Source organism: Coffea arabica, chromosome 7e (genome assembly GCF_036785885.1).
Source record: "Coffea arabica cultivar ET-39 chromosome 7e, Coffea Arabica ET-39 HiFi, whole genome shotgun sequence".
Taxonomy (NCBI): domain Eukaryota; kingdom Viridiplantae; phylum Streptophyta; class Magnoliopsida; order Gentianales; family Rubiaceae; genus Coffea; species Coffea arabica.
Genome location: NC_092323.1, coordinates 17,924,812 through 17,996,553, shown reverse-complemented (window position 1 = coordinate 17,996,553; position 71,742 = coordinate 17,924,812). Strand labels below are relative to the sequence as shown.

The 71,742-nt window shown below is 35.2% G+C and overlaps 7 protein-coding genes across 20 annotated transcripts in view; 4 read left to right on the top strand and 3 right to left on the bottom strand.

Annotated features, from left to right (window-relative positions):
* Positions 1–3,777: 3,777 nt before the first annotated feature.
* On the bottom strand, positions 3,778–4,683 carry LOC113702320 (uncharacterized). Its single transcript, XM_027223459.2, has one exon. The coding sequence runs from the start codon at positions 4,633–4,635 to the stop codon at positions 3,868–3,870; it is 768 nt and encodes a 255-aa protein (XP_027079260.1). The 5' UTR covers positions 4,636–4,683; the 3' UTR covers positions 3,778–3,867.
* Positions 4,684–18,375: 13,692 nt separating this feature from the next.
* Positions 18,376–29,585, top strand: LOC113701840 (pentatricopeptide repeat-containing protein At2g13600-like). 13 transcript variants are annotated; one of them, XM_072059352.1, is made up of 5 exons: positions 18,376–21,685; positions 22,695–22,755; positions 23,502–23,664; positions 26,442–26,728; positions 28,592–29,585. In XM_072059352.1, the coding sequence occupies exon 1, from the start codon at positions 18,737–18,739 to the stop codon at positions 20,849–20,851; it is 2,115 nt and encodes a 704-aa protein (XP_071915453.1). In that variant the 5' UTR covers positions 18,376–18,736; the 3' UTR covers positions 20,852–21,685; positions 22,695–22,755; positions 23,502–23,664; positions 26,442–26,728; positions 28,592–29,585. The 13 variants fall into 13 exon arrangements, with proteins under 13 accessions (XP_071915453.1, XP_071915452.1, XP_071915451.1 ...); XM_072059351.1 differs by lacking the exon at positions 22,695–22,755 and adding an exon at positions 22,409–22,502; XM_072059350.1 differs by lacking the exon at positions 22,695–22,755 and adding an exon at positions 22,409–22,502 and having other exon boundaries at positions 23,486–23,664.
* LOC113701841 (ABC transporter G family member 5) lies at positions 26,277–29,506 on the bottom strand. The gene is made up of 2 exons (XM_027222687.2): positions 27,567–29,506; positions 26,277–26,682 (listed from the first exon to the last, which is right to left on the bottom strand). The coding sequence occupies exon 1, from the start codon at positions 29,504–29,506 to the stop codon at positions 27,578–27,580; it is 1,929 nt and encodes a 642-aa protein (XP_027078488.1). The 3' UTR covers positions 26,277–26,682; positions 27,567–27,577.
* A 7,757-nt stretch (positions 29,586–37,342) lies between the features above and the next one.
* Positions 37,343–47,615, top strand: LOC113701015 (histone deacetylase 14, chloroplastic). 2 transcript variants are annotated; one of them, XM_027221454.2, is made up of 9 exons: positions 37,343–37,450; positions 38,795–39,036; positions 40,836–40,910; positions 42,375–42,476; positions 44,386–44,457; positions 45,158–45,214; positions 45,442–45,693; positions 46,335–46,516; positions 47,054–47,615. In XM_027221454.2, the coding sequence occupies exons 1-9, from the start codon at positions 37,414–37,416 to the stop codon at positions 47,352–47,354; spliced, it is 1,320 nt and encodes a 439-aa protein (XP_027077255.1). In that variant the 5' UTR covers positions 37,343–37,413; the 3' UTR covers positions 47,355–47,615. The 2 variants fall into 2 exon arrangements, with proteins under 2 accessions (XP_027077255.1, XP_071915910.1); XM_072059809.1 differs by lacking the exon at positions 37,343–37,450 and adding an exon at positions 37,517–37,646.
* Positions 47,616–49,946: 2,331 nt separating this feature from the next.
* On the bottom strand, positions 49,947–52,467 carry LOC113700665 (uncharacterized). The gene is made up of 4 exons (XM_027221129.2): positions 52,342–52,467; positions 50,877–51,455; positions 50,555–50,786; positions 49,947–50,395 (listed from the first exon to the last, which is right to left on the bottom strand). Exons 1-4 carry the CDS (start codon positions 52,465–52,467, stop codon positions 49,947–49,949), a joined length of 1,386 nt encoding a protein of 461 aa, XP_027076930.2.
* A 7,947-nt stretch (positions 52,468–60,414) lies between these two features.
* On the top strand, positions 60,415–62,947 carry LOC113700662 (receptor-like protein 3). Its single transcript, XM_027221127.2, has one exon. It carries the CDS (start codon positions 60,487–60,489, stop codon positions 62,725–62,727), a length of 2,241 nt encoding a protein of 746 aa, XP_027076928.2. The 5' UTR covers positions 60,415–60,486; the 3' UTR covers positions 62,728–62,947.
* A 7,588-nt stretch (positions 62,948–70,535) lies between these two features.
* Positions 70,536–71,742, top strand: part of LOC113701496 (putative pentatricopeptide repeat-containing protein At3g25970) — a 2,483-nt gene continuing 1,276 nt past the window's right edge. The window contains exon 1 of the mRNA XM_027222194.2: positions 70,536–71,742. This exon is cut by the window's right edge and continues 1,276 nt beyond it. Within this exon, the coding sequence (XP_027077995.1) occupies positions 70,629–71,742 (1,114 nt within the window). The 5' untranslated portion in view covers positions 70,536–70,628.

Sequence of the window (71,742 nt, the reverse complement as noted above, 5' to 3'; positions counted from 1 at the left end):
TTCAATTGAATAAATAAAACTTGACAAGGTTAGTGGGATGGAAAGAGTACAAAAACTTGAGCACTTTCATTGCAGTTTTCGGCTTTAAATTGTATAGAAAGAACTCTGAAAGGTCATTCCAGAATTCTAATTTGCATCACTAATAGACAAAATTAATTTAATGTTCTGTACATTTGCACACCACATATAGTTAATGCTCTTGTTTTGTACTACACAGTTTCACCTAGTAATATAGGATATTCTGGCCCCAAATTTATGATGCCGTTTTTCTGTTTGATACATCTGTGACAGCGAATTTGCTATAGAATTTTGCTATGCTTAATTATAACCCATATGACATCCTGAAAGAGACTATCAACAAGCGTAAAACTTGTTCTCTTCAAGCTTTAGTTTATGTTTCATTAGGTAAATTGCAGCTCTGATTCCAGATATTACAAGGTAACAAAACATTTGACCCCTAAAACCAATTTAATCATTTCAACTTTCACCAAGAAAATCCATTATACTTCCAAATTGTACTACTTCAGACATCTAATGACTTGCTATAAACGATGAGTTAATGTTATTTCAAGGCATGGTGTAAATTCAGTGCCAAGAAACTACAAAAAAAAAAAAAACCATTGGTTTTCACAAGGAATATTGCTGGAAATTACCTGCTTTTGCTGGTTCTATTGTTATTTATGCTTTTGTTCAAACTCTCACATGTCTTGCTATCCCTTTTCTTTGAAAAGGCCATTTTCACCGTTTACCGAACCTTTGCCATTGGTTTCTCAGATCCATCAAATGATGATCTTGAAGTAATCCTTGAGGAACTTCTTTTATTGCCTCCCTTTGCCTTGAAACCAAGAGGCACTGGGATGAATATCTTTAACAAGAAAACTCTGATGTTCATACTATTGCTTCCGCTTTGTGAGGATTGAACTCTGGTGCTCGAATTTGTATTCTTTTTCACGACAACCTTAGCGTTAGGGACTGAATCTCTTTCCATGATCATCAGCTCCTCTTGTGCCTCTTCTTCGAGGTTTTGCTGGTAATCTATAATGTCTCTGAGGGACAATTCGTAGGATGACTCAGGCATGTTTTCTATTAGCTCCATCAGCACTTCTCTACCATCTTCGTTTGCTTGAAATCTTGAGGACGATGGAGAAGATGTTGAATTGTTGGGTGAGAGCAAATGAGAAAGTTCATAGACAGAATCTGTTGGTGATCTGCACATCCAGAATGGTAAAGAATGTGACGTGCAGTAATCATCTGCAGTTTGGAAGTCTAAAAATCCATCCGAAGGAGGATCAAAATGAATTCTCTTAGTCATGATGTCTCCTTCTGACTAAATCATTCAACTTTGAAAGAGTTTCATGAAGCTTTTAAGAGCAAGATGGAAAAGAAGATCAGTTGGGCTTCATTAGGATTCAAATTCAGGTTCTAAGTTGAGAAAATAAAATACTGCCCCCCCCCCCCCCCCCCCCCCAAACAAAACACAAACAAACCTCACTCGAGTGGTAACACTTGACCACCCTGAATTTTAAAAATATATATTTTGCTCCCCCAAGTGAATTATATTTGTACTTTTCAAACCCATGTGCAAAATTTTCTTTCCAAATTACCCCCAGTCTTCATATTTTCTCAATGGTCAACTTTTAGTTTGTTGCATTTACTTATTATATATTCATTAAATATTATGCCACTACATGATGTGATGTTTGACAGCAATTTCATTAACTCATTGTGTACACTTATGTATAATTTAGCATCGATATAAATAGGACACCACCTACAGCCTGCCCCCACTTTATATATAATGTATTATAGTACTAATATGTATGTATACATTGTAATTTAAAATGAACAAAATGGTATTTTATTGTGATAAAATAATGTAGTCTTTCTTGACAATTTTTTATGTTTGCAGTAAAAGTATGATTTTGTTATATCAATTTGCTTGACTTTTTATTTGTCACACGTTGCATATTGTTTGTAAAAAAAATCCACAAATATTGATTTAGATTTTGCATAGTATCAAATGTGAAAAAATGACTAATAATTGCAGTTATTTTTGGCTAAATATTTAAAAGACTGATAATTGTGATTATTATTAATGTTATATATATTTTAAAAAAATTATATTAAATAAGAAATAGTAGTGGTCACAATGGGAGCACCTATAGGGTAGTGAAAAAGAGCGAGGATAAGGTGGCAGTTGGGGGAGTTTTTTTTATTTAATTTATACTATAATCCAATAACATGGCATGCAATAAAAGAATATTATGGTGAATATAATATAGGAAAATACAACAATATAAAAGTTGACTTTTGAAAAATTAGGAAGCTTGGGGGTAATTTGAGATGAAAACATGCACATGAGTTAGCCAAAATTAAAAGTACAAAGCATAATCATTTGGGGGGCAAGTATATATTTTTTTGAAGTACAGAGTGGTAAAGTGTTAACACCCCATAGATTCAGGGAGGCAAAGTGTTATTAACCCTAAAATATTTTGTCATGTTATTGTAGGATTTTCGCATGAATGAAAGGAGACACAAACAAAACTGTTTTTCGCATCTACTTTGGTTTAGCTGGACTTTGTCTATATTGTAGAGAATTTAGTCAAATTCCAGTTCCAGATGGTCATTGCCCTCTTAAAATGGCAGCCAACTGCATTGCTTAATTTGGAAGTGGTATATTCAATGTGAATATATATTTATTTGTAATGAAGTCTGATTAGCGTAATACTATTTGTTTTAGGCTTGAGCAAGTGTTCTAATCAGACACAGCTTATATTTTGGCTTATATTTGTGTATTTTATGCAGAACGAGATAAAACTGCACAAATTTGAAAAATTAATTAATTACAAGAAAAGAGATTCTAGTTACAAAAAACTTATTTTATGTTGTAATCCTACGTCTGTGCTGTGAGTCATTTATTATTTGCTGTAAACAAGTCTAAGGACGTTATCCAAATTTGCAACTTTCCAAGAGCGGACGACTAAAAATTCAGATGTTTTTATATTTCTTTTTTTTTTAAAACCAAAATATAGATATTTTTTCATTTTTTTCCGCTAATACGGTTTAGTATAAATTGTAAAGCCTTTCTTATTCACATTAGATCAATGTTTTTCAGTTAAGCTCAAAAAATAATTTGCTGTGATAAATTCAAAAAGAAGGTAGGTTGGCCAACTATTGCCATGGATAGCAACTTGTTTGGACAGTCATTTTTCAAAGAAAAATTGCTACGTTTCCCGTGAACACATTTCCCAATTACCTTTTTACATCACATATATCAAATCGCTACAGTAATTTTTCTACAAAAAATCTAGAAAAATGCAATCCAAACACAACTATGTACACTAAAAGTTTTTAATCCAACATTAAAGTGAAATTTTAGCAAAGAGAAACTGCAGAAGAAATGAAGAAAAACTAATTATGTATGTTTTGTTAGTTGGAAAATTTTAACTTTTTAAACGTAGATTAAGGCATTTAATTACATGTATTTTATACTCTATGATTATAACTTGCAAATTTCAAACTTCAATACACTATTATGGACTTAAAAGGAAAAAAAAAATGTCATTAAATTTTGTAAAAAAAAAAAGTATAGTTTTACAATAAGACACTATTAAACATGGATAAAAAATTAGTTTAGATATCAAGGATAGATTATATGTTTTTTTTTTTTAAAACATCAGACGCAGACATAAAACAAAAAGACCAAATCATCAACAAAGTATTACGAGTCAACGACCACACCAACAAAAACAAAACCAGCAACCAGCAACAAAATAATTTCAGCATCTAAGTGGACAATATTCCCAAGTGATTTCAGCAAAGATTCAAATCCCCACACACATGAGTAGCATCCACTCAATTCCCAAGTCAATCATGAAATTCAACCTCCTTCAAACGCATTTGCCGGCCATCACCCTCGCATGGCTCCTTAGGAATTTTAAGCCTGCAAAGGTTGACCCTTCTATCAGCGTCACCCCCAGCAGCAGATTCATACACACACGCTTGGAATTCCCGCACATCACCAGTATTGAAATCCTTGGCCACAAAGGTCAAATAGAGCTTGGCACCCCCAGCTGCATTGAGAACGCAATTCAAAATCTTGCCTGCTCTAAAGCCAGTTTGATTTTTCTTGTTATAGTGAATAATAGCAGTATTCACCCTGTTCTTAACACTCCTGTAGAAAACGCCACCAGTCTTCAAGTCTTCAAGACAGTTAAAAAAACGGCCTCTTGTCTTCTCCAAATCAAATACCACATCATAATATTTCTCCAATTCTTCCTCATTTTTTATAGACCATTCGTCCAAAAAAGGGTCGAACAGGAAAGCGTGGTGTTCGGACCAGTCGGACTCGGGCTCGGACCCTGACCCCGACCCCTCGGGCTCGGATTCGGACCCGTCAGAATCGGACTCGGTGCTAAGCACGTACTCGTAATCCTCTCCGGACTCGTAATTGGCGTCGAGGTCGTCAAACTGAAGTCCATCCCGGTTTAGGGATGACATTTCGCTGGAAGAGGATGGCTTTCCTTGGTCGGCGTCTTTGTCCGACACATCTTCTCCGTCGATTCCTCGATCCTCCGCCGCTGGTTGATAAACTCCAAGTTCTTCGTCGGAGGAAAGTAACTTTCCCGGATCCATCTGAAGAGGAAAAAAACCCTAATTCTTTCGATTTGCTTTAAGAGTGATTTAAGGATAGATTATATGAGTTAAAAGCTTCGCATAATATTATTGATTATAGAAGGAGAAAAATTATCAATATCAAGAGGCAATCCACTTATGCATTTAAAAATTCTGCTACATGTCCCTTTTTTTTTTTTTCCTTTTAGAGTTTGGGCACCCATTAGCTCAACAAATTTAAATAAAAATTAGCATGTAATAATATGCATACATGATACATTTATATTTTTAATTCCCTTTACATTAAACATTTTCTTAACTTTAATTTTTGAAAAAAATTAAAATTGATACCTCTCTTGGTGAGTGTCCATTTAATACCCGTTAGACAAACTTATATAATGTTCTTATTTTAAATTTTGACAAACTAAATTGCTTTCAATGACAGTATTAGTAAAATTTTTCAGCATGGTTTTAGTTATTTTTTCAACTCCAGTAAATGACTTTTCATTGAATTAATTAAACCAAATCCCAGATTGAACTCCAAAAGCCGACAACTCTTGGAGCCAACCAGGGACTTAACTACCCAACCAAATATTCATTATTGAGCTTTCCATTTAGGAATAAACATTGCTTTATACTAATATGATAAAATCTTTATTTGAACTTAATTACTTTAAAATTTTCTATTATTTGCATGATTCTGTCCGTTGTGTGCAGTTGTAATGATGTATGAGACTAAACCATCACCAGCTAATATTAAGTGGGTGAAAATTAATTAACATGAATTCAGCAACTTGCAAAGTAAGAACCATGATCAAGTTATTTTGCATTTTTGCAGTCTATGAATACTTCGTGGTCTAAACCTTGCTTGAAAGTTTTATTGCTGGATCGAACAAAAATTTTACAAAACTTTTGAAACACAGAGATTTAATTTGGACATTAAAAAAAAAAGGAAGGCTTATATAGAATTTGTAAGCACGATAATCTTTGATACAAATGTCACAACATCTTCACCATGAACGATTAAATAGAATTAATATAAAAACCATTTCACATAAATCCCTCTGTTTCTATCCAGTGGATGCATATGGATGGAGGGCTTAAAGGAGCTAAATGGTCTCCAGCAATATTCTATTGTTCTGCAGTCCAACTAGAAGATCAATCAGATGTGGACCAAAAAGGAGTGGTTAATTTGCATCTACAATCACCACAAGACAAAAGGACACAAAGGATTTGTCTGGATTGGATTGGAACTTCCACAGATGAATTGTAAAATTTAGTATATTATCACCTTGTTAGTTTGAAAAAATTCTAAATGGAAAAACATAGAAGATCTTCCAAATCCTTATACTATATAAGAATGAGTTGTGATCAAGGGGGTTTAAATTTCAATCGCGTGAGGGGCTTTTTGGGAATGTGGAATATTGTGTAGTTTTTTTTAAAGTTTTTGATACAATTGAGGGCAACATTTGTTTAGGTATATTTACCGAAATGCCTACATTTAAAAGTTTGATTTATGGGATAATTTCAGAAACCTCCCCTGAGATTTGTCATAATATCACTCAACTTCTTTCAATTTTTTAAAATCTCATTTACCTCCCTTGTCAACTTGATAAGACTAAATATTCCTATCAAAAGTCATAAATTAACAACACTACCCTTGCTCCTAATAACTATTTAACCAAAAAGGCAAAACAAAACAAAATTTTTAGAAGCAAAAAATGTAAATTAAAAAAACAAATTGCTAACTAATAATGGTCCATATTTCTTTACATTGGAATCATGGTGTAATAGCAAAACATATAAATAAATTAAATCTAATCAAAATCAATTACCTAGGAAGATTTTAGAGAGTAATTAGCACCTTAAAAGATTCGTGCACAGTTACAATTAAGGAAGTCAAGATATTTTTTTGAAACATATGTTTTAATGCATGGTGTTGTTTAAGTCGTATTGAAAACTAAAATAATCTCTTCATACGTGTGAATTTTTCAAGGTGTAAATTTTGCTTTTGTTCCAATACAACTAAAGTAAATAGTTTATGTCAATAAATTTACATCTTACAAAAATTTAACCTTATTTTATTTTTTTATTGTTGTTATAAATTTCATAAGTAGGATAATATAAGGGTAGTATTGGAACAAAAGTTTTATCTTTCTAGTATTTCCTCCAAAGGGGTTAAAATGTTATAAGAAATGTCAATTCAAGAGAGATAAATGAGATTTTAAAAATCTCAGAAGAGCTGAGTGATATTATAAGAAATCTCGGAGGAGGTTTCTGAAATTATCCCTTGATTTATGGAGACATTTGGGTATTTTTGGAATATGAAATTATTTTGTAACCGTTTTTGCATCAAGTACAACTCATATAAGTTTATGTGTTGGTGTAATTATTGAAATGATGTTATAGACACATTTAATTGAAGTATGGTTTTTTTGTGCAATTGACACAAAAACATATTAACACATTGTGCAATTAACACGTTACTATAACTAGCCAACGGAGAATATTCTTTTGTCTAAAACAATTTATATCTACTCTTGGACGATTTTCAACCGACATCTGTAGAGGCCTTTTAGGAATGGTAAAATTATAAAAGTATTAATAAAACAAAGTATACAAGTGTGTGCTGCAATTAGAATATACTATTATTAGTTTTGTCATATTTAATGACTATTTCTTTTCAAAATGTACTATTATTTGTTTAATAAAAAATTCTTTTTAATCACATGCACCAAACACCCGCGCGATGCACCGATACTCCCTCCCTAGTAGATCAAACAAAGGAATCTTATGTACTCCCAGTACATATGGATAAAATTGACAATTGACAAAGAAGTAGAAAAACATAATTAAAAAAAAAGACACTTAACATGACCAATTACCATATAAACCTTGGACATCAACCTATCAATTTTTGGATCAGGGGCCTCTGCTGTAGACACTATGGATATTAATACAGTAAATTTGGACATTAACGCAATAAGGTGTAAAAATACAATAAATTTTCTCTCTTATTATTATGTTACAACAAATAATTATTGTGTTTTAGATGTTGTTATGTTAGTGTTTACATTTGTTATAATAGTATGTATATCCCTTCAATTAGTGTCTATATTGTATCCTACAATCACCACTAGTGACAGCAGAGAAGCCTGATCCTCAATTTTTCACAATGAATTGCATCTTACAATGACTATTGCATTTTTTAAAATGGTCTATCATTCGGCACCCATTAAGATATAATTTAGGTGTTAGATTTTTTGAAAAGTAAGATTAATAGGGGAAAACGTATAAATGCAAAGAAAGGTAATAATTGTTAGTGTGTGTGTGTATATATATAAATGATAGGTTATATAAATTTTATGTATATTGACGAGTGCCATAGGTACCCATCAGAAAAATCCTTTTGAAAATGCCTAGAACGAGAAATGTCTCAAATTTGAACCATCTAAGCATGAAAATACATTGAATAAGCTAAAAATAGAATAATTGGAATCATCTAAATATATTCATAAAAGAGGGGAATGAATTGCCTTAAATTTATTAAAAGAGTTAAGATGCACCCATGAAAGCACAACTATTTTCAAAATGGATTAATTCCAACTTTGCACCCTTTAATTTTTGGGTTTTCTGGTGGATTTTGATAGTATAGCAAAAATATACTTTACTTACCCTGTGGATGGACACATCACATTTATAATCAAGTTTCACTTTAAAGTTTTAAACTATTGAACACTTCCACTTTAGTCTTTAAACTTCAATTTTGTACACTTTATTCCTTAAAAGTATGAAATCTATTCCAGTTTAATTCGTAAACTTCAATTTTGGATACTTTATCCCTAAAACATGAAAAAACTAACGCTTGAGCATGGGAAAGCAAACACTTCATCACCTTTTACATATGGATTGGGGAAAACCATTTCTAGTTCAAAGTCTGTCAAAGGGTGTTACATCCAAATGAGTGAAAACAAATGCATAAATTGATTCTAGTACAAAAGCTTGGAGTATTTCAGGTGAAAGGGCTGCCTTGGTACATTCCTGTTTTAGGCAGTGCCAACAAACACATCTTTTGTATTCTCTAGATTTTATGACTGGTATATTTGATATACCTTAATTTATTATGAAAGTAGCTTTTATGACTGGTTTATTTGACTGGTAGATTTTATGACTGGTATATTTGAACAGATGTTTATTTATTCAGCTGCTATTTTATTTTATGACTGGTATATATGAACTACCTTAATTTATTATGATAGTAGATATTCACCAGATGTTTATTTGCTCAGCTGATTTTTTTTTTAGTATAAGTAAGAGGGTTCGAATTCGGGATCTTTCAATTACATTCTCTCATCCAAATCACCTAATCCATCCCCCCCAGTTTAGTCGCTATTGATGACTGATGAGTATGCAATTAAATATCATTTATATATTTATGGAAGCTAGTTTTGGGAATGAATTGCAATTATGTCTTGCATATAAATTATGGAATGCACATCAAATTTTGCATATAAATTATCGAATTGCAATTTTTCTCTCCGTGGTGTCTCTTCAAAATCTTATTTCTCCTAGTTTTGAGTTTACATTGCAAGGCTACCTATTCAGCCTCCAAAATACTATTTCCTACAGCTAAATCTTGATTGTCTCTTTTAAGTTTTTGGCACTCATTTTTCGTTCTCCATTCCTTCTTTCATAGCACTCCATGAATGTATTTAGATTTTCGTCGCCTTGTGTCACAAAGTTCATGATCTAACCACTTGAATTATCCATATGCCCTTTGGGTCTATCCAAATTAACAAAGGCAATAAGGTTATTTGTTGTTTATAAAACAAATCAAAAAAACAAGCAAACAATCAAGTAAAGGGAATAAGGTAACTCAAAAATAAAGAAAAGAAAAAAGGAGGCTTACCATGTGATTCAAGCAACCATAAAATTATCTCCAAAGATTTTTGCATTTTCAAAAACTGCATATTCGAGCTATTTTTTCACAATTGCACCTCGTCTCAGTATCTCATCCAATTGGTGTACATTATTAGAGCATTATGCCGAAATAACTGACATTTGAAGTTTTTTTGTTTTTGAAGTTTAATCTTAATCCCTACTTCATCTAGGGAAAAAAAAAAAAGAGAGAGAGAAAAGAATGGTAGCAAACTATTTTTGCAGCTTATTAGAATAAAGGAACGGAAAATGCAGAATAAATGCAGAAGCTGGTTGTGATGGTAGTGTACAAGAGAATTAGATAAGAAGATGGAGTTATTTGGGTTGTGGTAGTGATTCTGGTGAGCATGACTCGTATCCGACTGAACAAGAGCAGGTATGACTATTAAGAACAAAGAGAAAGAGCAATTTTTTTTTTTAGTTATTCCAATCGTTGGAACTAAAGATAGATTTGACAATTTAGTTGTTTCTTAATGTTTTAACTGCTCGTGTGGATTAACAGAGGGAGTTAAGTGTACCAAAATTAATATTAGAGGGGAAAATGCAAAATGGGACAAACATTAAGGACTTTTACAAGGGGGAAGTGCAAAATAGGACATAAGTCAAGAGGTAAGTGGTAACCTATGTTTTCAAATTCTGACAGGACTAGTTGAATCGGAACCGGCTAAGTATTCAGTCTGAATCTCCCCAAGAATCGGTAAAATCGGTGAAAACCTATTTTTTCATTTTTCTTTTTTTGAGTCACTTTTTATTTTTTTTTGCTGACTTTCTATTTTTGACATTTTTGTTTTCCTCAATTCTATTGAAAAAAAAAATACAATAAAAATCAAGTTTAATTCATCTACCAAATAGATTTACTACATATATAACATCAAAATTCAAAAATTAAAAGGAAAAAAGTAAGAAAGAGAGACAAAGGATGGAAAGGAAATGTCGATTTAAGCTTTGAATAAAAAAAACTTGAAAAGCATTAGAGGAAACGAATGTAAATAATAAGATGATATGATTTTTTATTTTTGTGAAGGAAGAAAACAAGACAAAGATTAAAAATTAAAAAAAGAGGGGGAAAAAGAAAAAGAAGATTCAAAAAAGGAATAATACAGAAGACGAAAAAATACAAGAAAAGAAAAAGAGAGAAACAGAAAAGAAAAAAAGAGAGAGAGAAACGGAAGATCAAATACGAGAGCAACTCTCTCAAATGAAGTGAATGTTTAATAAACTTTTCTATTATTTTGTTTGATCCCTAAATATTTTAGGGTTAAGTGCAGAAAACCCCCATAAATTTTCATAACTGTTGCATAATACACCCCTAATTATGTTTATAGGCATTTTGCACACTAAAAAAAGACCGTTCACACATTTGACGGTCAAACAAAGCGTGTAGGTTGCATTTTCTATCCGTTGAAATTTGCTTACAGAATTGCCTTCTTTCCAAATGAATATAAATGTCTCCACGTACTATCACTTCTCCTCATAATTTTTTCCCTTTTATTTTCTCTTCTTCATAGATGCACAATTCTTCTACACGCATGGAACACGGTCCAAATAGTTGCAGCTCAAGCAATGCATATAAAGCAACAAACTTCAACTCAAGATGCAGGTGTGTATGAATAGCACCTCTACGGACTTCATGGATCATTCACAATCCAAGAAGAAAATTCTTAGGATGTTCTAAATATTCGGTAAGTCCAAATCTCATACAATTTCAGTGAACCAAAGGTAATAACAGTCACCAATTTTGGATTTTTTTAAAAATAGAATACTAATGCATGCAGGTATTTTAAATGGGGTGGAACCTGAAACATGCAAAAAGGGAATGGAAATTGGAGAATATTTTCATTGCTAAATGGAAGAAATGCAGGCAAGAATTAACCATTTATAGCAACAAAATGAACAGCTACAAAGAGCACATGAAAGAATGAACGCTGCAAGAGCTGCCATTATGCTTCAAAATAACCAGCTGGTGACCAAATGTGAAGAATTCAAAACTATAATCCAGTCATTGCAGGAAATAGTGGCCAAGTATAAAGTGGCTCTTTAAAAAAGAAGAAGAACTGACTCCAAAGGGAGGAAGTTGATATCTCTAATTGTAGTGGTGCTTATTATAATTGTAATTGCAGTAATGAAAGAAAAGAAAAAGGAACAAGTGTATTTCCTGCCATGTAGGCCTGTCAATCGAGCCTAATGAGCCGGACTTTCATAAGCTCAAACTCAATTCATTTAATTTGAAACATTTTCGGGTTTCAGGTTATGAGTTTCGGGTTCATAAATGTAAAACTTATACTCAACTCATATAATATTCGGGTTGTGAGTTTTAATCGGATTTAGCCCAATCTCACTTATTGCTCTTTAATTTTTTTAATACAATTACTATAACTATTAAGTTGTAAAACTAATTTAACATTTATAAGACTATGGGCTTGTTTGGCACCTTAGTTTTTTACCAAATTTGTATAAAACTAGTTTTTTAACAACTTTTGCTACAGGAACCCCAAAAAACTTATCAAAGTTTTGAACCTACACACCCATCTAATACACAAAAAATTTCTCTTCAATTTTTCTTCTTTTCCTTCCCTTACCCAACCCACCATGTCCTCCGGCGTCAGCCACCACCTCCACCATAGCTCCCGACGCCGGTCAACAATTCCGGCACTGCCTTCCTCTTCTTCTTTTTTTTTCCCTCTCTCTCCCTCACTCCCTCTCCTCCTCTCGTCCTCCCCTCCCCTCTTTCCCACTCCTTCCCCCGCCACCCTCCTCCTCCCGCGACCATATCGCAAAAGTGGAGGGGGGCTGCGATCTGGTCGCGCGATCAGATCGCAGCTAAGGGAGAGGGAGGGTGGCGCGAGACAGAGGAGGAGAAGGGGTGACAGGCAAAAGCTAAAAAAAAAAATTCTTGGCTTTCATTACTCTGGCGTGTGGCTGCTGAGGGCGACGGAGATGGGGGAGGGGGGAGAAAAAGGAGTGGCAGGCAGAGGGAGAAGAGAGGTGGCAGGGGAAAGGGGAGAAGAAGGGGTGACGGGAGAGGGAGAGAGAGGGATGGCGGGCAGAGGGGGTGGCGGGGGAGGGAGAAGTGGAGTGGCGGGGGAAGGAAGGGGAAGGGGCAAAGGGGCGACGGGAGAGGGAGGGGGAGGGGTGGCAGGGGAGAGGGGAGGAAAAGGGGTGGCGGGGGAGAGAGAAGAGGAGTGGCGGGAGGGGGAAGGAAGGGGAAGGGGTAGAGAGGTGACGGGAGAGGGAGTGGTGGGGGAAGGAAGGGGAAGGGGCAGAAAGGTGACGGGAGAGGAAGAGGGAAGGGTGGCGGGGGAGAGGGGAGGAAAAGGGGTGGCGGGCAGAGGGGGTTGGCGGGGGAGGGAGAAAAAGAGTCGCAGGGGAAGGAAGGGAAAGGAAGGAAAAGAAAAAAAAAAGAAAAAAAAAAAGAAAAAAGAAAAGAAAAGGAAAGAAAGAAAAGAAAAAGGAAAAAAAGTTTTTAATCTCACAAAAATTTTTCTACAAAAGTTTTTCTACAACTTCTACAGTGATCTACAGTAAAGTTTTATACAAACACTCAAAAAACTCACCTTCCAAACGGGGCCTATAATATTAAAACTAAATATGAACAAATAATAGTTCTTTAAAAGTATATAAACCAAAAAATTTTCAACAATATTTATATTTAATCAGTTCAAAATGCATGAAAAATAGTAATAAAACATGCGATCATAAGCCAATACATCTTTAAAAGTTGAAACTTTTTTATAATCTTGTGATTTGAATCCAAACATGCTTGATGATTTGTGTTTGTAGGCCAAAAAGAAATCCTGTTGGGTTTGTTTGGATACACTATTATTTCAAATAATATTTCGTTTACATCATAAACACATTTTTCAATCAATCTTTTTATATTTCCAACCACATTTTTATCTCACATACATCACATCACAAAAAGTGCTACAATAATTATTTCAAATAATACTCTATCCAAACAAGCTAACACAAAAATTTACTCAACCAATATGAAAAGTTAGAGATTCAGTTATGCATTACTAATATTGGCTCTTAAGAAAGCTCATGAAAAAGTCTTTAGATGTATTTTTATATTTTGTAATTTATATATATTTAGTATTTAATAATAATATATTTGGATATATAATTATACATAATATCAAAATATAAATATTATATATATAGGTAATTAAAAGACCGAATCTATATCGGGTTTGAGCCTAATAAAGCCCAAGTTCGACTCATATTTAATTCTAACCTAATTTTGAAGCTCAAACTCAGACCGGTTCACTAAAAAGTCGGGCTTATCAGGCATTTTGTCGGGCCGAATGAACCGAGCTCGAGCTGGCCCAGCTCTATTGACGGTGCTACTACCATGAATACCAAGTAATATGAATCTTTTAAATTAGTATAAAATTATGATTTGTTGTAAAAAGCACCACAGTGTTGGTTTCATGTTAGGGAAAAAAAGAAAGCACTATAGAAAAAATAAGCAACATAACAATAGAAAGAGCAAAAGTAGTAACTTCATAAACCAATCCATAGTTCATTGATGAAATACTATAAAGCATACTGCATAAACTAACAGGAAGAGTATCTTTCACCTTACTAATACAAAATACCAAAATATCATATTCTAGTGTTCAACCAAACAAAAAAAACCATATTTGTTGTCTAAATCCTTCAAAAGTATGTATCCATTATAAAAGAGGAATATATCCTTTACGGGCCATATTATCATCCTAATAGTTAGATGAACCTTTATTAGGTGGTACCTGACAATTTTGATGCACACATGTTCTAGTGCTGGAAGATTGACTGGAGAACAAAACATCACCAAATCTTGTTGAATGCCTTTGGATCTGGTACAAATAAAAACAAGATATTGGTCATGTATATATACTTTATCTTGCCTGTGAATTGTATATGAACTGCAATAACAATATATACTTGAGTAGTGGGTATACTACCGTCATTAGCATTGGTATTAATGCTAAATTTTGAGCCTCCAGTCAGGGGATCATTTGTCCACTAGTTATACATAACATTAGTTAGTTAAAATGTAGCTGAAATTAAGCAAAAGTGTACAAAAATACAGCTTAAATACTTACCATTTGAACTGTCCGGGTTTCAAAAATATTATGAGGTTGCATGGCCACCCTTGCCACCCGCCATTAATGAGAAAGACATTAGTACAAGTTAAAAATGACAAAGTCTAAAAATATACATAATGCCTAAGATAATATTAGATTACCACATCAGTTGGGATGAAGTTTCTATCATCGGATATGTCAATACTATTCCAATTTCCAAATCCAGAAAGCAGTGGAGGACATCCTGAAAATGCACCTCTCCCTCTTTTCCCTCTTCCCCCACCTCTAGCTGATGATTCCACTCCTCTACCATTACCTTTTCCCCTACCATTACCTATTCCCCTTCCATTACCTCTTCCATTACTACTAGTTACATTGACATTAGTACTCTGTGTGTCCACATTAACTGTTCTCGGTCTTCCACCAACATTTTTTTGTGGGGCTGTACCTCCTCCCCTTCTTGTTTGAGTGGCACCTTCATCCTACAAAAGTAACCAAATTAGTAAATAAACTAGTAAAGAAATTATTAAACACAATTTAAGGCATCATACACAACCTGTCTTGGTTGCTTGCATGTCTTCTTATTACGACCAGGCATATTACAGTTGCTACAGTGGGCTATAGTACCCTTTCTGGATACCACATCACCATTCACTAGCTTATCTGCACTTTTTCTTTATAGCTTTCTTGGTCTGTTAGGTCTTCTCCTTAGTTTTGGTGGTTAAATGGGCAATCCACCTATTTGAACCCATAGACTATCTTCTGGAATAGGAACCATTATACTCTTATAAGCTCCACAATAGTACTCTACACTATAGTATGGATGGACAAGGTCTCCTGGTTCTTGATCAGAATCTATAATTGCTACACATGCATGTACACAAGGAACACCAGTTATATCCCATTCTCTACAAGTATAAATTCTTACATTCAGGTTAATAATTTTGTGCCCTGCATAGCCTGTGATCTCCCATATGCCTTGACCTGTTTGAACAGCTTCATATTCCATTGCTCGTGCTTTAATTTCCTCCACCTTGTCATGGATTCTTGGACAAATTTTTCCCTTGACCTTAGATATGAATTCTCTATTTGCTTGGTATCTACACATAATAAACTTTCTAATCGTTTCAAACATAGATAAAATTGGCTCCTCCTTTGCCTCCTTAATATACTGGTTGAAGGATTTACAAATGTTGTTGCTCAAAAGATCGCACTTTGATTTTGGATTGAACATACACCTTGACCAAAAATTAGCTGGAATTGCACTTAACCAGTCATAAGCTTCCCTACGAGCAACCTAGAGTTCTCTCATCTTTTGTGTCCAACCATCTGTCTCATATGCCCTCGCAGCAGCCCACATGATATCTCTAAGTGCCTTGTCCTTAAACCTAAGTTTGAAATTGGCATACATATGTTTAACACAGAACCTATGTTCCCACCCTAGAAAACAACATATCAAATGTCTCTACCAGACCCTACAAAACAGCAACACCATCAATCAGATTGGATTTAATTGTATAGCAGTAATAAACTAATACATGAATGTTGGAAAAAATAAATGGCAAGTTTACCTTTTGTCTGTTAGAAATGAACACCCAATTCATGTTAGCTGTTGATTCAATATGAGTAGCCAGAAGTTCTAGAAACCAATGCTAGTTTTGCTTACATTCAGATTCCACACATGCCATTTCCATAGGATACATCTGAACACACGTGTGGTTGTGACCACACGTGTTCCGAATTGCCTTCCTGAACACGTGTGGTTGTGAAAAAGGAGGCCTACCACAAATTTAGGATCAGCCATGTCTCTTTCCTCATTAAACTCAAGAAATTGTTCTCTATTTTCATCATCAGAGGATTGAATGATAGTTTCTAGTACTTTAGCATCAACAATATTTTCATGCTCAACGGACTTACTCTCTTTCCTAATCTCATCAAAAGCTCTATACTGATAACTACTTAACTCAGCATATTATTGGTATTGTCCTAAATTAATATTGTTATCCAACCCACTAGTTACCTCAGTAGAATCATCATCAATATCATAGCCATCACTTAATGTGTCCCCATCTAAGAAATAATCAAAGTTTGAGTCATATTCAGAAGATTGCTCACTTTCAGGTGTGTATGATTCATTAAATTCTGTTTCTGATTCATTCACATCATGGTCAATCTCTGGTTCAAGATTTTAATTAACCCATCAGCCCCTAAACCACCATTATCATTCCCAACTCCCTAATTAGCATTCATATTGCCATTACCTACAGTTTCATTACCATCTTACTCATCCTCATTATTTTTTTCTACATCCCCATTATCATTTAGCTCTCCAACATAGATATGAATGTATGGTTCATCCCTAAATATCCCAAACATTTTCATGATTGCTGCTTCACTATTTAGTAAGGCAAATTCATCATTTGGCATTTTATATCAAACTTAAGTATTTATAGGCAGTTGTAGTCCTTTTAGCATCCCCCAAATCTCAAATCTTGACATATAATTTGGGTCAATATCATTGAAATATTTTATATTCCAAACCACATATGTTAGTCCTGGATTATATACAAAATGGCCCCCATAATAGACTTCGAATAAGAACATATTTTGCAATTGTGATGACCACACTAGTATGCGACGAAAAAATAATAATACGTGTGAGGATCCAAAAAAGCACCTTTATTGAACTTAGTTAATATACTATAATTAGTAATAATAAGCTTAAAACACACTACCAGACACCGACCCATGTTCAACACAATAGAATCTTGTAAAGAAACCTACAAACAATCCAATTATAGCATGAAAAGGACAAATAACAAAATTTGGTCGCAATCAGCCCGACAGTAAACCAACATAAGGACCACATGCAATATATTCCATCACAAGTATAGAAATACACATTTAAAAACCCAAACTACAAGTTCGGACATCCAAATTCACACAAAAGGCTAAAAAGTCTATTAAAGAAAGAAAAAAGTAGGGCTTTTGCATATTACCTGATTTGTTGAGTTTCTATAAAGATTCCACCTTGTTTTAGATTCTTCAAGCCATTATTTTTCCACTTCTAGTCACCCTCTGCAGTGATTCCTCTTTGCTTCTTCCTCGATTATAAGAAAAAAGCAAAAAATTTTGGCAAACTCAAGAATTTTGACAATGAAAAGAAGTTCAGACTTTTCTTTTGCCTTGAATAGCTGTTCACGCGATATAATGACAAACTGGGACGAAGGATGCTTTAATCTATTCAATTATTATCTGAGGGTAAAATTGTCATTTCATTGATAAAGTAAACGGTGTCTAAAGATCCGTTACTTTTCAATGGAGTTTAGGTGCAAAGTGCCTATAAAACATAATTCGGAGTGTATTGTGCAGCAGTTATGAAAGTTCATGGAGGTTTTCTGCATTTAACCCAATATTTTAAATAACTATAATTGGTCCTATAAGCTTTTCTAGATTTTCAATTGTAGCTGTAATTTCTTTACTTCTTCAAATAGGTGTTACAAATTTAGTTCTAAGCTTATCAATTTGTATTTACAGCTTCTAAACATTAAATTTGAGTTAAGTTTAAAGGGTATTGAATTATAGAATGTTTTGGAACAAAGTTTGAGAGATAAAGATTTACATTTTTATTCAGGTTAACAATATATTTATGTGTATTATTGCATATAAAATTATAAAATTTTAACTAATATATTTATAATATTATGCTACGTGGTTCGATTCTCTATTCATATGGTTCGGTTCTCTAGCACCAATCAAATCTATTGACCCGAATCATAATCTTGATTGAGTCACTATTCAGTCCGATTTTGAAAATACTGATGACTTGTAAACCTGACCCTTAATCTTGGCGGAGTTATTATCAGATCCGAATTTGAAAACACCGGTGGTAATGAAGTCCATGTAACGATTTACAACTATTTAAGATTTATCTTGTTGGACACTAAGCTGGCGGGAAGCCGTTCAGAAACAGAGCACCAACGGCTTTACAAATGCATCAGGACCTTCTACTTCTTCAGTGCACATCCTCCAACTTTAAATCCAATGATCTAAATAAGCCAAAATAATCTTAAAAATGTGCCCATCCAATTCTCTGCTTCAAAGATAATGGAATGGCAAGAAATGTATTCTTCAAACAAGTCATTGCAGACCTCTCTCTGCCCAACTCATCGCCGTTTGCTAAACTCTTGGACTCCTGCATCAAATCAAAGTCAGCTCGTGATGTGGTCCGTGTACATGCCCGTATCCACAAATCCCAGTTCAGCCATGAAGTTTTCATTAACAACAGGCTCATTGATGCTTATGGGAAGTGTGGTTCTCTGGACAATGCCCGGAAGATGTTTGATGGAATGCCTCGAAGGAATACCTTCACTTGGAATTCAATGATAAGTGCATTGACGGTGTCTGGATTTGTTTGCGAGGCTGAGAAATATTTCTCTCTAATGCCTGAGCCAGATCAGTGCTCGTGGAACCTGATGGTATCTGGGTTTGCACGTCATGAGTTTTTTATTGATTCGATTGAGTATTTCGTGAAAATGCATAGGGAGGATTTTGTGGTGAATGATTATTCTTATGGTAGTGTGCTTAGCGCTTGTGCAGGGTTGAGGAACTTGAAAATGGGTACTCAAATCCATGCTTCAGTGGCTAAGTCTTTGCACTCAGCTGATGTTTATATTGGGTCTGCGCTTGTTGATATGTACTCCAAGTGTGGGAGGGTGGGTTGTGCTCAGAAGGTATTTGATGGAATGGGAGAACGAAATGTGGTATCTTGGAACAGTCTGATTACTTGTTATGAACAAAATGGGCCTGCAATTGAAGCGCTAAGGGTCTTTGTGAAGATGATGAACTGTGGGATTAAACCAGATGAGATGAGTTTGGCTAGTGTGGTGAGTGCTTGTGCAAGTTCAAATGCAATTAAAGAAGGTAAAGAAATTCACGCACAAATTATGAAGTTTGATGGATTTAGAAATGATATTGTTATATGCAATGCGTTGGTTGATATGTATGCAAAATGTGGCAGAATTTCTGCGGCAAGGTGTATATTTGATAGCCTGCAAATGAGAACTGTGGTGTCAGAGACTTCTATGGTTACTGGATATGCTAGGGTAGCAAGTGTTAAGTCTGCAAGAGCACTTTTTAGTAGAATGACTGAAAGGAATGTAGTATCTTGGAACGCACTTATTGCAGGCTATACACAAAATAGGGAGAATGAAGAGGCATTAGGACTCTTTCTTCAATTAAAACGGGAATCTGTTTGGCCGACACATTACACCTTTGGGAATCTTCTAAATGCTTGTGCAAACCTAGCTGATTTAAAGCTGGGGAAGCAAGCTCATGCCCATGTTCTTAAGCATGGATTTCGGTTTCAGTATGGCCCCGAACCTGATGTTTTTGTTGGGAATTCTCTCATTGATATGTATATGAAATGTGGGTCAGTTTTAGATGGTAGTTCAGTTTTCCGAAGTATGGTTGAGAGAGATTATGTTTCATGGAATGCCACCATAGTAGGGTATGCTCAAAATGGGCATGGAATTGAAGCCCTTGATTTTTTCAGGCAAATGTTGAGAGCTGGAGAGAAGCCAGATCATGTAACGATGATTGGAGTCCTTTGTGCTTGTAGCCATGCAGGACTGATTGAAGAGGGGCGCCTATATTTTTATTCTATGGAGGAGTATGGTATAGATCCCTTGAAGGACCACTATACTTGTATGGTTGATTTACTTGGTCGAGCTGGACTTCTTAATGAAGCAAAAAGTTTGATTGAGTCAATGCCTATGCCTCCTGATGGTGTGGTATGGGGTTCTTTGCTTGCTGCTTGTAAAGTTCATGGAGACATTGATTTAGGTAGGTTTGTTGCTGAGAAGCTTCTTGAGCTTGATCCTAATAATTCTGGCCCCTATGTTCTTCTTTCAAACATGTATGCTCAACTTGGGCTGTGGACAGATGTTAAAAGAATCCGAAAACTTATGAGACAGCAAGGTGTTGTTAAGCAGCCTGGTTGTAGCTGGATTGAGATAGAGAGCAATATGCATGTATTTTTGGTAAAAGAGAAGAGGCATCCTCAGAAGAGGGAAATATATTTGCTACTGAAGACACTAACTAAATTGATGAGGCTAGCTGGATATGTACCTGATGTAGGTGCTTTTTATGCTGATGAGGAGTACAGACCAGAGTACACCTCCGTAGATGAATTGAGCTCCCCTTTGCTTGCTTCGGCTGCACTATGAAGAAGCTATTACTTGTGCCCTAATCTTGGGTATTGCCCCTTATGACTTCCTTTTTCAGATGAGATGATGCAACAAATATATGAGGGCAGAAGGTGTTGCAAGCAGCCAGCTTCCTTCTTCTTATTCATGATCAAACAAATATAATAAGGACATAAAGTGTTCCAAGCAGCCTTCCTCTTGATGAAAAATATACAATATACCTAAAGTTAGTGCATTCTTTTAATGGTTTATCGTTTAAATATACCTGCTATCACTGTTAGGAGACATATATGTGACCTACTAGTTTTTCCACTTTGCATATAAATTCTTCTTAGTGAATTTTCTGGTGATACGAGATTTCATACTATTCTTTGGTTAATCCACAAGCAGTTATTGCCTTGGGATTGGGGAAGGGGGGAGGTTGGGGGAGGGGAGAGGAGAACCAGCAGGCAAACGAGACCTTATACCAGAATGACTACAGTGAGATTGTATGAGCAAGTGTTTAAACCAAGAATATGATTGGTGTCATCTGCCCTTCACCCACTCTTCTTTGGCTTTATCAATAATAACAGTGTGTAAAGGTCATCTGTTACAGTTGCTGCTAAGAATATCTAGGACATAATTAGAATTCAGGTTGTCATGGTCCTTTACACATCTAAAGAATTAGGAGTATTATTCTTGTCCAGTAAGCAAGCGAACCAGCTGCTTCCACAACTTCGTTTTTGCAACAAGACGAGCTGTAGAGTGACATGCTGTTGCCTCACTCATTTCAGACAGATTGTACTGCAAGATACTCTTTGATGTTGGAGGATTTGGTTCTCTAACTTCAAGACAATTCCATGAAACCTTTGATAGGTAACTAAAAGACTCAGTGCTTCACAGCATTTACCAGCTAATCTCTTAGTATTTTGCTTCTATGCTCTTATTTGCTTCCCCATCGTGTACTTTCTCACTCTCTAGAAAGATTGTTCTGTACTTTTAAAGCTAAAGTTTGACTTCAAAAAGAAATTGTACTTTCGGTCTTGTTCTTTTGGAAATACTGCATCTTGTCTTCTTATGAATTCAATATATTAGGTTTTGATTATGCATGAACCACCAAAAAATTTTTTTTTTTTTGCTCGTTACTTGGTACAACTCAGTTGTAGAAAGATCCCATAAAATTTGACGGTGGAGTATAATATGCTTTGTTTAATATTCAGGAAACAAATTGCAAGTTCTTAATGTTTTTGGAATTTCACATTCAAATCATTCATTTTTTTTGCTTGTTGATTAAGTATTGGAAGCCCAGGTCCCTTTCTATGAATTTTAACTCTTTGTCTTGAAGACCGATTATCAAGAAAGAATATGATAAAACTTGTTAGGAGGCCTGAAAAAGCTCTTATTCTGAATATTACCTTGATTTCTACTCTTTGATCAAGATGCACAATTGACTTCCTCAAGGGCCTGATGGTTGAGAAGTTATGTGAAATTTGCATGTAGTATGCTCACCTAGAATAAGACCTTGTATTCAGTAGGAGTTAGCAGAGAAAGCTTTTACATCCAGTTGGGACATTGACAATATGTTTTCTTATCATTGAGATGAATATTCAAGCTTTATATGATGAGAAATATCCTGGAAGACTGGCCTTCATGACATTGTTTTTTCGATCTCCTCAAATTCTTGCTTGCTCAGGTATTATTTATTATTTTGGTTACTATGCTGATTAAATAGTAAGCAATTCTTCACTTTTTCAGCTCTTAAGGATGGCTACTTAACCTCTATATGTGTGTATCTTTGTTGTTATGTATCACTTCATTTTCACTTCCACAGGCCAGCTCCCTCATTTAGGTCATTGATGTCAGAATATTTAATGTGTTCAATCAGGCATTAATTTTACGTGGAGTTATAGTTCCAGCCATGTCTCTACAGTTATCTTTAAGCCAAAGTATGTCTAAAAATACACAAGTTGGTTCTGATATTAAAATTCTGTGGCACCTTTAAAATATTTCTTGTTAAGTAGCAAATCACTTAGTGAGATGCTTTCCTGTTCAAGTTGCTGGTGAATCACAGTACCCATCTAGAATGTAATTTACCTTTGTTGTGGTACAACTTCATGCTTTTTGCCATGCATATGTAGCTTTCCCGTGCCATGCTCATAACGTATGTGGAAGTAGATGAAGGCCCATGGTTGTATTGCTTCTAGAAGTAGTTTAGGTACCACATTTACTGCATGTAGTCACCTAAGCATAAGCACTTACATGGATGGTTAGAGGACACCAAAGGAGTGTTGCTGTAAACACTGTGCTCTGCAGCATTAGGTTTTTCACTTGCTGCATCAGTTTCTATTTTTACCTGGCATCTTTTTGACATATAAGCATGTTTTTAGCACAGACATTAACTTTAGCATGACATGTCAACAAAATGGGCAATAAACAGTTTACCCAATTTATGCTTCTGGATAGTAGAGGTCTGGATTCTCTTTTGTTGGATAATATCATCGTTCCAAAGGATTAGAATTAATAGTCTGATACCTAAGTCAGAAGGGAGAGCTTAGTGTTTCAATTGGATGCATATTCACAATATATCCACTGTTTTAGTTATTTACCTTCTCTGCATGACCAGAACTCAGTTTTGTTTCTTACATATGCTTTAAGCGTTCTTATACACATTTATAGTTTCTTTGAATCTTAGGTGGGGATGCACAATCAGATTTTTGGTGCTGTAGACATCAGCATCATTCTTCTAATGTGGATTTGATTGAATGGAGAAACATTGAATGGAGAAACAGACACATATTGACAACTGGTGCCTCTTCTCGGTTATTTCATCTGGTTGATGTGCTAATTCTGCTAAGGTACATATACTTGTGAGATTTCCAGAGTGGTAACATATATCAATTTGAATTTTAAACACAGCGAGTAGACAGAATTGAAATCATATTCCTCAGATATGATGCATTTTGGTTGTTCAACCTACATTCTTTTCATTGCAACAGTAGAAGTCTTATTATGGTTATTCATTTTTGTGAGAATCGTTCTTCCCCTTGCCAGCCACCATTTGTTAATGTGTAGAGCTAGCTCTCCCATATGCTTAGCTCCTCTTTCAAGCAATTTCTGCTGCAAAAAGTCCAATGTCATCCACAATCCCAGAACTTTATAAGATTGAGGCCTAATAGTCCAAGCCAATAATTTTGTATTATTGTATAGGTGTAGCTACACATCCAGAAAGTCTTCTACATGCACAAGATAAAGTAAACTAGTTAATGCCGCTGAATCTGATACCCAATTTTTTTTTTTTTTGGGTTGGGGGAGTGGGGGGGGGGGGGGGGGGGGGGTTTGGGTTTGGGAGGGAGGAAGGAGTTGGAATTTTGGCTTCTTACAATGGGAGATATGACTGCAGAATCACCACTAACCTTCCTCCAGAACAAGTGGAGCCTCAATGAACTTGATCTTTCCTGTTACAGCAAGCCTAACAATGTGTCAAGCCCTCCTAGGATACTTGATTGTGTCAAGGCTTGCCTGCGGAGATTTCTTAGATAATGGCAATTATGATTCTATCCTAAACCCGGAAATATTATCTCAATATCTGGAAAACCTAGGTCCATAGGGGTTATCAACCCCAAATGTCTTAAAGGATGGAGGCTAAATTGCTATGTTTGGCTTTATAGTGGAATTGGAACCAGAAGGAAATACCATACTTTGATAGAATTTACAAATTTTAGGATCAAGCTATGCAGAATATCGATTTTTATTCTAACTCATTTCAATAATCATAGAGAACCATATATTACCTGAGGGAATTTCATATCTCAGTTCCTTTTTTATGGAACCAAAAACAAGTCTTATAGATATATTTATATTATGTCAAATTTCAAGGTAAAAGGCAATGAAGGTGGTAAATTGTGCATAATAACATGTAACTTTTTCAAATTTATAACTTTCAGATCTGCATATCATTGCATCCAAATAAAGTATGAACAAACTTTCACCATCTTAAACATAAACTAGTCAATCCTTGCTATTTAAGAGAGTAAAGTGTAAATCTTTATGGATTATTTCCCACCACATATTTAATCTAGTAAATCACCTCTATTGTTATCCATTCTCAATGTTTTCTTGTACCAAACCACCTGTCCCTTAGACTCTTATACTTCCAATTCAGCTCGAGCTTCATATTTCTTCACGTAGGGCCCCTACCACATTGTTTTCTTCTTCTTTTTTGTTTCACCATCTTGTGGCTCACTTTTGCTTGAGTCCCATCTGGTTGACAAAAGTATTGAGCTCGTAATTCAATACCTGTCATATTCTTACTTGATGAATTGCTAAAATATGTATTAGTTAGTATTCATATTGGTAATAATCTGCATGTTTGGCCATGTATATTTGACTCTATGTACATGATCTGAGCTCCCTCTTTCTGCATTTAAAATGTGAAGCCATGCATGTGTCGTTTTCTGGTTGCACCAAAGATGAGACGGTCAGTTGTCAACTTGGGACAGATATGGTTGTGCTTTGATACAATTGTGCCTTCTTGTTGTTCGGAGTGTATGTGAGAGGTTCTGGATTTGAGTTCTTCCATTTACACACAAAAAAAAAAAAAACAATTATCTTGTTGTATTTCTTACAAAATTTGATGTATATTTGTATACACTTTCATCATTGGATAAATAACACATACTCTAAACTTTGTATATGTGTAGGTGCATCTAACTGTGATAGTGTATACATTGTCAATGTATATAAGCTTTACTCTTTAAAATAATAAAATATAAGTATACGGCAAATAATGTAAAAATAGAACACCACACTACACAATCGCCCGTAGCTTATTTCCGTTAATTGTCCATTTGGTGGCATAAGCAATGCTGAGCAAGGAATAGTGATCAGTTACACTGTAATGCTCCATTTTTCATCATGCTTTCTTAGGCATTTGCAGAGTGAAACAAAAAAAAAAAAAAAAAAAAAGAAGCATCCCTACTACAACAAAATACTATGAAATAACGGCTTATTAAGTTAATTCTCATTTGTATAAGGTATAAGATATTGTACAAATAATTTGTACGGAATGCAGAAGATGACAAACAAATGGTGACATGCCTGTACCAAGAGTCCGTGATGGAAGTTTGTCAGCACTCAAAAATTGAATAATTTATGCGCTCTTAAATTTGAGACCCCTACACCACAGGTCTTTAACAGCACAAAAATTAACAAGAAAGAAAAAGAGATGCACCAGGATGGATGGTGTTACCAATTGGCTGGATGGTGTTGGTTTGTAAGCTCCACCTTAGATTGTGCTTTGCACCAAGATTTCGATTACCTCTGAGTGTTAATCTAACTTTGTTGTGTGATTTCTAGTACTTTTGATTGTTGAAAAAAAAAAGAAAAAGAGATGCAAGTTCTTATCACATCAAGCTCTTTTTTTTTTTTTTTTTTTGAATTATAAAGCAGTAACAATATATATAATATCTTCATGAAATCCAGAATACTACAATAGATAAAAACAAATTAATGTAACAAGCTTTCAATTACAATAATGCCCATGATTCTCTTTTCTTGATCCTGCATTGTGATTGATGAGAGCCATGCAGCTTTTGAATTTCATTTACAAAATATATCAAACTGTTTATTGCAGATGATTTGGTCCATCTGGCACCCTTGCAGCAGGCAGTATTCACCCCCCAAGTCACCCATTTGTGGTTGAGCTTCTGATGATTGTATGATATTTGCTGCTGTCACGAGTGGGAATCTCGGGACAACAAGATAAGGGTTAAGGCCACCTTTAGCAGAGGAACATAGTAAAATGTTACTAAAGTAGTTGCTTGGCCTTGTCCAATCCAGAATTTTGTTATAGTGACTGCTGCAACTCTAATTATCTGCAATTTTTGACAGTATCAAGCAAACAGTCACATGCATGTACAGGTAGTTGTTTTGTACACATTTTAAGTCAGATAGTCTGTTAATCTGAATTGTGTTTCTCAAGGAAAAATAGATGAGAAATAAAATTAAAAATCAAAATTTGTAGATTTAAAACAAGTCTAACATGCATATTCATGTATGAGCAACAAATGAAGTAGAAATGGTGTTGGAATTTGGAAGCACCAGAGCATATTCTAACATTTTGGTAGAATAAGAACCAAAATCATTCCATCTTCAAAAGCCAATTAGTCCTTGTTCTTCATCTTGCAAGTTACAAGCTAATTATATGAGCCTTGGGAGATCAATTTCACTAAATGATATCAGTCCATGCCAGCCAAATAATGTGTACAACCATTTCTCTGTCATGAGTTCCTGTGATCTTCACATGGGATGCTTGAATATAAAACATGATTAAGTACTGCTGCATCTCATGCACAAGGAAACTTCTAGCATGTGAAAATATCTTTTCAATCGGCCAAAAAGTGTTCTTTAACCTAATCAAAGAATTTGAACAAATTTGTAATAACTGTGATAAAATTAAATCCAGAAAACAACAAAACCAGAGGACGATAAACAATGATAAGGCAGTGGAATTCTTATATCTGTGGGTTGGTGGTTCAAGATTTGGCCATGCATATAAAATTATGCATCAAAGACATCAACCACATATAGAACTTCTGCACCTTCAAGAAATAAAATAGCCAATGTAAAACTATTCAAACTATGTGCATGATTGGTCAAATTTTGATCAATAAATATACTAGCCATACGAGGTCCTAAGTCCTCAAAAAGTAAACACAAACACACAGAGAGTGTAGTTAAAGAGAGAATGAGGGAAAACCTGAATTCTCTTCAAATGAGAATCCCTTTGAGTCCTCTCTGGGAGCATCTGCACCTAAGAATGACATAGGAAATGAACCTGTAAATTATGATAAAGCAGATCATTATGGTAATATTCCTCCACCTGCTTTCCTCACCATAACCTACTTCCTTGAGCACATCATCACCACTCACTACACAAGCTCCAAACATGACATCCAAGCATCCAGAGCCAGAGAACTCATTGATCAAGAACCCTTCAAATGGATACTTAAACAAGGATATATAATGCATGAAAATCCAATAATTTGGTATCTCATGCTTGGATATGAAGTATCCTGAGAAAAGGAAAAATGATCCCATCACCCCAGAAATCACTGAATTTCCCACAATGAAATTTGGCACCAAGGCACTGAAACAAACCACCACTGAATTTGCTGTATACAGAATCAGCAAAATCAACAGTAAAAATTGCATGAAAGCCAAGAAACTCCGATGTAATCCGACCAGCCAATATAGAGGAATGCTGAAAAGCAGTGCTAAAATCAGCAAAAATGGCAAGTAAACTAGAGCATTTGCTATAGCATATGAAGAAACTCTGTAGCTTCCACAAGAGGTTTCCTTCATCAGAATCTCCCTTTCTTGCAAGAATATAGGCAGAGCTTCTGTTGTGCTTGACAGGAGAAATGTTAAGATGAATGCAAAGAGACCAACTCTTTCCTCAGCACCAATTAAATTGTACTTGAGATCATAAAAGATTGAGCCTAATATTAGGCCAGAGATCAACATCTGTAGGCTACGACAAGTGAAAAGCTCCTTAGTCCTACAAATGTTTTTCCAAAATCTGTGGCTAAGAATTAGGGTCTCCTTCAATCTAGAATTTGCAAAATGATTAGCAAAATCCATCCCAGAATCCAAATTTTCTCCATCAATCACCTTTGACTGTTGAAATAATTGTTGTAAGGTGAACTTACCACTTCTACTCTGCCCTTCATCTCCTCCTTTCTTTTTCTGAGAAATTTGACGAGACAGCATTTCTTGCTGCAGTGCCTGATGCTCCTGAATAACTTCAATGGAGTCAATGGCAAATTCGACAACGTTAACATGAAGAGGAAGCTCTAGTCCCATTACCCTCAGACGCAGAGAAAGCTTATCAACGGTGCCATGGTGCAGGACCGTGCCATTTGCCAAAAGAAGAATGGAATTGAACGACTTCACAATTCTAAAACCTGGCTGATGAATACTAAGAATTATGGTTCTTCCTCGAGTTTCTGCCATTTTCTTAAGCATCTCAATGATCTGCAGAGCTGAAGTGCTATCAAGCCCTGAAGTTGGTTCATCGAGAAGTAAAACACTGGGGTCATGAATAGCTTCAACTCCAATTGAAACTCTCCGCTTTTCTCCTCCAGATATCCCTCTAACTCTATCATCTCCAACTCGAGCATCAGCAACATGACTTAACCCCAACTCCTCCATCAGTGACTTCACCCTGGATTTCAGCTCTGCTTCAGGAAGCCTTAACCGAAGTTTTGCGGTGAACATCAACGTTTCTTGGACAGTGAGGAGAGGGAACAATGTATCCTTCTGTGTCACATAGCCAGAGATTTTCTTGAACCTGGACTTATCAAATGGCTTTTGGTTCACAAAAATGGATGCATCTTGTGGTGTAAGTTTCCCTGCAAGAATCTCCAAGAGTGAGGATTTTCCAGCACCACTAGGACCAACAATGGCTAGAATTTCCCATGGTTTTGCTTCGCAATTTATGTCCTTCAAAACATGGCGAACTTCAGGGGGATTTCCGACCTTTGGCAGCTCATCTAACTCTTCAGCAGCAGTTTGATGCCTCTGCTTTGCCTCTCTGCTGAAGATTTTAAAAGGGTTCTCTACTTTAGGCTTGGTGATTGTGTAGTTGATACCTAATGCTTGAATCTCACAACCTTGTTTCTTCATTGAAGACATCATCTCCCCCTTGCTTTCAGTTTTTCTGCCCTCTTTGTTTTTTAACCAAATTAAAGAACAAGTTGGTGAGCTCCTTTTATCACTCTTTGGCCGCTTCTGTTCTCTGTGCTAGCTCATTTTTGGTCATTAGTATTTCCATGGTTACAGTTTTGGTTACAATTTAATTTAATATATACAAGACACTTGTGACTTGCTAAGAAGTGATCATATGCACTCTCTGGTTGGCAGGTGGCTTGCTTGGGTTGATTACTTCCTACATTGTTTGTTTTACTTGGAGAATCAATACTAATTATATTTTCAGAATTGATAATATATTGATATGATTATCATTTATCATGGGTTCAAGAGTTTATTTACCTCTTGACTGATATCTTTTTACCAATTTATAGTTTTGAGTTGAGAGCAAAGATTGGTCCAAGTTACTATATGCTCAACTCATTCTATTATCACAAGGTGTTACGTTCAAATCTCACGGCTATTAGTATCTTCATATTCTATATATTTTTATACTGGCAGTGTATGAAAGAGTAATAATCTCTTATCACTGGTACGAAGAATTAAAAGACATATTTTTGTTAATATTACTGGCTTTTTAATATTAGATAACCTCCTTATTCAGTTGTCCAATGTACTGATATCTCTTGTATCCAACTAGATTTCTCTTGTTTAAAGAAAGTTAACTCAATACATTGTTTCAATTTTGAGTAAAAACTAATGAAGTTCTCATACTGCCTGCAAAAAAAAATCTTGGGGAAATATCTTGAGTTCTTGTGTGATACTTCATTTACCAAAAGAATTTCCTTAATTTTTCATCTATAAATTCGTTTCCAGGCTTGATTTTGTTTGGTAGTTCACGTGCACATCTTCTTGCATGTATTCTTGTGTCATGGAAAATAGCATAGTTCACGTGTTACCATTCTAGTACCGGCTAAACATCTGGAATAAGCTACACTGCATTTGTTCTCAAGTAATCAGTGTAACTTGAAACCGCTTGAACAATTGAATTATATTTCAGAAAGAAAAAAAATTTACCAAGGAAAGAATATTTAGGCATCTTTAGTTATCATTTTCCAGCATATATTCATATAAATTCCAAGGTTATAATGGCATATTTACATGTAATTCTAAAAGTAATTATTGGAGAATCGGCTCTTCCATCAAACTAATGGAATTTATTATTAAAATTTATTCTACTTCCCACCCTTATACAGCAGCACACATCACTGTTCCAATATCATTGTTTATAAAATTATTTTTTTAATCTTTTTTAAACACGTTTTTTTATCACATTTTTATTTCGATATAATCACATTCAAGAATTGTTATACTAAATAGGGATAATTTCAGAAGCCTACCCTAAGGTTTCTGATAATTTCATTTGGCTTCATTGAGCTTTCAAAAATTATACCTACCTCCCTTGATTTGACACTCTGATAACCAAACCTTAAAATAGGGTCAAAATTTTAATGAATAGCCTAAAATGTCCTTATCTTATCAAGTTTAATTTGTTCTTCTTAACAATTGTAAAGTAATTTGGCACAATTATATATAAAAAAAGAGTCTCAAGTATTTCATGCCAATATTTGTTATTTCATAATCAATTATAACAATAAATCTTTGGCTATAATAAGTTATTTTTTATAGTGCTTTACTGGGGATATAATTTTTTTAAAAAATAGAGAAGAAAGTGTTATCTTATTTTTTTAAAGTTTATGGAATATTTTTTTTAATAAAAGTTTATGGACTAGTTTAGTGATGGAAGTACCATAGTTTGGTAGTCATTTTGCGCCATCTACTTTTTAATTATTGTTGATTTATTCTTGATTTTGATACAGAAAAAAGATCTACAAAAAAATTGAATGATATTAAAATTTATAAAAAAAATTTACTAGTTTAACATTTGATCTATATAGATAGTAGGGACAACATTGATAGTTTTTCTATACTTCTAATGAAATACAAGAGAAATGAATAAGAAGGAAAAAGGAAAAAATTATAAAATCCATCCTTTGTATATATGTAGCAACAAGGGAGTTTTATTAAAATATTAATGTTAGTATTGTCATTTTAAATGGGCAAGGAAGGTAGGTGTAATTTTTGAAATCTTAAGGGAGCCAAGTAAAATTATTAAAAATCTCAGGGGAGGTTTCTGGAATTATTCCTACTAAATAACATAAAAAACTTTCCCAAATGATTTTCATTTCAAAGGGACCATGTATGTATCACATCAAAAAGTTAATACAATGCATTGATGTTTGTTCTCTGAAATGTTCCAATGTTGTCTCAAAAATGGGGAAGTGTGATTTACGTTGCACACACATTGAGGATGTTGAATGGCGACAGACATCACCGCTGAAAACATATCACAAATGACAAATACCCTTCATTCATATATGATAGCTCTATGAGATTTGTAGCTTTGTGACCTAAAAAATCTAATGCCAAAAACATTGGAAGAAACTGGACCATCTCTTGTACATATTGCTAGGAGTTTGAATTGCTATTTTCTGAAATTTTTGTAATAAAATATGTTATATCGATTTGATATATGTAAGGTAAAAATGTGATTAAAAAATGTATTTACACAAAACGTAAAAATTTTTCGAGAAAAAATGGCTTGGAAAGAAAAATGGAAGAACAAAAGCTATAAAAAAAATCAGTTTTATCTCTTTGTTAATTGATATTTTTCTTTAATCTTTTTTCTTTATCTGGTGAGACGAGATGACTAAATACTACACAGCCAGATTTTTTTTTTTTTGGTTGCCTGCCACGGTATCCAGGGCTTTGCCCTGACTAATCCGTTGGTCGACTCGGGTCGCACACCTGGCTGTGGTGGGTGAGTCTCCCAACAAGGGTAGCTGCCAAATTTGGACTATGAAGAACTAGACAAATATAGTTATGTCCTAGTGGTCCACCTAGATACAAATACAATATCTTGTGGCTGAGAACTTGAAGTGCAAAATAAGAAAATCAAAAGTTACAATAAAGTTAGAAACAATAATTTGCAATGGGAACTTTCATTACCGGAATGAGTTCTATGTTTTTCATATATTTATTTATTTGGTTAAGAACATGGAGTGAGCTCAAGCAAAGTATCAGATACCACCTACACAAAGGTTAGCTAATTATCATGTAGATTTTGCAAGACAATTTTTCGTATCAAAACATAAACTATTAAGTTACATTATTGAATCCTAAGTGTGAATCATAATAAAACAATTGGGAAAAAACAGAAGATATTCTAAAATTGGATTTAATGGACTTTAAAAGCCTTTGGTCTCATTATTTTGACACCCTTTGACAAGGCACCATCATTTAGAAACCTTGTGCAGGGTAAAATGTTGCACACATGCCCTTGGTTGGTAGAATAAGATAGATTTTACATTGGTCAAATGAGGTTATCATAGAAAATTTAAGATATATTACGCCAATATTTCGTCAAAAAAAAAGAATTATAAGATGTTCTAAGGAAAATTTTGACAATATATATATATATATATATATATATATATATATATATATATATTGTATAACGGGAAAAAGTGGTTAATATGAAACATATAGAGTTAATATTATAGGCCATTTTGAAAGAAGAACTTGACATTGTATTTGATATTGTAAGTGTACTTAGACTAAGACACTGATAATATTGATATTGACTAACGATTAAACAAAGTGAAAATTCTAGCACCATGAGTAGATAATAGGTTTACAAAAACAAATAAAGTAGGTTTTAGCCCTCAAAATTTCAAAGGCCATGTCTGCTAATTTGATGGATAAAGATGATGACGACTTGAAGAGATGAATCTAATTTGTGGATCAGAATTAAAGAGAAGTTCTTCTTGTTCTGGCTTGTTTTGTAAGGATTTAACCACAGCCATAAACAAAGTGATCTACTCATTTCTTTTTGTGTTTCTTGTCATAGTCATTGAATATGGAGAGGGTTTGATTTGTTGGCTTTTGATTTGTAGAATGCTTTCGTCTTTACTTGGCCTATTTCGCCCGTGAACTTTCCTCCTCCTGTTGTCCATTCAAGTAGTACAGGCCCCATGGCTAAAATTCCACAAAAGTAAGGTTGTTATCGCATCAAGTCAAGCCTGAATTATGTACTATTTGAGTTCTATTTTGAGTAAAAATACTTGAACTTCAGCTTGAACTCAAACTCGTCGAGGTTTTAATAATTAATCTCGAGCTCGAGTTATTATATTCAAGTAAGTTTGAGTTCGAACTCGACCAAATAGAACTTATATAAAAGTTTCCAATGACAAATAGAAAAGGAAGAAAGAAAGCGCAAACGCAAGGTATTTTACTTACAAAATTCACTTTTACTATGCCTTGTTGAAGCTTCTCTTGTTTATGACGGCTCCATATTAATTGGCTATTTTTGGAAGGTGTTTTTGAAATAAAAAACTACAAGAAGTCCTATAACAAAATAACATGTTGCAATTAGAAATGAGAGGCAACTTGCAGGATTGACTTTTTGTGTGGCTGGATGAGCTTAATGAAAGCACATACACATTTTATTTCCAATTTGGATATTAGAGAAAAATACGACCTTGTTCGGATTGCTACTTTTAGGAGTTTTTGTAATATATATATATATACCGTAACAATTTAATGAATGTGAGGTAAAAAAGCGATTGAAAAATGTGTTTACAGAAAATGTACAGATTTTCCATCGGAAAAGCACATTCTACGAGTTCTTTGAATTGTGGTTGTAATGTAAATTTAAAATGAAGAAATCAAAATTAGAAACATGTAATTAAGATCAAACAACTTCACCCTATGCCTAGTAGAGAAACTAATAGTTGGTTATGGGACCAAATTTTAAGCACGTAATCAACTTTATTTAGTCGATCCACCTATATATTTTTGTTAAACTGCTTTTAGTAAATAGCCTACACTTCCCCTGCCATCTATATTCTTGTAACACTTTATTTACTCAATCACATGTTTATGTGGAATTGGAAGTTTGGATCCTACTATGAATTCGAAAATGTTTCATTTTCTTTTAAAATATGGCCATGAATTAAAATCTTCTTTGTTTCGTTGACGCTGCTTGGAATTGATTGTGGTGGCTAATTCAAATGCAAGTGCTAATCTACCAAGTGATTCTTTGCTTAATAGAATTCTGATATAACATGTTTGAAGAATGACAAGAATTAGAGAAGTTAAGTTTTGAAAACTTTGTTGATTATAGAAGAAAAAGGGGGGGAAAACTAACGCCATCGAACTGGGCTATTAACAGTGTTTAAAAAGAGCATAATTCATGGGCTCAGAAGAGTTAGATGAAGCATAATGGATGGACACTCAATGGCTACATAAGAAAACTTTACAAGTTCGGTGGCTATACGGACACAAGCTATAGTCTGAAAAGACAATATAGGATTATCCATATATCAAGCCCCAAGGAATCAGGAGAGGGTTGGATTGGATAATAAGGTGGGATGGACCGTAAGTAAGTAGGAAGTTTTGGATTCAAGACTCGAGAGCTTCCACTTATTTAAAAAAAAAAGAGAAAAAAAAAAGAGCTGGCTTAAGGAGCATTACTTTATACTAGTCTTTTCCCCCCTTTTTTTTTGTGCTTTTGAATGAGATCTACTTAAGGTTGAAAGATGAATTAAACTATTTGATACTCGATAAATTCAACTCGTTCGAGTTCGGCTTGCAAATTAATCAAATCAAACTTGAATAGCCTTTTGTATTTGACAAAATTTTAAATTTGACTTGAATTTGGCTTGATTAGCATAAAATTGGAGTTTATAAATAATAACTTCAAGCTACTCAAGCCCTACTTGAGTTCGCCTTAGTAAAAGCTCCTTTTAGTTTGACTCGACAAATAAACAAACCAAATTTGAACATAATTTCAAACTTGTCAATATAATCAGACAAACTTGATTAGTAAGGCGTTTAGTTTGATTAGATTCATTTATACCTCTAGACGTACTGGTTTAAGTTTGTACATATGTTGTGCTACATAAATCCTGCACATATGCTTTAATATGAGTACTTTTTTTTTTTTTTTTTGCACTTAATATGAGTACTTTGTACAGGTAAGATACTAATTAAGCATACATGTGAGTGCCTAAACTATTAAGTATACTTTTGGGGAGGTAATATATGCAGACCCTTGTTACTCTAAAGCATCCTTCCACGTCATTTACACTTTCTCATGCCAATATTTCATACATATGATTCCTAATCTAACCCAGTGAAAAAGGTAAATCATTGTGTTTTGGCAACCAATTATGTATAATATAATGTATAAAAGAAACATTTTGGGTTGTAAACAATTTTTATTTTATATAACAATTGCCACATCATTTTTCTATAATTGAATACCACATCATCAGTACATAGAAAGTAATGCACTAATGATGAAAAAAAGGATAATACACATCATTATTCGTACTTTTTTTTTCCTCCACCAACAAGGTGCTATTGGTCTAAATTACGCCAAAACAAATTGATGCCAGAAAAGAAAAAAGAGATAGCCATAGAACTTATGTCAAATGGATTTTTTTTTTAATTAAATGGAGTTTTTGTGTTTAAAACAAATGGGATTCAAATGGTTTGTTTAATCAAAAATGAAAATACTTGAAAAAAAAAAACTCTAAAGCATTCAAGTTTAGTAATTCCATATACCTCAACCCTTCATTCTTGCTATGTTGTTCCATAGGCATGAATTAATCCCATTAATTTCTACTTTCTTTGCAAAATTACGTCATTTGAAGTTGTTAATGGTGTCTATTAAAAATGGTGGAAGAATGTGGAGTGGTAGACAGGTTTGTGGTGTATCGGCGAAGAAAGAAACATAAAAGTTGGATTACAAATCTTTCTTTACAATTACTTTCCTCACGTGAATAAGGATACTTAATGAAACCAAAATTATTTCCTAAATTCAAAATTTTCAAAATTAAAAAGATTCATTTTCTAAATTTAGGAATGAAGCTATTATGACGTGACATTTCCTGTTTAGACATCCACATAGGAGGCGATTCAGTGATGATGAAAGGGAATTGATATTCGCACTCCTCATTTAACCTCTAACACTCCAATTCATTCACTAAAAATATAACTTTCAAGACGTGCTAGAAGCTAATTGAGGAGTGCAAATATCACTCCCCATGATGAAAACACCATTATACATACCATTACTTAAAAAGTAGTGGGTCATCGGCGTCATCTTCTGCGCTCATCGGGCTTTGATTGGTTAGCATTACATTTTCCATGGAGTTGTTAGTAAAGTATTTTGAAGATAATATTTAAGTTTGTACTCTAAGGTGTCAAAATTAGATAATTAGATAGGAAAAACTGAAAAGATTATTTTGTGGGGTTAAGGAATAAACTAGTGGAGTAACTTAACTAATAATTAGTACAAGGTCGGATCTAATTTTTGATTAGAATGCGTCATGGGGCCCAAATTAGTTTGAGGTTAAAGATTTTAAGGTTAATTTTACGGATTTCAGAAAATATTATGGCATATTAGGTTGTTTATAATTTATTGCTGACTACGAAAGTTGCTAATTTTATCTCGAAGAAAAGAAAGACTTAATGAAATACTAAAATGTAAGGAAATGTTGACTATATAAAAGTGAATTCATCATAGGCTACTTTCTTAAAGAACTATATATACAAATATTTTTCATCAATAATATTTTTTTGACATAAAGTATATTGGTTTTAAGTATTATAACTATAATTACATTATTATAACTCTCTTACTGAGTTAATATATTTAAATAGATTTTTAGATTATTAATGAAAAGTATCAAACCTGAAAAAAAAAAAAGAATAAAACAAAAGTAAAAAAGAAAGGGGAAGAAAAAATCTGGTGTGGTACGCTACATGGTACATACCTATATAAGGGTTAGATTTGAAAAAACCTGGTTAGGCATGTGTGGCACCAAATGGAGCTCCAGCCTATCTTCTCTCCTCCTTCATCAGGTGCCCCTTTCTCCCTTCCTATCTCATGTACTTTTAGTAGTTAATCCGTAATATTTACTTGTTCAATTTTCTGGGCTCGTCTTATCTTTGTCTGTTTATACATGATTTGATGTTATTTTGTAGAATTCCCTGAAATAGGAAAGTTTTGATTGCTTCTGCTGATAGTGGAAAGAAGGCTTAATCCTGATTTTATCTGGTGATTAAGTGGTTCAGATTATGTGGTGTTTACAATTGCTTATTTCATTTTTTGTCAATGCACCAAAAGTTGCCATTGACCACATGAATTATGCTTTAAGGTTTCAACTGAAGTTGTTGGAATCTTGTACGGTAGTTATGGATAGTATGATTATGCAGTTTATTCTTTCTATTTTATTTTATTTTTTGAAATTCAGATTACGATATGAATCAGTGTTTTAATCCTGTTTATCTTGGCCTCGGAGAGACGGTTGGAGCTGTGGGATAGGGGTGAGGCTGGGAAACAGAATGCAGATAGAAGTGATACAATAAGGCCATCTTTATTTAATTATCAAAATCCTAGATTAATCAATGATTAGGGATTAATTTGTTTAATTTTGTGTTTTCGGTTTGGCCATTACCTTTCAAAACTTGCTGTTGATCCCTTTTGTGCCGAATATAGGATGTTTGAATTTATTTCTTTTTTGAGTTAGGTGGTTGAAAATGTTTTTCGCGTTTATTAGTGGAGTTGAAATAAAGATTGCAAAATTATCTTTTTCCTTCTTTTTCTTCATCACAAGTTTGCAGTCCCCCCACCGACAACACGCCTTCCCTCCAAATTGCAAATCCTGGTTTTATTAGTGTCACCTCCGTACTCTGTGTGTGTTGCATTCTGAAATTTGAGGAGCATGAAAATTTTTAGACTTCCTAAGATGGGGAAGGAAAAACTGATACATGTGCATCAGTATAATATTATGGCAAGGTTCTACATTTTTGCTAGGCTTTAATGTTGCTGTAGGACTCTAGTTTCACCTAATGAATTGTGGATGCTAATGGCCAGTCTCCCTCTGTAATCAGTCTTAGTTAACTGGCCAACCTTTCAATAAGGCTGGAAAGTACAAACAGGGATTGATTTATGGATATGTTTGCCTGACTAAGCCTATAAAGATGTAGAAGGAGAATAATCTGATCTTGGTCTTTTGGACATGTTGAGTCGTTCTCTAGATGATTCTTTAGCTTCAATTTAGTGAAATGTATCTGCTTCAGCTTGCAGAACTATTAGAATATGTTCTGAACATTGTTATCTTCTTATTCCATAGTTTACTATTTCACCCTGGTTGCATGTCTTGAATTCATACTTTTGCTAAGCAATGTATTGTATCCCTTCAGTTGGGAATGCTTGCTTCCGGATGAGGCACCAGATATGCATGTCAATGAACCATCACATGTGCAAATCTGATGCGAGGAACAGAGTTTTCCTGAGGCTGCAAAGTGAATATTCCTTCAAGATTAGTAGAGGTTCTATTTATTGTTCAAATTTCTCAGAGAACAATCCTACCACACCTTCCATTAGTGAGACAACGGATGCCAAAGTCATTTATTCTGTTGCTCCTGCCATGGGACATAACAAGGTACAGCTACCTGGTCTTCTGCTGTTATGTGGAGATTGTGCTAGTTATTGAAAAGCTATAGACAAGTTTCTTATGGTACATTTTTTGGCTGTTTCCTTTCCTTATTATTGCACGAGTTTGAGTTTCATAAGTGTCAATAAAGAAATGTCAATCGATCTGTGTGAAATTAGAGTTGCCACAGGCTAAATCATTATGCTGCCTCTAGAGGCACTGAGTTATTTGCGGTTAATAATTCAGTTGCTATTCCATTTAGTTACGTAGCAATGAATGGCAGCTTGAATTTGCAGCAAAAATTTCAAAGAGTATAGTTTGGAGCAGATTTGAGCTATTTATTTAGGAGTAAAATCAATATAATTTTTCTTTGAAGTTTATTATGTGGAAATGTAAATATTAGTCCTCATTGTTTTGTTCCCTGGTGATGGACAGAATTTTCCAACTTGATTAGTACGTCTAAACCAAGAGTTACTATCTAGAGCTCTTTCACTGTACCAGAAGTGCCGTTGATGGGCTTGAAATGAAATATTGGATGAATTATATACTTGGAGCTATAATTCATTTGTTTGAAATCTTTGAATCCGGCTGCTCAGTGACCTCAAAAACAAAAATTGGTAGTGATAGCCAAAAGCAAATGTCTTTATTAGAAATTCTTAAAGTTAAAGGCTTGTGGCCAAAAAGAATGCAATCATCTAATCATCTTTTCACCAAGCATTTTTTTTTTGCTGTTTTAAGGATTCTCAACCTCATATAGGATATCCGTCACCAAAAATAAGAGGAAATAATTGAGTGCTCTGATATAATCGCTACCAATAAAGTTTGCAATAGTAGTAAAGATGCGGGGCATACTTTTAGTTGTTATTAGCCGTACCTAATTCAAAATCTTTGGATTTACTAAGAGGCTAATGTGATAGGGTAACTGAATCATTTTTAAGATCTACAAATTTTTTATCATGTTAGTGCTCTTCACTATTATGATTCTCTCTGTGTTTTTTCATGAAGCTTAAAAAATCACATAAGACATTGCCTTTTTTCCCCCAAAAAAAGTAAGGAAAACCATGAAAAAGACAACTCTCTTTGGTTTGTACATCAAACAAAAGAGGGGTAGAAGGCAGAATTATCTTAAGCAAATCCAAAGAATGGTGCACTTGTTTTCTAAGATTTTCTTCAGTTATCATTACATAACCATGTAATTAACACCTTAACTTCATCTTACACAGTCCTGCAGACTTCTGTTCATTATTCATTTTCTATTTATATTTTGATTTCATGTGCTGGATATATTTAATTTTCTTCTTTATCTCTAAAATTTGTTTTTTAAGTTCTAAGCAATGCTTACATTTTTTCCGAATCGCCGATTGCATTAATATGTAGTTTTTTAACAAGAATTGACCATGTATGCCTTGCAGTCTACCACTTTTTTTCAAAAATGGAATCTCCATGTTTCAAGGTTCTCTTGCTTCTCTTTTTTGCTTGTGGAATGTAAATGCATATTATCAAAGTGGTTTAGGATTTGAGATCCAGTTATTCTTTCAACTATTGTGAAATCATTGTCTAGACTCTGCATGTTAATAGCATGATAAATGATGACAGAGATTGGATGATAGTCTCCAGACTTTGCATGTTAACAGCATGATAAATCAGGATGAACTGAGTTTGTCCTTCTCAACATTTTCACATGTTATGCTGTGGATCGAGTGTCTTGCTGATTATCTAGTTCCTTGGAACACATGAAGCCATTTTCAGCAATGTAATATTTGGGGTATCATGTCCTTGTTGAAACTTTGAGTTGATTTCTTTTTTAGGAATCACATCCTGAATGCAATTCTAGAGTACCTGCCATCATGGATGCGCTTGAGAAGGTGGAGTTGACTTCAAAGGTGTGGAAACATGTGCCTTTCTTTTCCTTATAATACTTCTTTTACTTGTAATTAATTTTGTCTCATTTTCTTCTTTTGTTGTATAACGATACACTCACAATAGATGAGGCAAAAGCAATTCTGTTGAACAAAGCCTAGTTGATAGCTTGTGATTGATACCTTAAGTTGAAGATGTCCCTATGTGGGTGATGTTGGATAGTAGGTGTAGAAACAGACATGCATATTAGTGCCTAGAGATATATATGAGAATCACCTATCTTCAAGTTTTTTCATTCTTGGTCTAAAATCTCCTGGCAAAATAACTGCATTTTAAGGAGGCGTCTATATACTTCTATGTATTTTGCTGTAAGAAAAGCATAATGTCAAGAAATTTTTCTTAAAGAAAAGACGCACTAGAAATGTGTTTATTTTCCACCCTGTTTCACCTCTTGGTACTGCATCTCATTTCCTGGATGAAACATAAGATGTGAACTTTTGATGGTACACCTACTGGCTAACCTCTCAATTTCCTGAAACTGAATTGACATGTTGGTATCGATTTACCCTATGGATTTCCACATGAACAATTTTTAGTAGCCACAACCCCTGCCTTGTATTTTTGTCATCACTATTTCTCTCTCTCTCTCAGAAACATTTAGCAGCCAAAATATTTATTAAACAAAGAACTAACATATTTGACATAAAATAAATGGATTGTGGAACTTTTACTCTCAAATCTCTAATAGAGTTTCAATCAGTGTTTTGGGAGGTGGTGACGTATTAAATATGACCTCTTCTCATGATTGGAGGGAATTTCGGCTGGATGCTCTAACCCTCTGGATGGTGATAGTCATGTTTTTCTTCTCTTAATCATGTTGGTGCAAGCAACTTGCCGAAGATCAAGAGTTTTGATGATTTCCTGCAGGCTGTGATGTTGCTTGTTGTCACCACTGTGTGATTATCCTGGACTGGGATATTTATAAGCAAGTTGTAGGATAGTATTCCTCAATATTAGGTGATAGTTTCTTATATATAAGGTAATCCTTTCTGTTTTGTGTTGGAAATTGAGCAATCTGTTAGGTGTATAAGTGATTATTGATCGACACTATCTGTCATTTGCTTAATGATGTATGCCATGCTATGTAGGTGTAATAAGTAAATATATATATACGTACACACACACACACATATATATGTATACATATACATACATACATACAAATATATATGTGTGTGTGTGTATGTATATGTATATATATATATATAAATTGCTTTCGATAAGCAGCTATCCCTGTACTAAGTGCATTTTAGTGTGCACCAGAAGTTGCATATCACTTTCTCAGTTTGTGCATATGTTTACAGAGAGGGGCAAGATTGTAAGCTTGAATAGTATAACTTCTTTATAGGTTCAGATATTTTTTGAACTTTTCATGCTATGTCACTTGCATGGTGCATATTTAACACATCAAACTGTCTATGTTACAGTTTCGTGGCTCGGAAGTCATTGAACTTCAAAGCTTAAGACCTGCTTCAGTAGATGACATAGCAAGTGTTCATGCAAAAGCATATGTCTCTGGGCTTGAGAAGGTAGCTATTATTACCAACACTGTTTATATGAATTGTATTTGATTAGGCATATTGCTTTAAGAACTTAGGAATAATTAACTTTAATTTTTGTCCACTAAAAGATAATGTGTCCTTCATATCTTGTGTGTAATTTGTTATGTTAGTGAATTTCTCCCTCTCTCTCTCTCTCATGCTTAAATATAAATGTTAATGAGTTCTTTCCTCTCTTTTCTCTCAATTTTTGTCAGGGGTTAAAATACTGCAAACATTGAATAATCCCTATTTTTTAAGCTTGTGGTAGGTCTGATTCTTTGTTCTTTTCTTTTGTTAGGCAACAGGCGATATTTAGCCTATTGTTAATTGTTTAAATACTCTATCTAGTTTACTGTGGAATCTGTTTCTGTTTTTATTTTTATTTATTATTATTGTTATTATTATTATTTTTTGCCCTTGAGTTTATGGTGATAACGATGCGCATCTGCATTTTAATTTGACATAGGAATTTCCTTGGGTCAAACATGAAACAATTTTGGATGATTTCTTAAGCAATGCTTTATCCTTTGAGAAATAGTTATACTGCTTTGAATTTTTATCCTCATATGTGCCTTAAATTAAGTCCAAAGAGAAAGTTTTAATTGATCTCTGATGGTATAAAAAAGATATTACAGTCTGAACTTATAACCTTTAGTTTCTGCTTCTTTCAAGATGGACAGATGCACACAAATTTATGGAAATTTTTTAAGTTGCAGCTCGAGCAAAACTGTCATACATTTCTATTTACCGTACCTTGCTTATCATGTGAGGAAAGAAGTTGTCCAATTCACCTTTACTATGCGTCATTCTCATGAAAATATACCACCAGAAAGCTTGATTACCCGAATGGATTTGGATTCATAGATCCTGAACATGGGGAAGGGTTGATATCCATCAGCTGTTACTGTGGACCAAGGTGTCAATATTAATTTTCTTTGTAGTCAAGCAGTAACAAATTATAATTTACTTGCCACCAAGTAATCGATGACATGATTTAGAAATGCACACTGCTAACCCTACCCAATTATTAGTCAAAGATGGACAAGTGATGAACTTTTGCTTCGCGGTAGTATAAGAAAATTTTGCATCTTTCCTTTTTATTTGGGCTGTGTTGCATCTTTCCTCGACCTTTCTGAATGTTAACAATGACGTACTCCCTTCTAGAGTAACTTTAAACTAAATGGGTCTTCATCTTTTGCTAATTTCTTTCAAATTGTCCTGATGTGTGAGTGGAAACATGCACTCCATTCAGGGAAGAATTTCTCTGATCTTGTTGAATGCTTTGTTGCTTCTAAGTTTCACCCATGGGGATCAGTTTCCTTACATTCTCATTTTCTGACCATTTTACCATCACGTTTCTAGTGATGACACCATGATGTAAATTCATACGATCTTGTGTTAAATAGATTATTGTCCCACCTATCACTACTTAAAGAGTGTTGATGCTAGGTTCATGGCTACTGGTAATTAGTTATCTGCTTAATGTTAGTCTAAGGCTTTAGCCAACAAAGAAGTGGCAAATGATATTGTTTGTCTAACAGATACCAGTTCAGAAGATCCATGTCATTCAAAAGGATTTTCCAGTAATAGTTGCATAAAACTTTTCTATCCAATTAATAAGAATTGTTGGACAAATTTTTATAATGAAATTGATAATCTGATGGGCTGGGCCAACAATTTAAACTAATAATACACAAGCATGGCATTATATCCTATTGAAAGCTCATAGTGAGATGGACTTCACTTAGATTTTGATAGACTTTTGTGCTTTTGATATTTTGTTGAATTCCTCTCTAACCCAAAAAGAAAAAATAATTGCTATATGATATCATCTATTATTGCTATTTATTCAAAATATTACTATCTACTCATCTCTTCTTACTTTTATGCTTTTAAGGTTATGGATCAGGCATCAGAAAAGGGTTTAATCTTCATTGATGGCTCTGGACCAACTTATGCCACGCCCACAGTAAGAAATCTGAGTTGCTTGTTTCTACTTTGGAATCATCTTTATAGTGTCTATTGAAAATTTGGGGTGTAAAAGCACAAAGTAATGTACTATTGAAAAGCAAAAAATTATGCACATCAGAAATATATTCTGTTTCCAAGTTAAACCCTACCTTTCTTTTACATTTTCAAAAGCAAAACAACCTGCTATTGTGGGGGTCTACCATATAGCCAAACCAGTTTGTTAGAAAACAATAAAGAATATGAGGGTAATGAGACCTATGCTTCTAATATACAGAGCACTCAATTAGAAACAATCTATCCTAATCCAACCTAATTAACACAATAATTCTTTGGCAGAATCACAATTATGAAGGCTTGTCCAATTAAAATACATGGCTTGAATCCTTCCTCTTTTGCATAACTTAAAGGCTGGCAGTCTAGTTCTGAAGCCACAATCTTGTTGTTTGTCACCACTTTTTTTCACTGCACTAATAAAAAAGCTCATCCCATTGACCCTAAAAGACGGGTTGAACTAAAACTTCACCATAGTGACAAGGTTTCTTTTTTTTTTTTTTTTTTGCATGCAGAGTGCACATTTTATTATGAACTTATTTTCAAATAGACCTTGAGACATACTGTATGTAATGCCTGACTTCCCTTTGCAGCCACTCCAATAGCATGCGGCAAGTCCTCTAATGTTTGCATCTTAAATAGTGCAGACCTTCCAGGAATCATTGTTGGCTGCTGGAGCTGGAACTTCCCTGGTTGATTCAGTGGTGATTTCTCAACCCAAGACGTTAGTCACTTCATGATGATCTCCCCTCCTTCGTATTGCTAGCTGCTTGGTAGAAATTGTTAAAAGTCTTGCAGACTGAGACATGAGGCATTGGCCTGGGATAACTATGCAGCGTGTAGTTTGCTTCTGGGCTTATACAAACTTCAGACCTTCTCCAATAATAGAGTCTTGGAAATCTCTTTTTTATGTTGTTTCCTAACGTTTCAGGTTGCTGCATCAAAAGTTAGCCATAATCCTCCTGTTGGCTTTGCTCTGATAAGACCTCCTGGTCATCATGCTGTTCCAAAAGGGCCAATGGGCTTTTGTGTGTTTGGGAATGTTGCAATTGCTGCTCGTTATGCTCAGCGTGCTCATGGATTAAAACGTGTGTTTATCATTGATTTTGATGTACACCATGGGAATGGCACAAATGATGCTTTCTATGATGACCCGGATATATTTTTTCTTTCAACTCACCAGGTAATCATTGAAACGTTACCAATTGCATCTTTGACTGTTATATTGAGTTACAGTGGCTTAACTAGGGAAGAAAAGGAGTTGGTTTCAGCAAGAAGCTTCAGCTTCTCTCATTAACATGCGAAAGTGCGAGCCTGAACAACAGGCATACAGAGAGAGAGAATGGAGTACGAGGCTGTGTATATAGGCAAAAAATAACTACAAGTGGATAAGTGATTTCTTAGAAAAGTCTAGAAGATGCAGATGACCATGGTCTTGTGGTTCCTTGTACCTTAATGCTTTTAGCTAATCTCTTATTTATGTGTTTACAGTTAGAATTCACTTAGGCATATTCTCTCGTCTACTCTATTCAATAGAGCCTCTTGAATATGCACATCCTGTCGAGCAAGCCATTTCAGGAAAAAAATCATGCATGCTTCTCAAGTAGCCCTGTTTGTTAAGCTTTTTTGGTTGTCTTTCGTGAATTATGTGGTGTCACTAAAATAAATTGGAATTGACTTAAGAAAAAGGTTATAGAAGAGACAGGAGAAGTGAGTAGGTCTCAGAAAGAGCCACAATCGTACTTTGGAATATTTCAGAACGCCACAAATATATAGATTTGGTTAAAGCATGACTTCTTATTCTTGTAGTGTGAATTGATGTAGGATGGAAGCTACCCTGGCACAGGTAAAATAGATCAGGTTGGTCGTGGAGCTGGTGAAGGAGCAACTCTGAATCTACCTTTACCAGGTGGCTCAGGTGATATTGCCATGCGAACTGTGTTTGATGAAGTTATTGCACCTTGTGCTCAGAGGTTCAAGCCGGATATAATCCTTGTTTCAGCAGGGTAATTATCTAGATCATATGTCCATTCCATATTTGATTTCAGATTCTAAGGTCCTTTAGCTTTTGCCTTCAATATTTTTTTATTATCTATTTAAGAAAACTCTCTATTAACACCACATTAGAATTATGTAATAAACTATGGATGGCAGATCCTTCTGAGTTATTTCTATTGTTCTATTTTCTTTTTTGACATATTTATGTGGTTTTCTTTGTTTTTTTTTTTGCCCCCTTATTATCAATTCAAAGATTTACAGGCTTTAATTCATTTTCCCTTCTGCATCTGAGAAGGTGTGATGACTTGTCATTTACTTTGTTTCTAGATTAGCATAAGTAACCAGTATAAAGTAGCATCCAGACTACTTGCACTGACTTCAGTAAAGTAGAAAAACTTTGAGCAGACCTTAATTACAGTTTTTGTATTCTCATAGTAGAGTAACATTACTGGAAGTGACTTTGGTCTCCTTTCATGACCTTAAAAAATAACAATAACAATAATAATTCCTGACTCACTTTTGAGTTGTGACTAAATGATTTCCAGATATGATGGGCATGTCTTGGATCCACTGGCTAGCCTGCAGTACACAACAGGAACATACTACATGCTTGCTTCCAGCATCAAGCAACTTGCCAAAGATTTGTGTGGTGGGCGCTGTGTCTTTTTCTTGGAAGGAGGATATAACCTCACATCCCTGTCATACTCAGTGGCTGACTCCTTCCGTGCTTTTCTTGGGGAACCAAGCTTGGCTGCTGATTTTGATGATCCTGCCATCTTATATGATGAACCATCAAAAATGGTAAAACAGGCAATCCAGAAAATCAAGCACATACATTCCCTGTAAAAATGTCTGGAAGGACTAAGCTTCTCGTCTTAGTGCTGTATGTGGTACTTAATGCTGCTCTGTGAGGGCATCCATTTCTTCCCTCTTATTAGAATCCTAGTGATGAGATAAAGGTTTTACTTGTTTTACTATCAGATATGATCATTAGATGAAGTACAAAATACTGGTTTTATTAACTAATTCTTTTTGAATTTTACAAGATATCAGCACATTGTTCCAAAGATTTCTGGAGATATAAAACATCTTGTTCTTTTTTGTCAAGTTTAATGTTTTGTGTTCAGTCTATGGTGAAGCCTATGTAATTATTGAACGAAAGCAACTAAGCAAGCAAGGATCGCACACTACTGAATAAAGAAGAGCAAAGCAACTTGTGATTGATATAATTGAGTTGAATGTGCAGGAGTATGATTGCAACAACCATTACTAGATGATGTAAAACAATAATGTGTCTGGTTTTCATAAAATTAAGGCTTCATTTGGATCGAGGGAAAAGGATAGAAAAGAAAGTATCCTGAAAGAAAGTTTTATCATTTCATTCCTTTGGGAGTTTTAACAAGGACGGAAAAGAAACGAAATGAACAGATGCGACTTCCTCTAATTGGTGAAAATTTTTCCACCCAAAATTGGGAAGAAAAGGACGGAAGCTTGTTGGGAGCCAAAAGATATTTTTAATAAGACAATTTTGTCCTTTAAAAGCTGATACAAAAATTCATTATTCCTGAGATATCTTATAGTTGATTTGTAAAAGCACCGATGCAAAGCTTTCTTAGTTCTATACTTTCTATACTTCCAACTAGTTGAGTTCACTTGGCTTTCTTCTATTCTTCACCCACAATTCAATAGCAAAAGGTGTTTCTTTGACTCAATGTTCTCTAGAGAATTGTGGAAAAAACATTTTTTTTTTGTGTAGATTGTTATTCTTTATATTCTAAATTTTTTGTTCATTTTCTATCATAAAATTCTTGTCAATGAACTCTTGATTTTTATATTATTGATTTGTGATTATATCTTGCATGGTTATGGTACATGTAAGCTCCAGTGGTGATACATGAATAAGAAATTTGAATGCATACAATCTGTTTGTTTATTTGCCCATGTAAGCTTCAAATTGTAAAATGATCCAGCAAGAACTTGCATTTCTCATGGATTCCAGTTTCCATGTAGATCAACAATCCAACACAGCTTCACAAAAACTGATGCCTCTAGGAGTTTTATCATCCATGGGATCAGCCCCTGAATTTGATCACTTGATCACAGATGATAAGCCTTTTGTAGATAGGACTAATAATCATGAAACGTATCAAAAATGTGTCTTACACCATTTGGGAACTCAACTTATTATTATTCACCTTGTGGGAATGCATGTGCAATTGTTTTAAAAATTTGTCTTGCCCAAATATTCTATTTATTAGAACAAGAAAGCTAATCTTTGGACTTTGATTTAAAAATTGAAAGGGCAAATACGTAAAGTTATATTCTCATAAAATCCTTTCTTTCCATATCTCTCAAATAAAAGAAGGATGTTTCTTTTCTTTTCTTTCATTGAACTCCCAAACGAAATCTGCATCTTTTCCCTTCTTTTCCTTTCTTTCCTAAGTTATCTTTTCTTTTCTTTTCTCTTCCTTCATAAACTCCCAAACTAAGCCTAAGGTTTTCCTAGGATGACGACATTACTACAGCTGCTAAGTTGAAAAGACTTCAAGGGTGTAATACTGGTTAATAGTCTTTATTTTTCCTCTCCCATAGTGGGAGTGTAACAGTCATGATGTGTATCATAATTATTACAAATAGACTAGTTGTGGGTTCCATTTGACTATTTCAAAAGCTTTGCATTTTATGCTAAATATATTGGATCCGTTTGGATTGGGTGTTTTTGGAGGTGTTTTTAAAAAACTTAACTGTAGCATTTTTTGAAAAACTTCATGTAACGTTTGGATTCTTGTTTTTGAAAAACTCTGTGTTTTTGAAAAATACCTACGTTTGGATTGAACAGTATTTCAAAAACACCTTCTTATTAAAAGTGAATATAAAAGAATTGGATAATTGCCCGATAACTTCAGCAACAAAGCCAATAATTACCTTTTATAAAGATGGGAAAATTTTCAATGGCCAAATATGAGAAGTAGCACACTACAGCCAATTAACAAATTTTGGAGTAACAAGAGGAACTTAACTTGTTTTTTTTTTAATTTTAAAAAATATCTCAAAATATATTTTAAAAACTCTTCTATTCTTAAATATCTCAAAATATTCGTTAAAAATATTTCAAAATATTTCTAAAAATTCTGCTGCAGCAAAATTTTTCAGATATTGACCCCCAAAAACTGCTACTTCAAATGGAGCCAGCTTGTTTTTGGGATTTTTGTACAATATCATCCACAAACACATGGTGCAATTAGCATTGAGGTGCACATATGGAGGTAGTGCAAACCACGAGTTAGCATATATAAGTTAAACAATCGAGTCCTGAAAGACATAACACGATAACACTGACACAAATTCGAAATCAAGCGGAAATCACATGTTTTTCAATCAAAGCGTATTAAACTTTTTTATTTCTAGGCCTATCGGTCCAAAGCCTCGTAGTGTCCCCTAGTTATGCGCATTCCAATACATGTGCGCCGCCATTGCCCGCCGATCTTCGTTCCAATTAAAGATGCCCTGCTCCGACATATCGATGGGTTGGCCAGCCTGCTGTTGCTCCCCTGCTATCTGTGCATCAGCTATGGCTCCGAGGGTTGCTTCTTCATTGAAGTACTCATCTGCTGGGGAGTATGCACGCATAAAATTGTGCAAAGTACAACATGCAAGCACAATATTATTTTGTGTTGCTATTAGATAATTCTGTATTGGACCCTTGAGTATTGGAAAACGCTTCTTAAGAACCCCAAATGTGCGCTCAATAATATTTCTAATCGATGCATGCCGCCTATTGAACAGACGTTTAGCTGCCCGTTCATGCTGTGTGCCCTGTGCTCCCCTAAACGGTGCCATAAAACCTGGCATATTTCTATAAGCAGCATCTACCGCATAATATTTCCCTGTCAATGATGTCAAGTTGATGGTTAAAAGGCTTTGATTACTAATACAGAAATAGGTTCTTCTTGATTTTGTTTATGTAAGGTCTTGAAAATATCTACCACATAATTATGCACAATCTGCCAATGCCTATCTTGAAACATAAAAAGTTTATCACATACCCGGCGGTGGCATAGGAAAACCCGAATTCGGATCTAGCAAGGTATCTTGGAGAATTCGGGCATCATGAGCACTGCCCTCCCAATCGACTCGAACATATACAAAGCGCATATCATGATCGCAGGCAGCAAGCACATTCTGGGATAAGTCACCATGCCGATTTATGAACCTCTCTCGTATCTCTGAGCTGCACCAAGCGGAGACGTGTGTCCCGTCTAGTGCTCCTACACAATCCTATACAAAGCCCCATAAAATATTTCAATAAATTGTAAATTGAAATTTGAGTTGCCAAAAAGTTGAAATAAAATGCTAAAAAACACAAACCCGGAACCACGGCATGAGTGATGCATTGTTCAAAATTCTTGGGTGAGTCCCATCGAAGTCTGTTGGCCTAACGAGATCACGACCGAGGCGAACTAATGCTCGTAACACACGACGAACATGTTGATCTATCGTCTCCGTGGAATGCTGGAACCGCTCGGCTAGAACACGGTGCCGCTCATCATGGCTCAGGCACATTAGAGTTAATGCAACGGATTCATGAACCCCCACCTGATGTGAAGGATATGCATGCCAATAACCACGCTGAACCAACAAATCACACAACATCAGGAATTGGGGAACATCCAAGCGCATATTTTCAATAATTCTGTCCTCATGTCCGTTTATCAGCTCAAGCACATAGTCCCTCCCCGAGAGCACACTATCTCTAACTCTTCTTCTTCTGGGAACTCGGTTAAAGCGTGGGTCGAAGAACATGAAGCCTAGGAGCACAACTCCCAAAAGGATGTTATCGAAATCAACATCGTCCGTCTCGTCATCCAAGTATCCGCCCTGAATATGTCCCTGATTATCCATCGCACTGCTATCAGTATCAAGTATGCAATAAAAATTCGGGATACCCTGCAAAGAAAGGAATCAAAAGGATTAAAAATAGAACCCAACAATGCTCTGGCTATATGCACAAAAATTTGATATAGAACAATCAGATAACAACTTATGAAGTTCACATCTTGTTCCTATTATGATAACAATGCTCCAGCTATTTGAACCTACTTTTATAAATGTAAAGCCTAGCAAAATAAGAAGTTTGCAGTTTCACAAATACAAGTTTCCAACAGAAGCATACTTGCTGGTTTCCAAGTTAACAAGTTGCACACCTATGGAACAATAAATCCGCAAAACATTCTAGTCGTCTGGTATAATTTATACCTGGCCAAGAAGCTTAGCTATCAGTTTTCCAAGTTAACAAGTTGCGAAGCTTGGCTACAAATGTACCACAAATCCTATACAATCCCTAGGTATGGTGAATACCTAGGCAACATGATATAGAACAACTAGTGCAATCTAAAATTCTCACTAGGTGTGACCTCAAGCAAAGAATTGGCCAGCTGTTTAATGAACATTTGAAATCAAGTATAACTATGCCAATTCCAAACGTTACCAAACAATTAAATCATCTTATCCCTGCTTATGACACTGTAACAAAGCCTATTATCACACACAGCCAAAAGTTGCAGCAATCTGTTCGAACGAGCACACACAGCAATTAAAAGGTCACTAAATCGATTCATTAAAATTCAGAAAAAAAATAGACTCAATTCGGGGTACACAAATAGAAAAATCCGCCGTCAAAGTTTCCAAGGCCAAACTACATCAAACGAAAATAAAAAGTGAAATAGTGGAATTGCATGTTCGGGGACACAAAGACAATCCAAGTGGGCTGCCACGACTAAAACTCGGATGGTATGAGCATCTATGCGGGTGGGAGGAGCCCTCGATGTCTCACAAACGCAAGCCGGGCATCGTCTGTGGTGCAGGAGAACCAAATGATACGCTCCGCTTTGGACCGGAGGAGATCGGCCATCTTAAGGTGAACATTTATGTCTAGCCCAAGCGCGCAGAGAGGCACCATTGCAGCTTCTAACTCCGCATCGTCATCTACAACAGCCTTTTGACTCTTCGAAGGTGAAGAGACCTCTGCACTCCCACTCTTGCTCTTTTTACAGGTCAAATGTGTGTCAATACTGTCTAGGACGCGGACGTACTGCTGGAATTGGGGGGACGATGGTGAGAAGAAGGAATCACAAGACATGTCACCCGATCTGCGCTTCCCTTTGCTGTTCTTAACTTTTTGTTTCCCTTTCCGACTCACAGGCTGTGAGGGAACGTTTTCCTCGGAGGAATCCACGTCCACAACCCCCTTTCCTGAACAGCGTCTAGCAGCTCTCTCCATTTGCTGCTCGTCGACCGAGTTGGGCGGTGAATCTCCATATCCAGCGCTGAAATCCCCAGTCGCCCCTCGATTCATGAAAACTTCTTCGAGCATGTGATAAAGTAGGCATGAGCAATTGTAGAATCTAGCGTATGCCTCGTTCACCTACAACAAAATAGAAGACAGCAAAAGCACAATGAATGCAACTCTGAAAAACATATGATTGCATTAGAGTTAGGAAATCAGCAATTAAATCCAAGGGGGGAACAGTTAATGCAAGGGGGAAGATAAAATCCAACAGGGAGACCGTTTTCATCGATTCCGAATGGCTTAAAAGTAAGAAACCAGCAAGTCAATCCAAGGAGGGGGACAGTTAAACTGCGAGGGTGAAGATAAAATCCAAAGGGGAGACAAATTTGCATAATTTCAATTCGCCTAACTAGAAACCAGCAAGTAAAGGGCATAGTACGGGGGGATAGTTAGTGAAAGGGGGAAAAGAAAATCCAAGGGGGGAGACAGTTTTCAAACGTTCAGATTGGCTTAAAATACAGAAACCAGCAAGTAAATCTAGCAGGGAAATAGTTATATCCAAGGGGGAAGAGAAAATCCAAAGAGGGGGCAGTTTTTAACAATTCCAAATGGCTTAAAAGTAAGAAACCAGCAAGCTATACCTGAACCAGTTGGCTCCACCGTTCATCATCCATCATGAAGGTGTAGTTCGTTGAGTCCCACCCCATACCAGTGCCCCGTTTCTTGAATGAAATGTAAAGCCTAGTGATGCTCTGAAGGGCATAGTACTTCGACCGAATACTATTGCTGGGAAATGGAATTCCAAACCTCTGAAGAAGCATGTTAGTAACCTCGGGGATGACATGGCTCCCGATGTTTTGAGACGATATCTCTCCACTCTTATGCATATGCAGCAGATGTTCGGCAAACGCAAATTCATGTTCAGATGTGAAACTGTTACGTTTTGAGTACTTCCCTTTTGACGGTTTCATCTTATTTCTCTTTAGGATACATAAACAAGAAAATTGGGCATAAGAGTCAAAAAACAGACAAATGTGTCCTCGTTGTCATATAAAAATGGAGAAGGCAGTCGCACATGAGGTTGTAAGTAGAAGGCTAAATGCAATTGGCTAACCTTGAAATAATTAGTTATGCAAAGTTGCAAATCGTTTTCTCCCTGAGCTGACAGCGAACAACAATTGCTAAATCCCCTACTCCTTCGCAAGACTGTGAAGTATATATAGAAAATACAATCCTAGAGGTCATTTAATTGACTAAACTTCAACAGAATTAGACCAACTGACAAGTCTAACTTACCCTTCCAAGCACGCCGCGTCACAGGGGGCATGTAGCTCCAAGGAGGAGACAATAAAAGGACAATGAAGTAGATGCAGCCGCAGTACTTACATAAAATGGAAGAAATTAGGTCCCCAAACTCATGCAAATTACTCAGCAAGACTGTGAAAATACACAAATATACTACAGCCAGCACTTTAAATCTACTACAGCCACCGTTTGGTTCCGAACAATTTATCATTTTGGAGTACATTTATAGCTCTGAAGAGGGTCAATTATATGAAAAAATATGCGGCAAATAAGTCAAGCGCCTATTCCAATAACACTGAATGTGCATAACAAAGACGATCGTCGGCAATGAGCAATCCCAAATCAAAAGAAGTTGTGAAGAAATGTTTTCAATAATTTACAATTAAGAACCACGCTGAACAAGTTTAAATCTACTACTTCATGTTCAGTCACTATTTTTTTTCCAATCGTCGGAAACAGATTGAAGGCGAAGAAAGAGACATCAATTTAGATGGTTGCATTGGATAAAAAATTTCAACTGTAGCCCTACTCTGTACGAATAAACCCAAAACTCAACGAACTCACCTGCAAGTTCCTTGATAAAGAGGAGGCAGGAACCGAACTTCTTGTGGGATGCAGCAGAATACCGCCAATATCTTCACGAATTAACTATTGTAGCAGGGCCGAGCGAGTGATAATCGCGTAAGGGCACCTCAACGAAAAGAATCTACAGCGTGTGACTCCAATTGCAGATCTGCCCGCAGCAAGCTCAGGTTACGCGCACAGTTGTTTGTGTAGCTCAAGCTTCGTTCCAATTAACTCTTAGCTGCCGGGCTGGAGGCGTGGAATCGATGGGCTGCCCCGCTTGCAGAAATCGTCGGTTGGTCGCTCTTCGAAATTCGAAAGGAGGAGCTGATGTCCAAAGGCTTCTTCGTTCTTAGCTCAGCTCAACAGAGAAAGGATAAGAAACTTTACACTGTGGCATCACATGACCGAAAAACTGTTTTTACTCTTCAGGAGCTAAAACGGTGTAGTCTTGCTACAGTAGGCACTGTAGTTTTTTGGTGAAAAGCTGTTGACCACTTTTTGTAGTTTGACTACAAAAACAGTTTTTACAAAAACTACCGATCCAAACAGAGCCATTGTGAATTGTTAAAATAAGTATGTGATTTAATTATGGGTCCATACTATTATACTCTAATAATGGAGAGATAGTGTAATGAAAAAATGGATAATAAAGTAATGATGCGTCATATATAGAGTTGCAAACGAATCGAACCGCTCGCGAGCGGCTCGAGTCAAGCTCGAACTCGACTCGAGCTCGAGTCGAGTTCGAGCTAGTCCGAGTCGAAATCGAGTTCGAACTCGAGTTCAAAATATTAAACTCGTTAACTCGCGAGCCGACTTGCGAGTTTGAGTATATATATATATTTTTTTTATTTTTTTATTTTAAGTATATATATATTTTTTATTTTTTTTATTTTAAGTATATATATATTATATTTTTTTAATTTTAATAGTAAAATTACATATATATCCTTAATATTTTATTATTTATTAAGAAAAAAATATTATATTATTTATTTTTTAAAAAATAAAATAATTATTTTTTATTTTTTTCGAGCTCGAGCTTGAAATTGTTAGCTCATCGAGCTCAAGTTCGAGTTCGAGTTCAATGAAATTATGTCGAGACTCGGCTCGATTAGGCCAAAACTCGACTCGGTTCGGTTCGTTTGCAGCTCTAGTCATATAGATTACACGTTATTGAGTATAATTCATTGTGAATGCGTTAGTATGCATATAATAAATCGAAGAATAGCAACAAGTTTGAAAAAAAAAAGCATAAAGTGTCAAGTAATTTTACAGTTATGCATTTAGTAATAATAAAATAATACATAAATGAAATCCTACACTTTTAGTCGTTAATCATGAACCCATAAAAGGTTGTATGAAATCCATTAACTGATTTCAATGGATTTTGAACAAATATTATGTATAGGTACGAGTGAAATTGAAATTCATTTCTTATCTTGAAATCCATTTACCAAATTTTTTTTTTCGGCCCTAAATAGGTTTAATGGTCATCTTCAGTTCAACGAGTTACAGGCTTTAATGGGCATTCCCTTCTGCATCCGAGGGGGCGTGATGACTTGATCAATTACTTTGCTTCCATTGAGGAGATCTTTAGTACAGTAATTGTATTCTTGTGGTAGGGTAACATAAGTGGCTTCGGGCCCTCCACAGGCAGCTCGGGCGGACTTCGCGTTCTTAGTTAACTTCGTGTTTTTAGTTAAGGCGCCGGTCCTGGGTTCGATTCCGCGCTTGGGCTGCCTGGGGTAATTTCCTGAGGATCGGTGGGGCCCGCTCTCCTCGGGGTTGGTAGGATTCGTTGGGGTGAGACCCGGACACCTTCCAACTGAAAAAAAAAAAAAAAAAATAAGTGGCTTCGGCCTCGTTTCATGACCTAAAAGAATTCTAGATTCGTATGTTCTGAGTTGTGACTGAACTGTTTCCAGATATATATGATGGGCTTGTCCTGAATCCATTGGCTAGCCTGCTTTATGCAACAGGAACATACTACAACAAACTTGCTTCAAGAATCAAGCAACTTGCCAATGATTACTCTGGTCGGTGGCCTGTGGACTAATTCCTTCGATTATTGCCCAAAAAATAAAAATAAAAAAATCGGAAGAATGTTGTTCTGACATGGGTATGATGTCAAACTATGCCTGCCCAGCAGACAAGAAAATTTTTTTTTTTTTGACTAAGCATGGCAGCTAAGCTGGATTTTGTTCTAACATGAATATGGTATGAAACTATACCTGCCGAACTTTGTTAGCTCGGCAAAAAAAAAAAAAAATTTAAAAAAATGATGGGCTGTCCGGCTGACTGGCTAAGCCCGGCAGCCAAGCTGGAATTTTTTTTTGAAATATGATAAAGAAGTGCAAGTAAACGTCTTGACAACAAAGTCATCCTCTAATACATTTACACCATCAATTTTGTACTAGTTAGTTTTTTTTTTTTTTTGTCAAAACGATAACAATTGTATTGATTTAAAACTTGATAATACAAGTATGCTTTACAAAAGAGGCAAACTGCCCTCACAATCCTTTCGCGCTAGATCTTTTATCCAGCCCAGAAAATTTGTTTCCCAATATACATTATTAACTAGCTTCAAAGCGAATTTTACTAGCCTATGACACACCTCATTTCCTTCCCTATATATAAAGGAGAAATTGCATTGATCAAAAAACTCCCTCAACTTTTGTATATCCTCCAGTATCATATGCTGCAGTTGTTGCATGAGACTGTTGTAATGCAGGCCATCACACTTTTGCAACCCGATTGTATTTCAATCTTCCTCCAGCCTGCTTCTTTTCCTAATCCCATAGCAGTTCTGATTGCCACAGTCTCCTCTAGTCGTGGTTCTTCTATCTTTTCCACCATTATGGCCCAAGCTTTTAGAATCTCTCCTTTCCGGTTCCTAGCTACAATTCCTTTTCCTGTTCTGATCATTTGTGGGGAAACTGTAGCGTCCGTGTTTATCTTGTACACACCTTCTATTGGAGGCTTCCAGCTTCTACCATGCTGATTGGGGGTTGTTTCAGCAATGCCAGTTCTACCTTCTAGTTCCACAGCTTCCTTGAATTCCATCCATTCTTGCTGAGCTTTTCTCACAACTGTGATTTCCTCCATTTTTGCGTTGTTGAAACTAATCTTGTTCCTTGCTTTCCAGACATGCCAGAGGATGTTAATTGTTAGTTCTATGTGCTCCTGACCATTAACTCTTTGAGTTGCTTCTAAGAGTCCTTCCCACCATCTCCAGAAACTAGATTGTAGGTCTATTAACCCATCCCAGCTGATTGGAATTAGTTTCCAAATCTTCTTTTAATAGTCACATTCGAAAAACAGATGCTCTAGAGTTTCAATTCCATCCCCACAACTTGTGCATATGTTGTTCCCTTTCCCTGTTCTTCTGTGCACCAAGTCATTGATTGAAATATAATTTTGCAGACATTTCCAAATAAAATGTTTCAGTTTGTGTTTAACATTTCCAAATAATTTTGCAGACTGTACTAGTTAGTAGAGGGCTAAAATTAGTGAAATAGGTTAGCCCGCGTATTCCCCTGACACAAACCCAATCATGCCAGTTATCACTATTTTGAGATAATTAAACAATTACGAATTTAACGTTCCAATTGACAATAGATTATTAAATTAACTAATTATCCGGATCCAAGACAATCAATTAATTAAACAATCATAAGCACTGTAACCAGGGAATATGCGAATACCAATAAATAAAAAGAAAAGATAAAATTAAATCGATCTCACAATTTTAGGTGACCAAAAGCATCCGTTGTCCCTTGACTAGAGTAAAGAAATTAGTTCATAATTAATGAACAAAATCCACACAAAATTAAAGCAAAAGCTGCGGCCATCTTGCGGCAACCACAAAGGACGAAAAGCCAACGTCCAAGAGAAAAGCTAAAGGGAATCATTCCATTGTGCCTAATTGACATACGAAGGAGGAAAAAGCTACTAAAGGACAAAACGAAAAAGTCAAAGGTTAAGCTTCCCTGACGCTTGTTCTTTTTTTTTTTTGTCGACACGATAAAATTCCTATAACCTAAACTAGCCTATTCTAGAGGGGAAGGAGAGGGGACTCGATGTGAGTAGAAACTCCATCGAAACTGTTCAATGAAAACCGACACATATTGTGACAAATTTTGTGGGAGGCAAGGTTCGAACCCTTGACCTTCCGCACCACCAAGCCTAAGAAGGCTTGGAATGACCACTGAACCAAAGGCCCAATGGCTTGTTCTCTGCAGTCCAATTTCATATCTAATTACCTATCTACTCTCCTCCCTAGCTATTGTGCGGCGCCCCTTTTATTGCTATCCTTTGCGACGGCCCACACCAGGAAAAGAAGACTTTTCGTCCGTTGCCCTCTTCAGCAAAATACCAAAAATGGGAAAAAGTTTTCCTTTTCCACAAATGCCCTGGGATAAGCTCTATTATTTGGACTCCTTTCCTGTCAAATTGGCACTTGTTATCATATTTTCATTCTACTTCCTAAAATAAATGTAAAATACTAAAAATGAGTAGAATCCAACAATTAACCCACATCAAGTCAGGTAATAGGAGAAATTAATAATAAAATAAATGATAAAATTACAACCTATCAAGGTCAATTGCCTAGCCAAAATTCTACAGCTGTAACTAAACAGTCCTTTCCAAGCAAAGAAAATCTGCACCAGTAAACAATCACATAGCCCAACGTAGACCATCAATTGTAAGTCACAGAAATTGTTGTCCAAACAGATTATGAAAAAAGAGCACCCACCAAAGGAACTTGGTTATTTGCCTGGCATCCACTTCAATGGGGTCTTTTTTTCCCACTTAGCAAGGTAGCTCTTTTTCTTAATCCCTGTTGTCTGCAGTTTCCACATCCGCTAGCTGCCACCATGTAGCCATCCATATTGATTGAAATAACAGAAGTAACTTAAAATAAAAGTTCAAAAATTTACCCAACGGCCAACAGAGAAAAATGTGTTGACCATCAATTAGTCAAAATCCTTATTAATTTTAAGACTAACATCACTTAAACAAAATTCCAAGAAATAATCTACTATAAGTAGTAGTATATACTAACCATTGCTAAGATAGAGGATATATCTGGCTGTTTTGCAATAACCAAATTATCATAGCTAAAAATTAGCTGAAACCATAGTTAAAAATGCCATTAAAATCCACATGGAAAATTTAAAAAAAAAACACACACACAAATTACATTCAAACTAATTTTCATTTCTTTTTCCCTGAAGTCAGACTATTTTTCTTGAATAATAGAACGGTCAGCTAGCATGAGTATAAAATCTAGTATACCCAAGAAACATGCAAGAAAAGGCTCTTTATCCATGCTATAGCCACTAGAAATTGCTTAACTGAATCAGCTACAAATTTGATCACCGGGTCAAGAACTGATTCATCATGAGTTTCCTCTTCCTCCTCCTTTTTGGCTGCTCCAAAACAAATGGAAAAAATTTGCTCAAAAAAAAAAATTTTCTCATTTAAATATTTTTGTCTTTTCTACTAGGCTGACTAAGTCCGGCAGACATAGTTTCATATCATACCCATGTCAGAAAAATATTCTTTTGATTTTTTTATTTTTTGAGTAATAATCAAAGGAATTAGCCTGCTCTGTCATGGTGTCATTTTCTTGGAAGGAGAATATGGCCTCAGTTCCCCGTCAAAAAGAGTAGAAGTAAACCATCCAATAGCCAATTAACACGGTCAATGTTCTACAAGCCTTGATAATGTCGAGTTTTACTAAGGAAAGAGAAAGACCATCTTAGTCTTTGCCAAAAGTTTGTTCTCTGACTGGATCACCAGTGAGCTTCAATGTTCTTGAATTCACTTCATAACTCTTCATCTTCCCTCCTCTGTGGCTGCTGCTTTTCGTTTATGCAGCTGCTGGCTGTCTTCATCTTGGTTTTTCCATGCTATGGTACTAGAACTAGCCAAGCTTCATGCAATCAACTTGATCGGAACTCTTTGTTATCCATCTACAATGGAGTCTCTACTTCATCTCCTTTAAATTGGAGTGTTTCAATTGACTGCTGTTCTTGGGAAGGTGTTAGTTGTGCTTATAATGGTCGGGTGTCCCGCCTATGGCTGAATTCACGAGGCCTTGAAGGAAAAATCTCTATTTCAATCACAAACCTCAGCCATCTTAGACAACTCAGTTTGGCGCACAATCAGCTCAGTGGCCATCTGCCAGAAAGGCTTTTTTTGTCACTAAATAGACTGGAAATGATCGATTTAAGCTACAATAGTCTCTCTGGACAATTACAGGCATCTGGTGATCATTTGCCAGTATTCATCAAAACAGTGGATCTTTCCAGTAACAACTTTGAAGGGATTGTTCATTCTCTGTTCCTACAGCCAGCGAGGAACTTGATTAGTTTCAATGTCAGTAATAACAGCTTTTATGGCCAACTACCTTCCGTTATCTGCAACTTCTCTGCTTCAATCATACTTCTTGATTTTTCTTTGAATCATTTCAACGGTTCGATTCCCTTTGGCTTTGGAACCTGCTCCAACTTGAGGGTATTGCGTGCAGGTTTCAATTCAATTATGGGATCTCTTCCTGGTAATTTTTTTGATCTATCAACTTTGCAAGAAATATCCTTTCCAGGCAATAAAATTTCAGGCCCATTGAGTAATGGCATTGTGAATCTTACCAGCCTAAAAGTTCTTGAACTTTATGCCAATGAATTGATTGGCCCAATCCCTCATGAGGTAGGGAAACTTTCCAACTTGGAGTATCTGCTTCTTCACATGAACTACCTGAATGGCACTCTTCCCTTGTCGCTGATGAATTGCACTCGACTCACAAAGCTGAATTTTGGAGTCAACTCTCTTTCCGGTGAACTTTCTGGCATTGATTTCTCAAATTTTCTTCGGCTTAGAACAATTGATCTTGGGACTAATTTGTTCAATGGTAGCTTCCCCTTGAGTATTGCTTCATGTCCATCATTGACTGCAATACGCTTGTCAACTAACCAGCTCACAGGGGAGATCCAACCTGAGATACAATCCTTACAATCATTGTCTTTTTTCTCAATTGCCAATAACAGTCTAACCAACATCACAGGTGCAATCAGAATTCTTAGTGGCTGCAAAAATCTCGGCGTATTGCTACTCTCAAAGAACTTCCGTCATGAAAGCTTGTCAAATGAAGGAAACTTGGTTGGTTCTGATGGATTCCCGAATCTTATGGTTCTGGCATTAGGACGGTGCCAATTAAATGGGAAAATCCCTATTTGGCTGGCTAAACTTGGGAAATTGGAAGTTCTTGATCTCTCAGAAAATGCATTCACTGGTCCAATTCCTAATTGGTTAGGAGTTTTGCCAAATCTGTTTTATTTGGATTTATCTAACAACTTACTTTCAGGTCAATTATCAGCTCAAGTCCTAGGATTGCCACGACTAGTACGTAAGCAGATGGCAGATGAAGTACACTATTCCTACATTGAGTTGTCGCTTTTTGTAAAACCCTATAACCTCTCGTCCCTGCAATACAATAAGCTATCTAGCTTGCCACCAGCTATATATCTTAATGGAAACCACCTCTCTGGGAATATTCCCGTGGAAATTGGCCAATTAAAGTTCATTCATAACCTAGACCTCAGTGATAACCAACTCTCAGGAATCATTCCTGACTCAATATCATATCTGACTAACTTAGAGAGGCTGAACCTTTCTGAAAACCAATTTTCTGGTGAAATACCTTCTTCACTCAAGAATCTTCACTTTTTATCGTCCTTCAGTGTGGCAAACAACAATCTACAGGGCCCAATACCCACTGGAGGTCAGTTTGATACTTTCTCAGACGCAAGTTTTCTCGGCAATCCAGGCTTATGTGGTCAACCTCTTGGGCGCCCTTGCACTGATCTACGAAAGACCACAGCTGCACTCTCTCCAGCAGATAAGGAGAGTCTAGAAACTAAAGTCATATTTTGGCTCACATTTGGGATAGGTTTTGGCATCAGTTTCAGTGTCAGTTTTGTAACAGTTGGTTTAAGTTCAAGAATGTTTCCCCCAGGATCCTGTTGTAGGAGAATATTCTATCAACTCTAGCTTCCAAGTTCCAACCAAGTGAATAATGTAGGCTATCTCGGATGCGATGTCAATAAGTTTAAGGAGCACATTATCTTGATTCCCGAAAGCTCCATGGAAATCAGCTTGGCTTGCATGGAAATGGGGCTTTTCATTTTTGTGATTGCTGTCTGTATTACTGCTATTGCGCTATTTCAACAAAATTTGGTAGTCAGTCTTCTTCATGATCCTTTTCCCCCAAGACTCTAAAGTGTAAATGTGGCATGTTTCTCAAGTCTTCTCTTGATCCAAGTATCCATTAACCTTTCTCTAATAATAGTTAACATAATAATCATCATCCTACGTTATTAATAACAATCCACAATTTCAGCCAAAAAGAAAAAAAACTATCCTCTACCTTGTTTTTGTTTTAATCTTAACTAATAGTAATAGGGCTAGACTAATAAGATAGATTTTCAATAACAGAGGCACTCGAATTAGGCTCTTAAAGTTATCGAGTTTAATATGCTCGGAAGTTTTTATCCAGTCAAAATTAGGAGTTATAACTTGTAAGCCATATCCATTTTTTGTTTCATTTGGTGAAGAATAAAATTTTCTAATAGTTAGTTTAAGTGGTAAGTTTCATAGGACTTGTACTTGATCATTTTCATGTTACTTATCATCAATTTAGAATATTGAACTGTCAATTTTGATTAACCACTAACTCAACTCGAATAATAACTCGTAATTTCAGGTCGAGTTTACCAGATTTACTCTAAAGTTCGATATTAATAAAGTCAATATCATCTTACTAATTCAAATAACTTCGGCAACACTTGGCCGAGATTGCATTTTTAAACTCGGAATAAAACCGAGTTGAAGTGTGTTTGGGGGATTTTTAAACTAGGAATAAAACCGAGCTGGAGTGTTTTTTTTTTTTTGGGTGCACGGGGGAGCTTTCTTTAATATACCCAAAAAAAGTAGTATGTTCTTTTTCTTAATTTTTTATTTTGTACTCTAAGAATTCCTTGTTCTTTCCACGCATTCTATGTAGGCAACACTAGTTTATGAAGCAAAATAAGATTCTTCAATTCATCGGGAATAATTCTAAGCATAAAAAAGGACCTCTATACTAATAGAATGCATATTTTTGGTTAACTTCCTTTATAAAATGGGAATTCGATTAGATTGAAGTGAACGCAGATTAATCTATTTAATCCTAATAGAGCTAGGGCATGATATTGATCACAAGCATACAAACGATCATAAAAGAGTAGATGAACAACCACATACCTATTAGTGAAGCACTAAATGGCATGGAAAAAATTTATTGACTCGTATCGAAATTAATTCTAACATAAGAAAAAACATTTCATTAATGCAGATTTGTTTGAATGAAATGATCTTTCCTATTAAAAAAGACAACTATATTTACATATTAACACCAACTGATTTGCTGATGATTGTTTAAGAGATAAAGGGTTTCTATAAGAAACAGTAAACATATATTTTTCTTTTTTTTTTTTGGTACTGTATACAATTATTTCTTCTATAATATAAAGTTTGTTAATCACTTTGCAACAGTCACAGTCAAAATTCCACACCCAGTTTTCTCCACTACCATCTCAGGTCATTCTTTTAATCCAAGATGATTAGGATAGTTGACTGAAAATTTTTGATAATTTATACAAATATTGCTGTAGCATTAAAGACTTTGCCTATGGCTGCCTTCTACAAAAGCATGAACACTATGTATTAGAGGAAATTGCAGCTTGTGAGAGTCATCTAAGTTGAATTCATTGGTATTTCTAGGATTATGTGATCTTCTCAGTGAGGTCAGAGGAAATTTATACATCACAAACAAATCCATTACAAGTTTGATAGCACAACTCAATGGGAGGTCAATAACGTTAAGATTTAATCCAAAGCAAATCTTATTATGATTTTATACTTGAGGATATGGTAATCTACTGGTTTGGAACCCTATCAAAATAGCACCAACAGATTAAGGGACGGTAGAATTTCCCCAAAATAACATAACTTGGAGTTATCTTAAATTGCATTCACTTTTTTCCTCTCTGTTGATTATTTTGCAAACTTATCTAGTAGAATCTACCTAAACATCTTCCAATTTAAGTTTTTTGTGGCATGAAACTTGCAAAGTTTTTATCAGAGAAGCCATCGAATTATTTATTTCTTCAGTCTAGTAGAGTTGTTGGCAAATGAATCATAATACAAAAAAAAATAAAAAAAATCAGGTTATAGACTTTGATTTGAAAGATTCGTGGCTAATAGCTATCAGCATTTTCTGAGGAAAGGAAACTATTGCCCCAAAGATTTTACAAGATTTATTATTATTATTATTTTGGTTAAACCAAGTCAAGATTGGGAGTAGAGAGGGGGATGGGTTGAATTGTATCGAAAGAGAGAGGGAGGAAATATAAGCAAGAGATTCGAGTTTGAGACGTCCCACACATACTAAAGAAAACTTTTAAAAAAAAGTCAAGATTGGGAGCTGTAATGGATCTAATGTTGTTGGAAATAGCGGACCTGTGTGTGGACATTGAAAATTTTAAATTTTAATTGAATAAGAAAATAAATTAAATTGTCTTTGACTAATTGGTCTAAATGGTTGTTTAAGTCGAGCCCGGTTACTTGTATAATTGAGTAGAGGCTCCGTTAAATTTTGGTCCATGTCAATTAGGGCTGCAAACGAATCGCGCTTTGAGCTAATCGAGCCGAGCCGAGCCTCGACTGAATTTTACCAAACTCGAGCTCGAGCTCGAACTCGACGAGTCGGCAATTTTCAAGCTCGAGCTCGAGCTCGAAAAAAATAAAAACTAATTATTTTATTTTTAAAAAAATAAATAAAATAATATTTTTTTTCTTAATAAATAATAAAATATTAAGGATATATACGTAATTTTACTATAAAAATAAAAAATAAAAAAAAAATATAATATACGTAATCTTATTATTAAATAAAAATTAATATATATATATATATATATATATATATATATATATATGCTCAAGCTCGCGAGCTCGCGAGCTAACAAACTTAATATTCTGAGCTCGAGTTCGAGCTCGAGTTTGACTCGAGCCGCTCGCGAGCGGTTCGATTCGTTTGCAGCCTAATGTCAACTGTCTAATCCAATAATTTGTGTTTATGAATGGATTTTTTAAGTCACAAGTACCTGATTTGGGTAGAAAAACCGGTAACCAGGGTGCCGCTTTTTCCAAACTAGATATATAGGTTGCAAGAAAAATGTGCTGCAAGCATCAATGTCAAGTCACCGAAGGCTTTTAAGTCCTTGAGATTATACAAAAGAGCTCATCTACGTAAGCTGGCTCAGATGATATCACTTCCTTATAAAAGGTCCTGCACTATGTTAGTGAGTAATATATAAAAACTTATGATCCGTGAGATCTTTCATAAGCGACTTATGCTCCCTGAGACAAGCCTTGACTTGTAGTGAAATCATAATGGAACCCATTCAAAATTTTTTCTTCAAAAAAATACAAAACAATTGTAAGAATTTTCGTAAGCGACTTATGTTCCAAAAACATGCCATGACTCATAGTGATGATCGGAATGAAATTCACCCAAACTTTTTCTTAAAAAGAAAAATACAAAAGGGCTATGAGTGCGGTATTAGTAAGCAATTTGTACTCCCAAAGGTATGCCCAAATTGCCTTTTATGCTGCATAACTAGAATCTAGATATTTTAGTACTTATTTTAAAATTTTGAGTGTAGTTTTGTTTGCATGAAAATGTAATCCTCAATCATAATTCAAAAGCAGCTTAGGATACGCTTCTTTTTTTTTCTTTTTTGTGGGATCTTAAAGATCAATCAGAATATCAAAAAAAGTAGTTGAAACTATAATAAAATAGCTATTTGTGAAAGTCAAAAACTAAAATTAGGTTTTCAAAATCAATTGGAAATTGATAAATGTTTATTTTACATGTTTTTAGTGTATTTTATTACCTAGTTTTTTTGTATGTTTTAGTTATTCTAAGAGCCACTAACTAGATTTCTAGTAAATTTTGCTTTTTGTGGTTTGGTTGCACTAACACATTGGTATTTTGGCTATAAATTGAGTTATAACTATTGGATTGAAATCATTCTTGAACCTTTTAAAGCTAATATCCATGAGACATTGAAGTCCAATTCACATGTTTTTATTTAGTAAAAAAGGTGAAATACAGCCATACATTGCTGCTACCAAAATATGGAAAAGGTTGCTAACTAGTCAAGAGTATTTTAGTCATTTACTAGTTACCAGACCTCCAAATGAGATGATTTTTGATGTATTGGCAAGTTAACTCAAAGGGCTACAATTTTTATAATTTGTACAAGAGTCAGCTCGACTCCATCACCGAGAAATTTGTAGCTCTAATTGGTGTAAAATAGAGCAATTTCTAGATTCCTGTCAAAAGTGTCAAACCCGCAGGGGAAGTGAATTTGTGGACTAAAATGTTGGCTCCATCTGCATATTCACTTTGCAGCTGTGCAAGTTGCAACTATTTCACACAAATTTTTTGACCAAATTTTCTGAAAGATTTCAACTGGTTTTGCCCAAAGAGATCTTGAAGACTTCAAGAAAAATACTTTGGGAATCTCTAAGAGCAATTTTGCATCGATTTTAACCAAGTTGATGGAACAAATTTATCCTTAAATATGGGACTTCAAGACACATTTTTATATCTTTGAGCCTAGGAAAACACTGCACAAGAAGTAGTTTTTCACTAGAACTTCATAGTTCATTAGCTTAGTTTTAAGGAGCTTGCGGGAAGAAGAAAACCACTAAAAATATAGCTCTTAAACTACAAAACTCCAAGTAGTTACTTAAGATTAGATTAGGCTAGATAGTTTTTGATCCATTCTTGTATTCATGGCTAGACATGGATGAAAATTTAAGGAGCAAATATGGAGATCTTGGAAGCTCAATTGACAAAGGTGACATCTTTCCAATCACTTTCTCTCTTATATTTCATTTCATATTTAGTTATAATACATGTTTGATCTTTTTTTTTCACTATGTTGTTCTAAAGTTTCATGCCTAAGTAGGTTTAATCTCTTCTTTGTTGGATGAAATGAACTTGGTTGTTGTGTTTATCCTTTGAGCAAGTATTTGGCATTTTTGTTTATAAAATCATGATTAACTAGTAATTTATTGTAATTATCTAAATTAAGGTGTTAAATTATCAACGAGAGTTGGGGTTTAATACTAGTTTAAGGAAGTACTAGATCTAGAGAGTTCACTCACGAGAGTAGAAGAACACCTTTATAGGTTTTCATCATGTAATTTCACAGGAACTAATGAACTTAAGTTAATTTTATAACCACGAGAGTAGGTATTGATTAGTTATAGGTATAGTTGATTTATTACGAGAGTAAATTTCACATAAATTGAAAAATTACGCTATCCTTAGCCAAGGCGATAGATTGCAATAATTGGGTTGTTTATCTAGCAAGGTTAGAGAGAAAATCAATCCTAGGAGCTTTTCTTGTATATGTATCTTTTGTTTATTTATGCTTCTAATGTAGTTTTACTTTCTTGTTATTTATATTGGTCTAAATAATATAGGAATTTGAATAGCGTGAGTAGTTGATCATCTTTTCCTTAATTATACACTGTGTGGACTTGTAGAGTGAAAGTTTGAGTATAATTAAAACTACTAACCATCAAGAATAGAAGCCTATTTTCTTTAGTCTAGTAAGAAGATACTAACTGATGGGTTTTTGGGACAGAAAGGCAGCGGAAATTAAAAATTTTTTCCAAAAACCCACTCAAGGATCACCTTAGATTTTGCGTATGGTGCAAGAAGAGAGGGAAAAACGGATTACCTTAATCCATTTGATGTTCCTCTGCCAAATTGGAGAAGACGAACAACCCCTTGAGCAGTCCAAATATCCTGCCCTACCGAAATCCACGCGAGAGTGATATCTCGATCGTCTCTATGATATATGTGTGAAAGTGATGAAAGTTGCAAGCCTTTCTTTTTCACTTTTCCTTGTCTTTATTTTTTCTCTCTATGTATGTCTCACACACCTTTGTTCTCCACTCTCTATCTTTTTCAAAACCCTATTTTCCCTTGAGAGAGTCATAGGTTTTTCATTGTTCTAATAGAGATAAGATTCGTAGAAAGAAAAAAAGGAAGAGATAGGTTTTTTATCCAATAAACAAACTCTATCCTTCAGCTATCTGATAGACAGGAGATAACTATTTTCTCCTATCTGTTCAAATAGGCCTGAAATTTATTCTTTGTAATTAAATCCCGAAAGTATCTTATACTTTATTTCCAAATCTTCACTCGGACACATAATTTTAATCCAGAACCAAAACTCTAATGCGTGTGATCCAATAGGCTCCAAATACATTGGCAATAATTATGACTTATAATTCCCAAAAGGAATTAGATAAAATAAACAACTTTATTCTATCATTAATTACAATAATTAATTAATTCATAATTATAAATCATGAGCGGTGTCTAGCAACACATCATGACCACCCAAGTACCCGAAATTAGTCAAGGGAATTTTGACCTAACCTTTCCATGAGAAGTTACCATCTAATTATTATCCTTTCACCACCAATATCCAATTAGTCAAAGAATAAGGAATAAGTGCCAATTCCTTAATGGCTAATTAAATTTACTAGTTTCCAGAATTAACCCTAGATTAGGTTAACTTGAAAATATTCTTCAATTAACCTAATGTAGTCGACCTTTTAGGGTTAATTTCCTACTAGTGGTCATCCGGATATCAACTCCTACTATCGGAGTGGTAAATCCTATCTTGATCACTCATTACCTTTCTGTGCTTCACACTATACCCAATCTCTGTTCTCTAAGTCACTCTCAATGAGTAACAAGCAATAGAGTCAAAATGTAGTGATTCACACTCAAGATACTATGATGATCTCAAGTCGTAGGATCATTTACATAACTTACCACAAGAGATACAACCATTGGCATTAGATAGATATCCTAATGGGATCTCTAAGCGGATCATTCCAATGTATTTGTACTTTACAAATCATCTACACATTAACCTAGGTATCTATATACCATGGTTGATGAGAACAATCACTACTTACATTAAGTAGAGACTAATTGTGTACTAGTCTTACCGTACTAATGATGTCCTATCTCATTAGTACTATAACTAGGAAAATTTAAGAATATTACTATAAATGTGATTGATATCTCATAGTCATCAATATTTGTGACCACCATCACATTAGTAAGTATTCTAAGGACTTTATCAGTTATATCTAACATTTAACAGAAAAAAGAAGTTATTAAAATACAAAACATAATAAGGAATGTATTAAACAAAATCATTGTTTTAGGGCATACATTCCAACACTAACTTACTACGAAAAAATTGATAGTTAGCCATCCCCAAGTGGTGCTCCTAGATCCCATTATTTCTTGTGATTGAGAGCTTGAATTTCAAAGTAAGAAAATCTAAAGTTACACTAATATTAGCACATACTTTGTAATAGGATTTTGCAATACAGGAGAGTTATATGCTTTCATTTATTTATTTGATTAACAATAGATAATGAGATCAAGGTTGAGGCCTTATGAATTAGAAATTTTGGATTCAAATTTCCTGCTCTTTCTTCGTTTCTTAAGTCCTATCCTTTCTCTGTTCATGTTTTTTTTTCTTTTTAAGGAATGAGATCAAGGAAACTATCTAGTACCACCTGCATAAAGGTTAGCTAATTATCATGCAGATTGTGTAAATATAATTTTCAAATAAAAACATAAACTATTAAGTGATAGTCAATTCTAATTGTCAATTATAAATAATACACTTGGAAACCATACAAATTGTCCCTCTGTAAGTGGTTGGAAGCGTGTTTTTCAACTGTGTCTCAAACCCCCGTCTTCTCCGAAGGCGCAACTTTGAAATTCCTACAACACAATGCTCAGTCGCTCTCAGCCTTTCAGGCCGTGCGCTCGTCCCAGTCCCCAGTTTTGCACTCTAAAGACATATCACGAGGTTATGAAATCCTCATTTTTGGGCAGCTGGAAGCACCGACGCTGGAAAAGTATGTCAAGATTGTATTGCACCGTACCCGATGGCCGTCGTCAGGGACCCCATTGCTCTGGATATAAAGGCATTAAATCCATGAACATGACTATTACGGGGCACGTCCAGAACGGGCAACTCGAACATGCCCGAAGAGTGTTCGACGAAATGCCTGAACGAACAGTAGTCTCATGGAACGCCATGATCTCTGGATACTCGAAATGGGGCAAGTTCAATGAAGCACTGTCTTTGCTTTCTCTGATGCACTGCTCCAATGCAAAGCTCAACGAGACCACTTGCTCGTCAGCACTAAGCGTCTGTGGCCGGTCATTGGGTGAGGAAGGACAGCAAATTCATGGTTTGGTTTTAAAATCTGGTCTTGAGAGTTTTAAGTTTGTGGGGAGTTCTTTGCTCTACTTTTATGCAAGTTGTTGCGATATTGGGAAAGCTAGACAAGTGTTTGATGATTTACATGAGACGAATGAGTTGTTATGGAGCTTGATGCTTGTGGGCTATGTTCAGAATAATCTACTGGATGATGCGTTGAGTGTTTTCAACAAGATGCCTCGCCGGGGTGTTGTTGAATGGACTACATTGATTTCAGGTTATGTGAAGATTGATGGTGGATGTAAAGAGGCTCTGGAGTTGTTTCAGAGGATGAGAACCGAAGCAGTCCCTAATGAGTTCACTTTGGATTCCATCATAAGGGCTTGTGGAAGATTGGGCGCTTTGCCTGAAGGAAAAGTAGTACACGGGCTTCTGATAAAATTGGGGTTTGAGCTTGAACTTTCAATTAGTGGTGCTCTTGTCGACTTTTACAGTAACAGTGAAGTTATTGGCGATGCCAAGAAGATTTATGATACATTGGAGAATCCATGTAGGAACATTTCGAACACTTTAATTGGTGGGCTTCTAAGAATGGGTAAGGTTGAGGAAGCTGAATTGGTTTTTAGTGGATTAGTTGAGAGGAATTCAGTTTCATATAGTCTGATGATCAAGGGATATG

Bases quoted from the DNA above. Each gene is read 5' to 3' on its own strand.
- LOC113702320 (XM_027223459.2), bottom strand. From the start codon at position 4,635: ATGGATCCGGGAAAGTTACTTTCCTCCGACGAAGAACTTGGAGTTTAT.
- LOC113701840 (XM_027222685.2), top strand. From the start codon at position 18,737: ATGGCAAGAAATGTATTCTTCAAACAAGTCATTGCAGACCTCTCTCTG.
- LOC113701841 (XM_027222687.2), bottom strand. From the start codon at position 29,506: ATGATGTCTTCAATGAAGAAACAAGGTTGTGAGATTCAAGCATTAGGT.
- LOC113701015 (XM_027221454.2), top strand. From the start codon at position 37,414: ATGGAGCTCCAGCCTATCTTCTCTCCTCCTTCATCAG. The intron at 42,477-44,385 runs GTAGCTATTATT...TATGCTTTTAAG, and splicing joins ATGTCTCTGGGCTTGAGAAG to GTTATGGATCAGGCATCAGA. The intron at 46,517-47,053 runs GTAATTATCTAG...AATGATTTCCAG, and splicing joins ATAATCCTTGTTTCAGCAGG to ATATGATGGGCATGTCTTGG.
- LOC113700665 (XM_027221129.2), bottom strand. From the start codon at position 52,467: ATGGTGCCTCTCTGCGCGCTTGGGCTAGACATAAATGTTCACCTTAAG. The intron at 51,456-52,341 runs GTGAGACATCGA...CTTTCTTTGCAG, and splicing joins ACGATGCCCGGCTTGCGTTT to GGTATCCCGAATTTTTATTG. The intron at 50,787-50,876 runs GTTTGTGTTTTT...GGCTTTGTATAG, and splicing joins CACTCATGCCGTGGTTCCGG to GATTGTGTAGGAGCACTAGA.
- LOC113700662 (XM_027221127.2), top strand. From the start codon at position 60,487: ATGTTCTTGAATTCACTTCATAACTCTTCATCTTCCCTCCTCTGTGGC.